Source organism: Nicotiana sylvestris, chromosome 3, assembly GCF_000393655.2.
Source record: "Nicotiana sylvestris chromosome 3, ASM39365v2, whole genome shotgun sequence".
In the NCBI taxonomy this organism is placed as follows: domain Eukaryota; kingdom Viridiplantae; phylum Streptophyta; class Magnoliopsida; order Solanales; family Solanaceae; genus Nicotiana; species Nicotiana sylvestris.
In genome coordinates, this window is record NC_091059.1 from 90,759,359 (window position 1) to 90,831,447 (window position 72,089).

Sequence of the window (72,089 nt, forward strand, 5' to 3'; positions counted from 1 at the left end):
AACGTAGTAAAAATTCAATAAGTATTGGGAAACAGAACCGCATAACAAGAAGGAACAAATGTGAAGTATTCCTAACTCTGTAGCCTATGGGGATAAATACAGACGTGTTCGTACAGATCCCTCAGACTCTACTAAGTTTGTCTGTGAACTGTGAGACTCATGTAACCTAGAGCTCTGATACCAACTTGTCACGACCTAGATTTCCCACCCTCGGGAGTCGTGATGGCGCCTACTAATGAGAGCTAGGCCAGCCAACCCTTAACTATCTAATTCCTTACCAAATTACTTCCTTTTAATAATTATGAGCAATAACATAAAAATAGCAGACTTAAATAATTAAGCGGAAGATAACCATGAAATATTTGAAGGTTACGTCTATTACAACTTTTAAAACCTCAATTACCCCAAAACCTGGCGTTACAGTGTCACAGACTGTCTAAGAGTTTCTACATACAAGGTCTGAAGAAATATAATATACTACTTCTAAACAAAGGAAATGAAACAGGAAATAGAGATAGAGGGAGACGCCAGGGCCTGCGGACGCTTACAGGTCTACCTTCGGTCTCCAAGTGGACTGAAGGAAGCGCTCCAACTACTGTCCGAAAGCTGCTCCAGGATCTGCACACAATGCAAAGTGTAGTATCTGCACAACCGACGTCATGTGCTGGTAAGTGCCTGGCCTAACTCTGGAGAGGTAGTGACGAGGCTAGGACTAGACTCTAGACAAACCTGTGCAGTTAGATAACATATGGTGGAAAGTAACAAGTAATAAGCAATTAAATCTGGGAATGGGAACATGCTTCGGGGGTAGCTGACCAAACAAAATAACAAGAAATAACAAGGAAACTAATAATATAACTTCTAACACAGAATAAGAGAAGTAAAGACAACTTTAACTTTCAGTTTCCATCTTGATGCAGGCGTGCAACCCAATCACATTTCTCATATCTTGTGGTAGGTGTACCACTCGCTCCCATTTCATCATATTTTGTGGTAAGCGTACCACCCACTCCCATTTCATAATATCTTGTGGTAGGCGTACCACCCACTCCAATTTCATAATATCTTGTGGTAGGCGTACCACCCGCTCCCATTTCATAATATCTTATGGTAGGCGTACCACCAACTCCAATTTCACAGTTCATCACACAATCACAAGAAATTCCGGCAAGGGAACATGAGTAATATAATAACTTCCCAGCAAGGGAACAAAAACAATATAAAAATTTCACGGCAAAGGAACAATGATATCGAAATAGTCATCCCGGCAAGGGAGAATCAGCTATAACCAATCTCACTTAGCTGGTACTCAGTTCAATTAATAGAAATGCTCAATCATAGAATATCATTAATTAAAGCATACAAAGTGTTATTCAAGGACACACAACAACTTCCAATGTAAGACCCACGGTCATGCTTGACACCAACGTATAGATACTCGTCACCATGCCTATACGTCGCAATCAACAAGAAGCAAGTAGCAAATTTGACTCAATTCCTAATCCCTCAAGTTAGGGTTAGACCAAACACTTACCTCGATGCCTTGAACACCACTCAAGTCTCAATTATAGCTTTACCCCTCGATTCCACCACCAATCCGCTCGAATCTAGTCACAAGTTACTTAATTACATCAATAAATGCTAAATGAACCAACCTCAATGCATGAAAATGCGTTTTCTAAAGTTTTACCCAAAAGTCAAAAATCACCCCCCCTCCCAGTCCCACGTGGTCGAAGCCTATGGGCCGCCCAAAACCCATTTTCCCATTCCCCCACGAATCCAAATATATAATTTATTTTGAAATCGGACCTCAAATTGAGGTCCAAATCCTCAATTTTTGAAAAAACTTAGGTTCTACCCAAAACACTCAATTTTCCCCATGAAAATCTTTGATTTGAAGTTGAAATCATGTTAAAAGATGTTAAGGAGTGAAAAAAATGAGTTGGAAATCACTTACCGACGTTTTGGAGAAGAAATGTTGTTTGAAAAATCACCTCTTATGTTTTTGGGGTTTTGAACAGTGAAAAATAACTGAAATTCCCGTTTATATATACCCCTTTCAGACCCCCTGTGCGGACCACATCAAATGGACTGCAGTCGCACAGGCCTCCCCGAAGACCTGCAGTTCAACACCCTGTGCGGACCGCACAAAGGCGACCGCAGATGCACAACCTTCACCGCGCTCCGCACAAACGCGATCGCGACCGCGCTGGCCCCTCCGCGGTCGCACGCGATTTCTCGCGGACCGCACTAAAGGGTTCAGAGACCTGCTACTTCCTGGACCTGCAACATCTGACTTTCTAAGCCTAAGGCATCCCTGAACCTACTCGAAATCACCCCAGCCCTCGAAACTCCAACCCAAGTATACACACAGCCTCAAAAAACATCCTACGGACATATTCGTGTAATCAAATTACCAAAATAACATCACGAGCATCGAATTAAACCTCGAGATCAATGAAGTTTCTCAAAACTCTTTTAAACATCAAATTTCTCTATTAAGGTCCGGATCGGGTCAAACGACGTCTGTTTTTTTAACCAAATTTCACAGGAATGACTCAAGTCATACATAAGACCTGTACCGGGCGCTGAAACCAAAATACGGGCCTGATACCATCTCCTTCTAATCAGTTTTCATTTCAAATTTTCTTTAATAATTTCCGAAAATAATTTCACTTAAAAATTTATTTCTCGGGCTTGGGACCTCGGAATTCTATTCCGGGCATACACACAAGTCTCATATTTTCCTACGGACCCTTCGGAACCGTCGAATCATGGATACGGGTCCGTTTACCCAAAATGTTGACCGAAGTCAAATTTATTCATTTTAACATCAAAACTTAGCAATTTTGTTTCCACAGAGTTTCATATTTAAGCTTTCCAGCTACGCGCCCGGACTGCGCATGCAACTTTAGGCGACTCTAATGAGGTTTTCAAGGCCTCGGAGACACAGAAATCAACTGAAAGCAAGTGATGACCTTTGGGTTGTCACACGACATATCTTGTCTTGGAGATTAGGTAAAATCATGACCGCTAATGGGATTTTGGGTCGTCACGCTGCCTAAGCTCGCCTTGGCAAACACAAATGACACAATCTTATTTAGCTTCCCAGGCATGCTCGACACCTAGCATGTGACACGAGCAGCAACACATTCAAGTATACATGGGAGTTAATTTTTTCTTATTATGATTTTTTTCAACATTAATTATTTTCATCACTTGAACTCGACTCCACTCGATATTACTACCAAGTCCCAATTATATTCCCACTCTCGCAAGGCTCCATCATTACATTAAGGCCAACTAAGTAGCATCATTAATTTTTCAATTAAAATTTAAAGTACTCGGGACCTTAAAGGTGTAGGATTAACTAATATTATCCTTTGATTGCAAGGATATTAGGAGAGAACGTGAATACTTAAAGATAATTAAGATATGTCAAAATTATAAATTAAATAAAAAATATGTACTTTCTCTAACAACTTAAACTTTTATGTGTAACAGTCACACATTTCAAGCTCTAATTTTATTTGACTACAGAGGTCTTGGATTCGAGTTTGACCGCCACTTATTGCCAAAAAGAAATTTCATGTGCAAATAATTGATGCACGCAAGAGATGTTTTAGAAGACATAATTAAGTAAATAAAAGACTACTCTCAATACATAATTAAGTAAATAAAAATATTATTGTATCTAACAGCCACACCATCAAATTTGGGTTTTTCGTACTACTCTTCATTGTTCAATGGTTTATTTTTCAATTCTTAAGAAATATCAACCAAGAAAAAATGTGAACATGTCAGTACCTATATTGTTAAAATGTGATAAAGGATATTCATCAATAATTTGTAAGTAGATAATAAGATAAAAATTACGTAAATAAAATATAGTATGAATAATATTCCAAGTTCTCAAGTTCTTGTAATTTATGCTTCTAATTGATATTTTGTAAGTACTTAATGAGAAATTGAAGTAGTTACTTGAAACCTTGTATTTAGCAAGTAACTTAATTTCTTTCTAGATAACCAATCTTATTTGAAATAATATAGTAATCTTATATATTCCTTTGAGGCCTATATAAGTGTACTAACTACTGAATATCAATAACAACAAATTCATACTTCACATCATACAAAATTCAAGAGTCATGAAGAGTTACATTGTGCTTTCCCTCCTCTCTATGGCAGTATTTTTTGCTTTGTTTGACCCTTCGCTAGGTATAAATATATTCTTCAAATATGTTTTCTGTTCCATCTTTTCATTTGCATCGATTAAGATATAATCTTCTCATGTTTTGTGTCAGGTGACCTAAAGTTTTGCTCCGGAAGTTTCACGACTAATGGAACATGTGATAAAGTTGGTTGTGGCGACCGCGCTCTCTTCAAGTGGGCAGCAAGTCAGATACCACATAGTTGTGCGTGTTCTGCTTCCGAAATTAATCAAAGTCTCTGTACATGTCAAATAGTTTGCTAAATTAATTAATACAAATGAAATGGTAATCGGTATCAATGTATTAGATAATTGATCATGAGGAATCATATAAAACTTTTACTGAATGATTGAGAAAATAACAAATAAAATTTCTCTTTACAATATATAATTTATATAAATATATAAAACAGGGGATAAAAAGATTATATGGTATCTTCCTAGACCAACATTTATATTCATCTATTTTCTCCATTTTTGAAATTTTCCTTTTATTTTTATTCAACTAAATAGAACAAACTAAAACAAATTCGATTAAATACTCCAAAAGACACCTTTTAACACGTCGTGTAACGTCCACTAGAAAAGATCTACCCTTATGATTATCTATCTTCCTCATTAAATTATATATCTGTCCATTGAAACTGAAGGCATGACTTTTGTAATGACTCGGTTGGTCATTTTGAGAGTTGTAGCCATGTTCCCTTATTTTTCTATTCTTTTGTGTTCTACAACTGTATTATGACTTATCGGGTTAGTTGGTTCGGGTCTGGAGTGATTTTGGAGTGAGTTGAGACACTTAGTCTCTTGTGAGAAGGTTTTAGTTGGGAAAGTTGACCGAAGGTTTTAGTCCGGTAGGTGAATTTTGACTTAGGAGTGCATCCGAAATGTTATTTGGAGGTCCAAGGTAGAATTAGACTTTAATTGGCAAAAGTTAGAATTTTGGCAATTCTGGCCGGCAGTGAAAATTTTGATATTAGGGTCGGATTGGATTTTCAGAAGTTGGAGTAGGTTCGTAGAGTCATTTCTGACTTGTGTGCAAAAATTTGAGGTCATTCGTACATGGTTTGGTAGGTTTCGGCATCATTTGAAGAATTCGAAAATTTATAAGTTCTTAGGCTTGAATCCGGGGGGGGGGGGTAATTTGGTGTTTTGATATTATTTTGAGTGATTTGAAGGTTCGACTAAGTTCGTATGATATTATGAGATGTGTTAGTACGATTGGTTATCGTCCCGAGGGCCTCGGGCCGATTTTGAATGATTTACGGAACAAGTCTGGAAATTAGAAGGCTGCTGAAGTTGAACTCAGTTGTCATAATCACACTTACGGATGTCTCATCGTAGGTGCGAGCCTGCAGAAGCGAGCAACAGATCGCAAATGCGAGATTGGAGGAGCTAGGCAGAAGGGGCAGGTGCGATGAAGTTCCCGCACCTGAGATGGTCGCATAAGAGAATTATGGGGAGCAGGTGCATGTTTGGACCGTAGGTGCGATGGACGATCAGTTATTTCCGCAGAAGCGGAACTTTGTCAGCAGAAGGAATTCTGCATATGCGGTAAATGAGCCGCATGTGCGAAAAACTTGGGCATGATATTTAAAAATAAGGGTTCACAATTTTAGTCTTGTTTCAACATTTTGGACTCGGGCTTAGGTAATTTTGAAGAGGATTTTAAGGTGTTAGGCACCCCTCGCGGTTCACGATGGTGGGTCCCGACCGAACTCAAATTATGTGAATTGGTCTTATAAACTGATAAAGCAAATCAAACAAATTGGTATTACATTTAAAACAAGGGGTAAAAGAGGTCCTAGGTTTTTAGCCTACAGGATCACTTCTGTACAATGCTTGATAATCGTTCAAAAGTTGGGGTGCTACACATAGCATTAGCGCACAAGTCATCATATCCTTTACTACCCTGTTACCCTCCCCTTAGTAGTTATAAAAGCGATGCAATTAAAAGTACTCTATGCGTGCATTACCCGTCCATTCCTTATGGCCCTGGAGGTGTTTAGGACATCTAATTATTCTAGACTCTCCTAAGGTGTTTAAATCTAGGCGACAAGTTGTAACGACCCGACCGGTTATTTTAAGAATTTACGCCCCGATCCCCTATTAACTGCATTCCCCGTGTTTGTTTCTACTATTGTAAGTTGTCGAGAAGGTTCATTTTGGATTTCAGAGTGTTCTGGGACACTTAGTCCCTAAATGAGAACTTAAGCTTTATAATTTGGACCGTAGTCAGAGTAGTGTGAATACGGCCTCGGAATGGAATTCTGTTGGTTTCGTTAGCTCCGCTGGGTGATTTCGGGCTTAGGGGCGTGTTCGGATTGAGTTTTGGAGGTCCATAGCTTATTTAGGCTTAAAATGCCGAAAATTGAATTTTTGAAGTTTCCGGTTCGATAGTGAGATTTTGATTTAGGGGATGGAATGGAATTTCAAGAGTTGGAGTAGCTCTGTAGTGTTGAATGTGACGTGTGTGCAAAATTCCAGGTCATTCAGACGAGGTTTGATAGGCTTTTTGATCGAAACCGGAATTTTGAAGTTTTGGAAGTCATTAGTCTTGGATTAGAGAGCGATTTGTGGTTTAGCGTTGTTTGATGTGATTCCAGGGTTGGAATAAGTTCGTATAATATTTTAGAACTGGTTGGCATGTTTGGTTGATGTCCCGGGGACCTAGGGTGAGTTTCGGGTGCTTAGCGGAAGTTGAATTGGATTTAGGAGAAATCTGAAGTTGGTTGAACCTGTCATAACTGCACCTGCGTGTGTGGGACCGCAGGTGCGGCGCCACGGAAGCGGCTTGGTGAGCGTAGAAGCGTATTTTGGCCCAGGCTCCAGAAGTCACAGGTGCGAGAAGTCGAATGCTCCTGCAAGACCGCAGGTGCGGTAAGGGAGTCGTAAGTGCGGAATTGTGGTTTAATGAAAAGTCGTAGGTGCGACATGGTCTCCGCAGAAGCGGGACTACAGGTGCGGTACCAGAGCCGCAGATAAGGTTTCACTGGTCATAAACGAGGGTTTAGTCTCAAAACCTTAGAAATTAATTTGGGAGCTCGGGATTGGCAATTTTGGGAGAGATTATCACCTGGGTGTTATGAGTAAGTAATTCTTACTTGATTTTGATTAATTTCCACGAATCTATGCTTAAATTCATCCTTTAAATTCGGATTTGGGGTGAAAATTTGGAGAAAAATTGGAAAAGCTCTTCGGCCTAATTTTGGAGTTTTGATCAAGATTTTGATGTCGGATAGGAGTAATTTTTCCTAATATTAGCTTCGAATTAATTAGTTGAATTAGTTAGTTGAAATTAAATTTACATTATAAAATTACTTTAAATAGATTTGGGTCATTTGGAGTCGGATACTCATGGCAGGAGCGTGGTATTGAGTTGATCGAGTGGGTTCGAGGTAAGTGGTTTGCCTAACCTTGTGTGGGGGAACTCCCCTTAGGATTGGTATTGTTGATATATGAAGTGTCTTGTACGTGAGGTGACGAGTGCATACTTGTGCTAATTATTGAAAATCCTATTTTCATTAAGTAACTATAACTATGTTTCCTTCCCAGTTTATACTACTTGTAATTTAAGCCTCATGTTAGCTTAGGGAAGCATGTCTAATTGACTTAATTGTGGTACTTTCTCAAACTGCTTTAATTGAATTATGTGCAGCATTCTAGGTTAGAAATACCTATTTTACCTTGGTATGAAATTTGGATTGAATTGAATATTCTTCGTGTTGCTGTTGTGTGTTTATTTTGAGACTACGGGACAATATCCCGGGAGATCCCCCTGCATGTTCACTTCCTGTAGATCCCCCTGCACATTTATATTGGAACTACGAGACTGCACCTGGTAGATTCCCCCCGTGCTGGGTATTTACATTTGGGACTATGGATGGGTATTCCGGTAGATCCCTGCGCACTATGAGTTGGACTACGGGACGACACCCGGGAGATCCACTAGATATTTACATTTGGGGACTACAGGACAGTATCCTGGGAGATCCTCGGTTGCTATTGCTGTGTGGAGTTATATTCTCTCTGTGTTTTCTCTCTCTGTTGTAGTTGTTGTTATTCTTATTATCATGTGTTACTTCATGTTGTTAGCACTTAATTATATTGTCGTATCCTATACTATTTTACCTTGTTTTTCATCTAAAATCAGTAGGGCCCTGACCTTCCTCGTCACTACCCGATCGAGGTTAGGCTTGGCACTTACTGAGTACCGTTGTGGTGTACTCATGCCCTTCCTACAAATGTTTTTCATGTGTAGATCCAGGTTCTTCGGCTCAACCCTATCATCCTTGAGGCGAGGCTATTCTTCAGAGACTTTGAGGTATATCTGCTGCGTTCGCAGACCGAAGAGTCCCTCTCCATTCTCTCTAGTAATTATAGCCCTTCTGTATTTACTTTGATCTAGACATTCTGGAGTTAAATCACTATGTAGTATTCATAACTTGTGATTTCATGAGATTTCGGGTTTTGGAAAGTTGTTCAATTTTTGAGATCTTATATTAGTATTTGTCGAGCGGCATCTTAAACGCTTCTATAATTGTTTATCTTTAGTTTTTATTAGTTTTTCCGCATTTGTTTTCTCTTTCCAAAATTGTTAGGCTTACCTAGTCGTAGAGACTAAGTTCTATCACGACAGTTCACGGAGGGCGAACTTAGGTCATGACAACTTGGTATTAGAGCTCTAGGTTCATAGGAGTCATGAATCACAAGCCAATTTATTAGAGTCTCGCGGATTGGTATGGAGACGTCTGTACTTATCTACGAGAGGTTATGTAACTGTTAGGAACATTCCACTTTATTTGAATTCCTTGTCGTGCGAGATTTTTGATATCACAATTCTAAACTTCTGTCTTCTATTCTCTCATAGATGGTGAGGACACGTGCTACTAGAGATAATCAGGCACCTCGCCCCCTACTGGAGCCGTTAGGGGTCGGGGACGGGGTAGAGGCTGAGGACGCACATGTGGTGCAGCCAGAGCACCCGCGCGAGCTGCCACTAAGGAGCCACCAGTAGTTCCCGCCGAAGCCCAGGCACTTGATACGCCTACTGCTACTACCACTCTTTCAAGAGACTCTCACATAGTTCATGAGCATGTACACCACTCTGGCTCAGGTAGGGTAGCTTCCCATTGCTGCAGCAATCTCAGTCCAAAGGACGAGCACAGACTCCCACCGCCCGTGCTCCTGAGCAACGAGTGCATGTTGATCAGGTCCCAAAGATTATTCCTGTATAGCCTACAGCCCCAGATCAGCTCGAGGACAGGGCAGCGGATTTCGAGGATGAGCAGCAGAGGCTTGAGAGGTTCAAAAAGTACAAGCCTCTTGTATTCAGTGGTCTAGCATCATATGATGCTCTAGGATTTCTAGAGGAGTGCTACTGTATCCTCCGTACCATGGGTATATCAAGATCGAGCTGGGTTTCCTTCACTACCTTCCAGCTTCGAGGAGCCGCCTTTGAGTGGTGGCGTACTTATGAGTTAGATAGTCCGGATGAGGCAACTTCCCTGACTTGGACTCAGTTTTTAGATATGTTCCTAAAATAGTATGTTCCTCAGAGCCTTAGGGACGCATGGCACACAGAGTTTGAGCATTTGTGCCAGGGTACTATGACTGTCTCGGAGTATGCTATCTGTTTCACTAGTTTGGCTAGACATGCACCAGCTTTGGTTTCTACTATTCGCGAGAGGGTTCGCTTGTTTATTGAGGGGCTCATTCCCAGCATCAGGTCAAGCATGGCTAGTGAGTTGAAGATGGATATTTCTTATCAGCAGGTGGAGAACATTGCTAGGAGAGTGGAGGGTATGCATGCTCGGGACAGAGACCAGATGGAGGCCAAGAGCTCTCAAGAGTCGGGCCATTATTCTAGTGCTCGCGCTCCAGCTGCAGTTCGTCATGGTAGGGGTTATATAAGTCACCCCATTCATTCTACTCTTCTAGCAACAAGTGGTATTCCAGCTCCTCCTAGGCCTCAGGAGCCTTATTATGCACCTCCAGTATCTATTGCGCCTAATGTGTGAGGTGATTTCAGTGGTCAGTCCAGCAGACTTGGCCCGAGCCTGTCACAGCCGCCACATCCTCCCAAAGCTTGTTTTGAGTATGGTGACATATGCCATATACTTCTCAGTCACAGCGTGCCCCGCAGGGTTCTCAGGATATGATTACAGCACCAGTTGCTACCCCACTTGTTAAGATAGCTAGAGGTGGAGGTCGGGGAGGTAGAGGTCGCCCTAGAGGGGGAGGCTAGGCCTGATATTATGCCCTTCCTACCCGTACCAAGGCTGTCGCCTCTGATTTTGTCATCATAGGTATTATCCTGGTTTGTCATAGAGATGCATCGGTTTTATTCGATCCAGGCTCCACCTATTCTTATGTGTCTTCTTATTTTGCCCCGTATTTGTGTGTATCTCGGGATTCGTTGAGTTCCCCTGTTTATGTTTCTACTCCTGTGGGAGATTCTCTTGTTATAGACCGCGTTTATCGGTCGTGTTTGGTTACTCTTAGTGGTTTTGAGGCTAGAGCCAATTTATTACTTCTCAGCATGGTACATTTTGAGGTTATCTTGGTCATGGACTGGTTGTCGCCCCATTATGCTATTCTTGATTGTCATGCCAAAACCGTGACACTGGCTATTCCAGGTATACCACGAGTTGAGTGGAGGGGTACTTTAGATCACACTCCTAATAGAGTTATTTCTTTCCTTAAGGCTCAGCGAATGGTTGAGAAGGGGTGTGACACGTATCTAGCTTATGTGAGAGATGTCAATATTGATACCCCTATAGTTGATGCAGTCCCAATAGTACGGGATTTCTATGATGTGTTTTCAGCTGATCTTCCGGGCATGTTACCCGATAGAGATATTGATTTCGCCATTGATCTGTTGCCATGCACTCAGCCGATTTCTCTTTCTCCGTATTGTATGGCCCCTCCTGAGTTGAAGGAGTTGAAGGATCAATTACAGGAATTGCTTGATAAGTGTTTTATTCCGCCCAGTGTATCACCTTGGGGTTCTCCTGTCTTGTTTGTGAAGAAAAAGGATGGTTCTATACGTATGTGCATTGATTATTGCCAGTTGAACAAGGTTACAGTGAAGAACCATTATCCTTTGCCTTGTATTGATGATGTGTTTGACCAGCTTCAGGTGTACTAGTGTTTTCTAAGATTGACTTGTGTTTAGGTTACCATCAGTTGAAGATTCGGGAGCCAAATATTCTGAAGACTGCTTTCAGGACTCGGTATGGTCATTACGAGTTCCTTGTTATGTTATTTGGGCTAACTAATACCCCCATAACCTTTATGCATTTGATGCACAGTGTGTTCCAGCCATATCTTGACTCGTTTGTCATTGTCTTTATTGATGATATTCTGGTATATTCCCATAGTCGGGAAGATCATGAGCAGCACCTGAGGATAGTGCTTCATACTTTGAGGGAAAAGAAGTTATATGCAAAGTTCTTGAAATGTGAGTTTTAGTTAAATTTCGTGGCAGTCTTGGGCCACGTGGTATCGAGTGAGGGTATTCAGGTGGATCTGAAGAAAATGGAGTGCAGAGTTGGCCCAGACCATCCTCAGCTACAGAGATCCGCAGTTTTCTTGGCTTGGCGGGTTATTACCATCGATTTGTTGAGGGGTTTTCATCTATTGCAACACCTATGACCAGGCTGACCTAGAAGGGTTCTCCATTCCAATGGACGAAAGAGTGTGAGGCAAGCTTCCAGAAGCTCAAGATAGCTTTGAGTACAACCTCAGTTTTGACATTGCCTACAGGTTTGGGGTCTTATGCTGTCTATTGTGATGCCTCGAGGATTGGCCTTGGAGCGGTATTAATGCAGAAAGGTAGGGTGATTGCCTACGCGTCCAGACAGTTGAAGGTACATGAGAAGAATCATCCTTTCTATGATCTCGAGTTAGCTGCTATTGTTCACGCCTTGAAGATCTGGCATCATTATTTGTACGGTGTGCCTTGTGAGATTTATAGTGATCACTGGAGTTTGCAGCATCAGTTCAAGTAGAAGGATCTTAATTTTCGTCAGAGGAGGTGGTTAGAGCTGCTGAAGGACTATGATATCACTACTTTGTATCACCTGGGCAAGGCCAATGTGGTGGTCGATGCTTTGAGTCATCGGGCGGAGAGTTTGGGAAGTTTGGCTTATTTACCAGCAGCGGGGAGGCCCATGGTGATGGATGTTCAAGCCTTAGCCAGTCAGTTTGTGAGATTGGATCTTTTGGAGCCCAATCGAATTCTAGCTTGTGTTGTTTCACGATCTTAGTTATTTGATCGTATCAGAGAGCATTGTCACACCTCCTTTTTCACTACACCCCGAGAAGGGGTATATAAGGGAGTTTTTTCCAACTTAAAGTGACAATCGAAATGGGATTATTTATTTATTAAATTCATAGTCACCACTTGGGATAATTTATGGTGTCCCAAGTCACCGGTTTAAATCCCGAATAGAGGAAAATATTGACTCTATTATACAGTCCGCGAACCAGAAATCCGGGTAAGGAATTCTGTTAACCCGGGAGAAGGTATTAGGCATTCCCGGGTTCCGTGGTTCTGGCACGGCCGCTCAACTGTTACATTGGCCTATTATCTGATTTTAGTACGCTTTTAAACCTATGTGCATTTTAACTTTAAACCGCTTTTAATTAATTTTAGGAAGATTCAACGTTATTTAAAACACACCTTGAACCATGCCACATGAAATGCACCCGCGGTCCACGACATATTTTATTTAACATTGTTGAGAATTGGAGTTGGGTCACATGAAATGCACACCCGAGTTTAGGAAGGTAATTTTAAATAGCGCGCCCAAAGCAACTACACATTTTCAACTTTGCGAGGGCCATGGAAAATTCAACTAAATGGCGCGCCTCGATTTTTAAGGATAAATAAGATTAATTAAACGAGGGCCATGTAATTTAAGGTTTTATTTGGCACGACACACCTCGATTCTAATTTTAAGGGCTAACTAGTTTTGTGAGGGCCATGGGCTTATGGAAATTATTGTAGAAAGAGGGTAGTGTTTAGTTTACATGACAAGGCCAATGGTACATCTAAATTGTGCAAAATGTTCATTAAATAAGATGACTCGGTTTATAGAAAGTGAAATCGTTCAAAATCGCACTCCTACGCCCTAAAGGTCCTAAACATATAGTCAAAATTAATTAGCAATGTAGCAAACTCCGACTTTTAAGTGATCATGAAGCATGGCTGATCTTGGAGTAGCTTTTAAATAATCAAACAAGTGAAACCAAACTTTAAAATTTACTACCAGGAGAATTACTTTACAAACACAAGCACACAACCAACATAAAAGGCATTCACGAGCTCTATTTCAGATTACCAAGATAGTGCATAACCTTTAACACAATAGACTTAGGCTCAGCGGAAAGTATCACGAATAATGTATGAAAACAGGGCCTAAGACATCCAATTATTCAAGCGACAAAAATGTGGCCTAAACAAAGAAAAACTTTTCTCTAATGCTTTAATGAATTTTTCCATATATGCTTTCATGGTCTACCTATCAGACAATTTGAAACTTAAAACTTCCATATATGGAAAGAAAAGGAAATTAACTTCATACTTCATCTTCAGATATCATCAAACCAACAATTAACATTAAGCTAGAATAAAATGAGCAGAGGATTGAAGAATTGAACCTCAGTTAGAGCTTTCCAATTAATTGAGTTGCGACAATTACACAGACTTACTGCTGGGAAGGAAACCAGGTCAAAACACGGAGACCGACGAGCCGGACCCAACTACGACCTTGAAAATCCGACAAAAAACTTCAACCAAAGTACCAAACTCCATTTTTTTGGTAAGAATGAACAAAATTTTATTTTTGATAATTTTATACAAGAAAATTAAAACCGAAAATAAGAAGATAATTTTTCTACTTTGTCCAAAGAACGAGCTTGCCGGACAAGAAATGGAGGGCGTTTCTTTTGTTGAAGACAGCCGGCGGCTCCTCTTTCTTGTGTAAGAATCCAAAATTGTTGAGTTGTTTTCCAAATCCCAAAAGCTAGTTGCCGTTTTTTGTTTTTGAAATTAGGATCAAAGATCCTTTCTCCAACAAAGGGAGATCGCTGCCTTTACCTTTTTATTTGGTGTAGGAAATTTTTGAGATTTCAAGCTAATGGTTACCGTTCTTTAGAAGTCTAAGAAGTTCTTTTGGTTCTTGGTTTTGTTTTCAAAATGAAGAAGAAAACTTTAGCCTTGATGGAAAACGGCTGATACTCTAGGTTTTTAGGCGTTTTTTTGTGTCCCTATATTTAGGTGTTAGGTACTATTATATAGGGGCAAGGATTAGGTTAGGGGTATGGGCCTAGAAATTATGAGCAAGGAAATTGGGCCAATACTAGAAAAATGGACTAAAAGATTTATAAAGACGGGATAAACCAACCTAAAACTAATTCCTCCTTCTAAAATTATGTACAATTATAATATAAAAATATAAAACTAATTTTAATTAATTGAACTAAACTATAAAACATAGAACTATTTTTTTGTGTTTTCAAGATTATATAAAAATAAAGATAAGGTACTATTTTTGTATATATTTTATTTAAATTTACGAAAGTTACGTAAACTAAAATATTTCTTGTAATTTATATTTTTTGTGACGAAATAAAGTAAAAGAGTCAAAATTAGCTGAAATAGCGATATTAGGCCTAAACTAAATATTTACATGCTAAAATGGGTGAAATTTCGGGGAGGGCCAAAAATCACATGTCTACAAGCGTCAGTATGATGACCCTTATTTGCTTATCCTCAAGGACAAGGTTCTGCATGGTAATGTCAGAGATGTGACTATTGGTGATGATGGGGTATTGATGATGCAGGGTTGGGTATGTGTACCCAATGTTGATGGGCTTCGGGAGATGATTTTAGAGGAGGCTCATAGTTCGCGGTATTCCATTCATTTGGGTTTGTTTGAGCCGAGTGTGGCTAGATTATTGGGCATAGACCTAGTTAAGGATGCTTTGGAGAAGGTTAAGGTGATTCAGGATAGACACCATACAGCCCAGTCCAGACAGAAGAGTTACGTGGGCCGGAAGGTTCGTGTTGTTTCCTATATGGTTGAAGAGCGGGTCTTGCTTTGGGTTTCGCCTATGAAGGGCGTTATAAGATTTGGGAAGAAAGGGAAGTTGAGTCCGAGGTTTATTGGTCCTTTTGGGATATTAAGATGTGTTGGGGAGGTTGCTTATGATCTTGCCTTACCTCCCATCTTGGAAGGAGTTCATCCGGTATTTCATGTTTCAATGCTCCGGAGGTAGCACGGTGATCCGTAGCATGTGTTGGATTTTAGTTCAATCCAGTTGGACAAGGATATATCTTATGTTGAGGAGCTGGTGGCGATATTGGACAAGCAGGTTCCGAAGCTGAGATCAAAGAACATTGCATCAGTGAAGGTTCAGTGGCGGGGTCAGCTGGTCGAGGAGGCGACTTGAGAGATCGAGCAAGATATGCGCAGCTGTTACCCTCATCTTTTCGCTATTTCAAGTATGTCTCTATGCTCGTTCGAGGACGAATGAATGTTTAAGAGTGGGAGGATGTACCCGGCCGGTGGTTTTAAGAATTTATGCCCCAATCCCCTATTAACTACATTCCCCGTGTTTGTTTCTGCTATTGTAAGTTGTCGGGAAGGTTCGTTTTGGATTTCGAAGTGTTTTGGGACACTTATTCCCTAAATGAGAGTTTAAGCTTTAGAATTTGGACCGTAGTCGGTGTCGCTCCCCCTTTTTCTCACGAAATCGGGTTTATGATATTTTTGGTTGGGACAACTCTCTCCTTTTGGAAAGGGGGTTTGCATTTTTGAAGAGTCGCCACCTAACGATTTTAAGGTGCGTTAGGGCACCTATAGGGTTCATTTATAACTACGTTTGGTAACCAGAGACAGGGTAAGGGCTTGAAATTATCCTAAGGGAAAGGTGTTAGGCACCCCTCAGGATCCACTAGTGTGGTTCCCGGCCAAACAGTTTTTATGAATTTGTACAAGTAGCAAATAAACAAGTATGGCTCAAATAGTAGGGGATTTCAGTTTAAGTACACAGATGTTTGGAAAGCAGTTAATGACAAGCAAGATTTGAAATGAATTACAATCTAAGCATATTTGGGAACGTAAAGGGGGTATCCTAGGTTTGTTTATAATATGGATCACATCAATGCAATACTCGGTATGACACTCCTCAAAGAGGGGCTACACGTGGTATTAATGCACCGGTTATCATATCCATATCTACCCTTTCCCGCCCCGTGAAGGTAATTAAAGCGAGGGTTGGTCTCAAACCCTATTGCATGCTGTTACTCGCCCTTTCCTATTATCCTATAGGAGTTTAGGATTTCTATCCTATGAGGGAGGTTCGAGGAAGAACCTCAGGTTTAAAGGAAAAATACTAGGCGACAAATAAGAACACATAAAACTGTATTTAGGGGGGGAAACAACTAGAAGGCTCAGATATACCTCCACAAGAAATGCACATAGACAGCACGACTCATACACAGATAAGGTCCATATTTGAACTCAGAATATAAAGTATGGTATCTATGTGATTTCAAAAACATAACAGAGGCAGATTTATGACATAACTCAAATGAGAAGTCCTATTCAGGCTTGCCTACTAATTTTAACATGTTGACAGTCAAACAATAATCACAAAGACGGTTCTGATTTTATTTGAAGTTGATTACCTAAGACTTGCCTAAGCGTAAAATAATGTGCAGTAAATACCAGAATTATTAAAATAGTTTGGAAGTTATTTTACCTAAAGCATGATGTTCTAAACATTGCAAAGACATGCAGGGATTGTGACCAGTTTTACTTAAACGGGATAATCAAACATGAGACTATTTTATGTCCCTTTTTCATACATCAGTAGTTTAACTAGGTGTGACTGAGCGAGTATGAACAAGATCCTAAAACAGGGTATCTAACATGCACATATGAAAAATACCGAATGATTGCATATTTCCTAAAGCGTGATTTCTAAATGCCCAAAGAATTACAACACGACTTCAAAACGTGCAGAAGCAACAGTTTTATGTTAATGTAGTTATTTAGCCTAAAGCAGGATTTCTAAGTGGTAAAGTGATACCAAATAAGATGCTGAAACAGTAAACCTAAGAACATGGTATCTAATGCATGACATGCTCTGAATGGGTTGATCTTACACATGGATTCTAATGCACATATAGGAAATATAAACCTAAGACATGGTTTCTACCCATTGATGTTGATAGCATATATAACTACCCTCCCTTTTTCACTAGCCAGCCCCCAATACTTATTTACAATAGATTATTACAGACCAATATTGAAAGTGAATTACATAAGAAAAAATAAAGTTACAATATAGAGAGCCTAAAAACAGGCCCAGATTTCCAACACCTGATTAGGACTTCCTCTCTAAGTTATGTAATAAATCACTTCAAATGTCAAAATTGTTCCATAGCCTTTCTCATAACTGGGTGTGTCAGAGTTCCCTAAGGACCTCAAGGGATCCCAGGCAGTGTTCACACCCAGATTTCATAGCCAAGATAGAGTAAGTGCAGCGTGGAAAGGCCAGCTTTTGTGTGTCAAAGTTCAGAGGGAGCTCAAGGGTCCCAAGGCAATGCTCACACAAAAGGGGCAGAACTTAGTGGTCTAAGAGTATATGTGAGAGTTCTTGACATAGATTTAAAAGAATTGAGTTGGAAACAATTTTGACAATGATTAGTTTGAAATAAGTTTTGGAAAGCAATAGAAGAGTTTGCCTTAGTGAAAATCAGTTTTAAGACGAAAAGAAACAGGACAATCAGCAACTCAAAACCAAATCAACATACATAGTTCAAACACAAACAGGGAAAGGAGGAATTGAGGACAAGTAGTTCATGTGTGAAAGCATATTTGCACAAAGGTTAACACCATATAAGTACTACAGAACTTAAAGGGTCACAACAATAATCTATCACAAAGTGTTCATGCCAGGAGCTTAACAGCATTAGATTAAGGGGTGCTAAACTAAGTTACACATTAGGTTTAGGGGGAAGGGTTCATGATTACATAGTAACTAGGTGTCATGAACACATGCTTATAATGTATTGGGGGTTAGGAGGTAGGGCAGAATAGTAGTAGAAAATGTAAGAAAGCAGTACACATGCTAAATTACAGGGAAGGGGTAATCACATGGCAAAATAGGCATGCTAATTGCAAGGGAGACAACAGAAGCACAAATAGAAGCATAAGAGAAACAAAAGGAAGTGCAATACAAATAGAGACAAATTGTTTTGGATGCTGTAAGTTAAACTAAAAACATACCAATAAAAATGAGAGAATAAGTGAGGGGTGAAGAGCAGTACAATGAAGGGAAGTAGAGCAGTAGTGTGTAGAGTAGTAGAGTAGTAGAACAATAGAGCAGTAGAGCAATGTAATCACTTAGTTTTGCTTGCAGCTGACTGAGTATCAAGTACACAGTAGGAGAAACAGGAGAGTATGTGTGTGTGAAGAAAGAGTTCAGAACAGAGGAATTGTTCATCTGTTATGCTAAGGAGAGGGTAGAGTATTTATAGTTTGAGAACAGGCAGAAAAATAAGGTAATAAGTATTGACTTACCACAATTATAGAAATAATACAAATCAGAATCAATTAAAGACCCGGACTCCTTTCAATTAGGGAGTCATAGTTCAAACGGGTAAAAGTTGTATTAAATAAGGAAAAGAATTACTTATAAGACTGATTTTACCATAATATGAGTAGTAAAAGCATGTAGCATGTAATAAGGACTAAGTACAGAATATTTTCAAGTAAGGAAAGTACACGTTAAATATCTAACAGCATATTTGTGCACATAAATAAGGTAGAGTACAATTTTAATTCTGAAAGTTAGTTCCAAGAATCACGAATGAGATTGAAAATCACAGGGAATCAGCACTAACTAAGGAAAGTTTCACAAAAATAAGGAAGCAATTCGAAAAATCAGTATAGAATAACAAGGAAAATACACAAAATCACAGATTCAGGGAAGATATCGCAGGTCGCAAAAATCAATATAAATTATTAATAAAACAAATAGTAGGACCTATTAAATGATAAATAACATGGTTTGAACAAAATCAGAGAAACCCTAAGAACAAATTAGAGCAGGAAGCACAAGAGCATAGAGAACATACATGAAACCTAGAATGTTCATGAGAGACATGCAAAAACATCGTAAACAGAATCAAACTTCAAATCGAACCCAGAAGTATTAGGGTTTCTTAACAAAAATGAATCAAGCAAAAGGAAAGACTCAAGTGATGTTTAAACATGATAAAAATCACAAAGTAATTGCTAAAAATCAGAAAGAAATCATTTTTGCAAAAGGGTTTTAAAACACTAGTCTGGAAAATGAGGAAATCGTTTGAAATCAGAGAAATCTTTTGAGGAAAATAGGTGAGAAAACCCAAAGGAGGAGAAGAGAGCTTAAAATATCATCGGCCTTTGGCCGGAAAATGTAGAGATCTTACTCGAACGGCCATAGGTGGCCGTAAAACATGGCATGAGACCGGAGATGGGAGTGGACCACCTTAGGGTCACCTGAGAGCCTCCAACGGGGACACAGGTGTGAAAGACGGATCCATAAGGTCGATGAGAGGTGGAAACTTCATGGTTTCCGGCGAGGAGATGGCCAGAGAGGGGAGAGATAGAGCTTAGGAGATGAAGGTTCTAGAGAAAGTTGAGAGGATTCCGAGAGACGGGTGAGAAGTGAGACGGGGGAAAATGAGAAGAGGGGTAGTCGTTTAGGGGTTAATATGGTAAGTATTAATCTGGGCCGTTGATTTAAATTAATCAACGGCTCATATCGAACAAGGGTTAAGCCGGGTAACATTTTAAGTTTGGGTTGGATAACTGGGCTAGTTTATTGGGTTAGGGGTCTGGGTTAATTAGGCTAGAATTTAAATTTAAAAATGGCTAGTTATTAAATACCCCCATTAAATTGAATAAAATAATTTATAAATTGGCTAATAATTATAAAAAATGAATTTTATGCATAGAAAATAGTTAAAAACGATTACTTAGTATTTAAAAATACAAATGATTAATTTTCGGTCAAAAAATAGTATGAAATCATATCATTGGGCTATAATTGCAAAGTTATTGCAATTATAGCCAAAAGATGCCAATTTGGCCAATTATGAAAGAATTTGATTCAAATAGGACCACAAATAATAAATTCAATCAAGAGATGCTTTTGAAATCATTTGTAATGCCATTTTGTAATAATTCGTTGGGAATAAAACGCTAGATAAATTAATAAAAATATAGGAAAATTACAGAAAAATACCAATTGTTATTAATGCATGATTTTGAAGGTATAATTTAAAAATAGTTTGTGGAAAAATTGGGTATCAACAGCTACCACTCTTTACCCGGGAAGGATGAAAGAGTTATCAGGTAAAGATATGATGGCCAATTTTGACTGAGCGAAACAGTTTGAAAAGGTTTAGGCCGCACCCTGGTTTCTGAGTTGCCTACATATCCCTGATTTTACAGGAATCAGGCCGTATGTAGTTCAGGATCCATCGCCGGAGTATACCGATGAAGTTTCAAGAATGGATGCAATATCTAGGGCTGGGTGAGTGAATGGTTTACGGGAAAAGTTAGGTTTAATATGGCTGAGGGAACTGGAGCGGGATCGCTCCTGCTGGGATAGCCGTTGCTCATTGGCTTACTTACAAATAGAAGCGATACAAGCGTATACTGTGCATAAAATTAAACATGATGTAAATTCCCGTCGGACCATGAATGTTGTCTTTGGACGGTTAGGAATGGCGTCCTCATACCATGATGTCATGGGACATGGGTTGTTTGATGTGCAGGCCATGAAATGATGTTCTCAGGCTATGATGATGGTGCCTCCGAACAATGACGCCTTTGAATAATAATATGCAAAAGATTGAAAGAGATCCTCAGGCCATGACATGGTGTTCTCGGGCTATGAAGATGGTGCCTCCGAACGATGACGCCTTTGGATGAGTTGGTGATATTTCAGCCCATGAAGGATGCAATAGTATGATGCGAACAAGACAGAGCCTAGTCATGCTAATTGAATAGCAGAGCTTAGACCGTAAGAGGAGCGAGATAAATAGAATTTGGGATAGCGCTTAGTTTCGAAGAAAATTGGAGGCAGAGCTTAGCCTCGGAAGGCAGAATGATAGCCTTATGCAGATTGGAAGGCAGAATAGTAGCCTTATGCAATGCAGATGTAGGTGTAGGTAGAGCTTAACCTCGGAAGGAAGAACGGTAGCCTTATGCATATTGGAAGGAAGAATAGTAGTCTTATGCAATACAGATGCCTATGGAGGTAGAGATTAACCTCGGAAGGCGGAATGGTAGCCTTATGCAGATTGGAAGGCAGAATAGTAGCCTTATGCAATGCAGATGCAGGTGGATGTAGAGCTTAACCTTTGAAGGCAGAATGGCAGCCTTTTGCAGATTGGAAGGCAGAATAGTATCCTTATGCAATGAAAATGCAAATGGAGACAGCGTTTAGTCTCGGAAGGTAGAATGGTAGCCTTATGCAAGTCGGAAGGTAGAATAGTAGCCTTAAGCAATACAAATGTAGATGGAGACAGCGTTTAGTCTCGAAAGGCAGAATGGTAGCCTTATGCAATGCAAATGCAGATGGAGACAGCGTTTAGTCTCGGAAGTCAGAATGGTAGCCTTATGCAAGTCGGAAGGCAGAATAGTAGCCTTATGCAATGCATATGCAGATGGAGACAGCGTTTAGTCTCGAGAGGTAGAATGGTAGCCTTATGAAAGAAATATGATAACAAATGATAGTAGAGTTTTCTTAGCTGATAGCAGATTGCAGCATTGTGATTACTCGGAGCATTGTGACATACAAAACATCACTGGTGTGTGCTGATAGCAAATGTTGGCAAGTGCAACGGTTCTGAGAATCGTATTCTTGAAAAATATTGGTCCTATGGGCGTACAGTATGTTTAATGTTTTCACAATCCTAGTGCATGCATTCAAAGAAAAAATGTGAGTTTTGTAAGGAGGGAGGTTAGTTCGTATCCCCGTTGGCTTTTTCTTGACTCGTTCGGCTTTAATCTGGTGATACCGTCTGTATTATTGGGGTAGCGTTGCTAAACAAGCAGTTTCAATAATAAACATACATGATTTTGGTAAAAGTATGACATAAATTAAAAATAACTTTTAGATTAACCAACGACTGTGACATAGTTCAGGACATTGCAACCTCTCCTATTACGGAATTTTGAGGGTCCTCCTCAAATTTCTTCCCCAGTTTGATGGGTCGACGTTTCCGACTACTACTCATGCGGCAATTGGCTGAAATTACTTCGGAATTTTAGGATCCTCCTCAAAATTCTGCCCTAGTTTCCAATTGCGGGGGGAAATGAAATTTTTATTGAATTGTGACCGAACCTATAGGGCTGCCTACAAATCCCCTCTTAAACGGGAATCAGGTCAGGCGTAGTTCAATTTACATCATATAAGGAAAGCATAAAGACTACACATAGTAATGCTTGACCGCATCTGAATTGATCGGCTTTGGCCAGACTTCTCCGTCCATTTCTGCAAGTATGAGGGGCTCCTCCTGTCAAAACTCGGTGAACCATGTATGGACCCTGCCAGTTGGGAGAGAACTTCCCTTTGGCTTCATCTTGATGCGGGAAAATTTTCTTTAACACCAGCTGATCCGGTGCGAACTATCTTGACTTGAGTCTTTTGTTGAAGGCTCTTGACATTGTGTTCTAACAGAGTTGACCATGGCAGACTGCAATCATTCTCTTTCCATCTATAAGGTCTAGTTGCTCATAACGACTTTTTACCCACTCTGCGTCGTCGAGCTTAGCTTCTTGTATGATCCTTAGGGAAGGAATTTCCACCTCGGCGGGAATGACAACCTCTATAACGTAAACTAATATATAGGGGGTTGCCTTGGTTGATGTGCGGACTGTGGTACGATACCCCCAGAAGAGCAAATGATAACTTCGTGTGCCACTATCTATGATTCTTTATCATTTTCTTCAATATCTTCTTGATATTCTTATTGGCAGCTTCTACAGCTCCATTCATCTAAGGCTTGTAGGCTGCAGAATTCTTGCCTCTGATCTTGAAAGTTTCGAACATAGCTTTAATCAAGTCGCTGTTGAGGTTGGAGCCATTATCAGTAATGATTGACTCTAGAATTTCGAATCAATAAACAATGTAGTCGCGAACAAAATCTGCCACGACTTTCTTAGTCATTACTTTTTAAGATGCTGCTTCGATCCATTTGGTGAAATAGTCGATTGCTACTAGGATAAACCTGTGTCCATTGGAAGCGGCATGCTCGATTGGTCCAATAACATCCATTCCCTAGGCGGCGAACGGACACAGTGAGCTTGTTGTGTTAAGCTCGCTTGGAGGTACCTTTATAATGCCTGCATGTATCTCACAGCGGTGACATTTTTGGACATACTGGATGCAGTCCGTTTCCATAGTCACCCAAAAGTAACCAGCCCGGAGTATCTTCTTTTCTAAGACAAAACTGTTCATATATGGACCGCAGGTCCCAGCATGAATATCCTCTAGCATCCTGGATGCTTCCTTTGCGCTGACACATCGTAAGAATCCTAAATCGGGAGTCCTCCTATACAGGATTCCTCCGCTGTGAAAGAAGTTGTTGGACAATCTCCGAAATATGCATTTCTGAGTAGGATTTGCAAGCTCCAGGTACTCTCCCTTTGCCAAATATTCCTTGATATCATGAAACCAAGGCTTTTCGTCTGCTTCCTCTTCAGCATGGGCACAGTAAGCTAGTTGATTATGGATTTTCACGGAAATGGGATCAATGAAACTCTTGTCAGGATACTGTATCATAGATGATAGGGTAGCCAATGCATCGGAAAACTCATTCTGGATTCTAGGAACAGGCTGGAATTCCATCTTCGTGAACCTCTTTCTCAATTCATGTACATGATGCAGATACGGGAGTATCTTGGAGTTCTTGGTCGTCCATTCTCCCCGTGCCTGATGTATAAGCAAGTCTGAATCTCCAATCACTAGCAGCTCTTGAACGTTCATGTCAATGGCCATTTTGATTCCTAAGATGCAGGCTTCATACTCGGCCATATTGTTGGTGCAGGGGAACCTGAGTTTGGCAGACACCGGATAATGCTGACTGGTTTCTGATATTAGGACTGCTCCTATGCCAACTCCTTTGTAGTTTTTGCTCTATCGAAGAACATTTTCCAACTGTCATAGGAATCCGCAATGTCCTCTCCTATGAATTTTACCTCTTCATCAGGAAAATACATTTTCAGGGGTTCGTATCCTCCATCCACAGGGTTTTCAGCAAGGTGGTCTACCTGTGCCTGTCCCTTGACCACTTTCTGAGTTGCGTAAACAATGTCGAACTCACTCAACAGGATTTGTCACTTGGCTAATTTGTCGGTGGGCATGAGCTTCTGAAAGATGTACTTCAAGGGATCCATTCTTGATATGAGATATGTAGTATAGGCGCAGAAGTAATGTCTCAACTTCCGAGCTACCCAAGTCAAAACACAACAGGTGCGTTCCAATAGAGAATACCGGGCCTCGTACGGGGTGAACTTCTTACTAAGATAATAAATGGCTTGCTCCTTCCTCCTTGTTTCATCGTGCTGCCCCAGAACACAGCCGAAAGCTCCATATAACACTAAAAGGTAGAGTAATAAGGGTCTACTGATCGTATCCTACTCCACACTACTAAAAAGTAGGAAGAGAGGGTCGCAATAGTTTTTACCCGATTTGTGGGTCGGGATCGATTTCCACAGAGAGCTAGGAATGGAGTCGAGTATCTATTTAGGTTGGAATTGCATATATGTTCCAAATATCACTTCTAATCATTTTTGGGTTTTCTTTATATTCTACTATTTCAAACTACAAATTATAATTGCTACTAAACTACGAGTAAATTGCTACATGTTGTATCTAATAGTTTAAAAGGCACTAGGGTAGTGGCATCCTCCTAGGTGGCCAATTGACGGGTAATTGAACCTAAGGCACAATTGACATGATTGGGGAATATGCTATAACCATTGCACAATTTTACCCACTCTCACACGTCTCGGTAGAGAGAGTGATTTTGCCCAATTGACTTTCTCAAGACCAATAGAGTAGGCAAATTTGCTCAAGCAACTGGGGTTCAAGTCGAGTATTATTCTCTCAAGGTTTATCTCGTTAATTGGGACTGTTAATTCTCTTGAGTCCATCCCAATTCCTTGTTGGGTCAATTTCGGAGGCTTAGGCTCTCTTTCTCAAGAAGAACCCAAGTCAACCTAGCACAAACTAGTGTTTGCAACCACTAATTCATCGATTAAACCATGAAATTGACCCAAACAACAAACAACCATAGTCAATCTAACCTTAAATCACAACACCCATCAATTACCCATACTAGGGTTGAGCCACAACCCTAGCTAATGGGTCTAGCTACTCATGCTTGAAGAGAAAAACAAAGAAATAGATGAATATAAAGACATATTAATTAATTGCTAAGGTAAATACAATGATTCAATGATAAAAACTAAGTAAAAATGCCCAAAATGGCTAAGAAAAGTCTTCTCACGAGCGCAGCTAATGTCTGACAATATCTGATGCCTTAAAAATGGAAAAAGGTTTTATTTATACTAAACTAGACAAAATTGCCCCTGCGGGGTTAGTGCGGACCGAACAAAATGGTGTGCGGCCGCACTAGGCTCTTGAACTTGCAATATTGACTCTCTAACCCAGGCTCTGCGGACCGCACAAAATGGACTGCAGCCGCGGAGGCTTCTAGCGCGGTCCGCACAAACTCGACCGCGGATCGCACAGGCTTAAACCTCTAAACTTGGCATCTCTCTAAACCTTGTCTCTACTGACCGCACAGAATGGGAGTGCAGCCACAGAGGCCCACCACGGATCGCACAAAGTGTAGTGCGGCCGCATTGCTTCAATGCCTTAAATGCTGAGTCTCTGAACCTCTCTAGTGCGGACCGCACAAAGTGTAGTACAGCCGCACTAGGCCTGGTTTTCCTGAGTTTATCTTGTCTTGTCTTTGGTACTTGTGTAAGTTTCACTCCTTTTGAGCTGATCTTTGACATCTTGTCACTTTGTTGATCAAATCTGCAATCAAGCACAACTTATGAGCCTTTTGGGACTATTTTTTATGAATTTATAATCAAAGCGCAAGCAAGAAGGAGCATAAAATGCGTCAAAATCCCTAGTTATCAATTCCCCCAAACTTAAGCTTTTCCTTGTCCTCAATCAAACAAAATAAGACCCACCCCTTAAGGGAAAATCCAAGAAATTTTCAGTTGTCCTAAAGCAACCTCAACTAGCATCAATTGTGACTAACAATTACTCTCAATACAAATGAATCATTAACAACATTTAACATTTGAAATACCATGGATCAAGTGTGACACAAGAGCATCAAGAGTTGACTCAACACATCAAAGAACTCTCTCAATTACTTTGGTTATTGTGGAACTCAAACTCACACATCCTCAACTCTCCTTAAGCAAACCTCACCTTTTTAGCATATTGGCATACAAATCGAGGTTAATGGAAATTCGCTCATATCTCTCAAGAAAAAGTCACAAGTCCGGCTCTAAGTACCATATGCTTGCCCCTTATGTGAGTATCCACTAATGTAAGCTTCATTCAACTCAAGATCATATAGGGCTTTTGTGGAGTCATTGTGAAGGCTTTTGGTTCAGGGTAGGAAAGGTTTTGGTCTAAGTGGGTTCCATCTTCCCTTAAGCACTTCTTTTGATTCATTTGGCAAACATTATCTTGACTCTTTGAGTAATTTCACTTTTTTATAAGGGGTTAGAGAGACACATTGTCACCCTTTCTTATGCTTTTCAAACCTTTTCTCCTTTTTCAATTTTTCCACACCTTTCATTCTTTGATTTTCTTGAATCCCTCTTCATTCCTTTTCACATTGATCTTTCTTTTTGTCTTTTGCTTTTCTTTCTTTTTCATTGCCTTTTCTTTTCTTCGTTTTTTTTTTTGCCTTTTTATCACTTTGTTTCCATCCTCGTCTCTCCCCCCAAACTTATACTTTTTCCAGGTACTAAAGGAAAGATCGGGTGCCAAGAGAGGGTATCTTTTAGAACGGGTATAGGCTTGTATCATGGTTCTTGAAAGATGAAAGTCTAAGGATCAAAAGGGTTAACTAGGGATCATATCATTGGTAGGCCATGGATTTGTTCAAACTATCATTTGGATCAAGAAGAGCCTATAATCATGCCTCAAGTCAAAATTCACTTATGATTTCGCCTCAACAAACATTCAGGGCAAGTTCTAGACCAATGGCTCAGGACTTGGACTTGAAATTCAATTACTCACCACACAAGCTAAGGGATTGCTAAAGACATAGAGTCGGGGGACCACAACGACCTTAGATACGATTTGAGCACACAATGGTCCCGAAAAAACCACTTGATGATTATTGGTCAACACAAGAGTCTCAAGGTCACGACTTTCACCATCCTAAACACAACAACTTATTTTTGATCATGAGATCAAAGGCAAATATGCTAGTCCCAAGTGAAGCTTTGCTTGAGATATCCTTAACTACAATCTACTAAAAAGAAAAAAGAAAACAGACTCAAACCCTTAAGAAGGTTGTCACGCCATTCATCATTAGGAAGAGCCACCCGGTTCACACAACACTCCACCTTTGGAAAGAACTGTGGCATTAAAAAACCAAAGGTTTATTGAAAACATCCAAAACAAAATAAAAAGCTACGAACATAAATAAGAATAAGAAGCTAAAAACGAAACATTTTGCAAAAAATAGAATGAATAAATACAAGAGGGGATTTGAATATACAACGAATGGGATGAATATATACAATGTGATATAACTTTATATACAGACCCAAAGAAAGATAAAATGTGCCATAAAAGTAACTAAATATCAAATTATATATAGGCCAAATGTGAAAAATCAAGAAAGCATAAAAAATATCAATATATAAGTCATCCAAAAAAATGTAGGGCCCACCCCCTCAAATGAAAGCTAGCATTGTCCCCAATGCCAACTAGTCTAACTAAGCACAAAAAATATAGAGAAAAAGGATATAGAAGACTCCCTAAGCCGTGTCTGTCTACATAGGATCATGGGTGGTCCCTGGGTCCTCTGTGTGCTCGGGAACCTCAGACTGGTTCTCGGTGGTCTGCTCTACTACTACTGGGACCGGGGCCTGGACTTCGATAGGCTCTGGAATTGGTACATCCTATGGCTGACTGTAGGAAGTCTCCGGTGGGTCCGCCAACTGGATGATAGCATCATCAGCTCTAGGAATCCTCCTCCTCTTCGGAGGCCTCTGTGTCTGCTCTGGCTGTGGGTGAGCTGCTGGCACTGTGTCATCAAGCAATAAGTCTAAGGCAGCTGGTCTGCCTTCAGTCTATCAACATCTGCCTGCAGCACCTTCATGGACTCCTTGGAGGCCCGTGTCTTCCGCAGCCTCTTATGCTCCTTAGCAAGCTCCTTGAGATCCTTGTTATTTGAATCGACTGCCTTTGAGAGCGCAGCCTGAGTATCGAGGATCTTCTTCTGGTTGTCAATTATCTCCTTGAGCGCATCCTCTATCGGTTGTGGCACCTGCAGAGCTGGGGGAAACGACTGAGCCTCTATAGTGGAAGTCGAAATGGACAACTTGGATGAGGCAGTCTGCATCTAGTTGTTGATACTCAAAAGTGCCTGGCTCAGACGGTGGGCAGTAATAGGATGGGCTCGAGTAGATCGGATCTCCGGGCCTACTGATGTGGATGGACCGGGAGGGATTTCTGGAGATGTGGAGGTATACCCAGCAGAAGCCACTACCTCAACCGGCTCCTCAGACTGGCCAGTTGGCGCAGTAGCTGGTACTTTGTAGTTCTTGCTCTTGGGGTTGTCATCCCTCTTCATGCTATACTAGGAAAATGGGGTTGTCTCCTTGACGTTGATGTCATAGGGCCTTTTGTCTACATTCAGGTCCCGAAAGTACATTGTGAGGAAAATGGGGAAAGGATAGTTCCGATCATGCTCCGCGCCCATAATAGTGATAATCTGGGACATCACATTCCCCATATCTATGGGGTACCCCACCATAATCGAAGCAACCAGTACAGCCTGGTGGAGAGGAAGGGTGTTGTCGTGAGTGGTAGGGTCCAACCGGCTGCAAACAAAAGTCCCCCATCCCCTCGCTTCAAAGTTCAAGGTCCTTCTCAATATTTTGACCCTAGCAGTCAACCAATCGGGGACGGTACTTGGGATTGACAAGTACTGTGCTAGCCATGGACGAACCTCCTCACCCATCTCCATCTTCGCCATATATAGTGTCGCATCCTCCTTATTGAAGCCTAGATATTCATTAATCGACTTCCATCAAATAACACCTTGAGGTTCTAAACCTTGGTCACTTTGGAGCCCTTTTTGATGTGGGCTACATTGCAATAAATCTCCTTGACCAAGTGTTCGTTGGAGTCCACACAAGCATCTAAGAAGTGCTCCCAGCCCACTCTAGTCCTAAACTGTCTCTGCACATCGGGGTTGTGGGGTAGTAGGTCTCTATCTATGAAGCTCCTCTCCATAATCAATTTTCTCACCGGCCACCACTCCCGAAAGTTATGGTATGCTACCTTACTTACAAATCTATCTTCCCAAGCTTCAGGTTTCCTAGTTCTAGCAACGCCTCCCATTTGAGGCTCATCACCTTCAGCTACTCCCTCATCTCCCTGTATATCCTTCTCACCTCCTCCTACACCCTCCCCCGATAATGAAGTTGAGGGAGAGGTGGAGTATTCCCCACTACCTTCACCTGAGCCCTCAGACGACCCAGAAGAAATGTCCATTGATGCTTGGGCATCGAGGAAAGAGGGAGGAGTGTCTCTATGTCTGGCCCTCTCCGGATACGGGATGTATTCTGGGACTGAGTCCGAAGAGATCTCCCGAGAGGGCTCGTACTAACTCCCCGACATGTCAATGGCTCTGTCAGCCGCTTTTATGGCCTTCCCCATGTTCTTGATGTTTTGTCTAGCTTGGGGAGTGAGTTTGACCATTTTCTGTTTTCCACCCCGGGAGGATTCACCTCTGCCAGGTTGTTTTGATCCCTTGCCTCTTTGTTTTACCATTGTCTGCAAACATCATTCAATGTATTTGTTAGTATCAATCAAGGCAGTTCAAGTAATTGCAGCAGAACAAATTGCAGAACAGAATCAAAGTGTTGCAGACAGTCCTCAGAAGCTGCCCAGTGCGGACCGCACAAAATAGAGTGTGGCCGACCAGTGTGGTCTGCACAAAATGGTAGTACGGTCTGCATAGGGGTGGGGTTCAGAATACCCACCCTCTGAATCTTGACAGTGCGGCCCGCACAAAATGGTACTGCGGCCGCACTGGGCCAATGCGGACCACACAAAATATAGTGCGGTCGCACTGCCCAAGGGTTATCTTTCAGAAATTCAACAGTGCGGTCTGCACAAAGTGGTACTGTAGATCGTACTGGGGCACCGCGGACTGCACAAAAATGACCGTGGCCCGCACAGGGTGACTAGAAGTGGCACTAAGTTAGGGCTTGAGATTTTTATTTTAAGGTCAAATTTCCACCTAATTAGAGGCCCTAATCGATTACCCAGTCCATTAAACTACTAAGTCCACAGAAATCAACATTTAAACTAATCTAACCTAGAAATCAAACTAATTACGGGAGGAAGAAGAACAGAAGTTAAGAAAAATGGAAATTAAACAAAATTACAAAATTAAACAAAAGAAGAAATGAGTGTAATATTACTAGATTATGAGATGAAGTGAAGTTAAACAATGCCAATCAAGCAATTACGATCAAAGAAAAAGAGGAACGGTATTTAGTGTCTTTAAGGTTCAATTTTGCGAAAAGGGTAAAAGGAGGCCCTCAGGGTCTATTTATAGAAAACCCCTGGGGCCCATTCTCACCTACCAGTGCGGACCGCACAAAATGGACTGCGGTCCGCACTGAGCTGTTATGATCAAACTTGGCCAATTATCCCACTATTGTCGGCACAAAGCAGACTGCGGCCGCTGTGGTCCACTGCGGATCGTGCAAAGTGTAGTGCGGCTACAGTGGCCAACTTCAGAGAGGTATCACTTTGGCCTTCAGCAGTGCGGACCGCACAAAGTGTAGTGCGACCGCACTAGCAACTTCAGAGACTGAACAATTTCTTTATTATGTCTTGCACTGCATCAACACAATCCCTGCAACATCTCACAACTAGTTAGCCCAAAAATCAATCCTATACGACAAAGAAAATCAAAGAAAACAACAATAAGAAAAACGCATGGGTTGCCTCCCAAGAAGCACCTGATTTAACGTCGCGGCATGACGCAGGTTACCATCACATCATTTGAAGTGAAAATGTGCCACCATGTGGCAGTCATCAATTTTCCCAAGATAATGCTTGATCCGGTACCCGTTAACTCTGAAGACTTCACCATTTTTATTTTTCAAATCAAGAGCACCAAAAGGGGTCACAAACACAACTTCAAACGGTCCACTCCATTTGGATTTGAGCTTTCCCAGAAACAGACGTAACCGGGAGTTGAACAAGAGAACCAAATCACCTACTTTGAACTCCTTTCCACGAGCATATTTGGCATGAAGGTACTTCATCTTGTCCTTATACAAGGACGAACTGGAGTAGGCATGGAATCTAAATTCATCGAGTTCATTGAGCTGCTCTACATGAAGATTGGCTGCAACATCCCATTCAAGATTCAACTTCCTCAAAGCCCACATGGCCTTGTTCTCTAACTCAACCGGAAGATGGCATGCTTCCCCAAACACCAACCAATATGAAGACATGTCAATCGGAGTTTTGTAAGCCGTCCGATAAGCCCATAGAGCGTCATCCAACTTCTTCGACCAATCGGTCCTATTTGCATTGACCATCTTTGAAAATATGATTTTGATTTCCCTATTGGAGACTTCCACTTGACCACTTTCTTGAGGGTGATAGGGGTAGAAACTTTGTGATTGACACCGTACTTAGAAAGCAACGTGTCAAAAGCTTTATTGCAAAAATGAGATCCTCCATCACTAATAATCGCACGGGGAATGCCAAACCTTGTGAAAATGCTCTTCTTAATAAATGCAACAACACTCCGGGCTTCATTGTTAGGCAAATCCACGGCTTCAACCCATTTTGAGACATAGTCAACCGCCACGAGAATGTAAGTATTCCCACAAGATCTAACAAATAGACCCATGAAATCGATGCCCCAAACATCAAATATATCCACTTCAAGAATGGTATTGAGAGGCATCTCGTCCCTTTTTGAAATTCCACCCGCTCTTTGGCATTCATCACACCTCTTCACAAAATCACCCGCATTTTTGAACAGGGTTGGCCAATAGAACCCGCAACTAAGAACTTTCGAGGCGGTCCTCACCCCACCGTGATGGCCACCATAGGGTGAGGAATGACAAGCCTCTAAGATACTCAATTGTTCTTCCTCTGGAACACATCGACGAATCACACCATCCTTGCAAATCTTGAACAAATATGGCTCATCCCAATAAAAGTCCAAACTATCCCGCTTGAGCTTCTTCCTTTGGTTAGAAGAGAGCTCATACGGGATTATTTCGGTCACAAGGTAATTGGCAACATCGACAAACCATGGCATATCATTCATTGACACCGCAAGGATTTGTTCGTCGGGAAATGAATCATTGATCTTAAGGCTATCACAAGGCCTCCCCTCCTCCTCCAAACGGGACAAGTGGTCCGCCACTTAGTTCTCACTACCTTTCCGGTCCACAATTTCTAGATCAAACTCTTAAATTAGTAACATCCATCGCATCAATCTTGCCTTGGAGTCTTTCTTTGTCATCAAGTACCTATGAGCGGCATGATCGGTGTGCACTATGACCTTGGACCCCATAAGATACGGCCAAAAAATTTTCCATCGCAAATACTATAGCCAACAACTCTTTTCGGTAACCGTGTAGTTCCTTTGAGCCTCATTCATAGTCTTGCTTGCGTAGTACACCGGATGAAACATCTTGTTAACTCTTTGACCCAAAACATCCCCAACCGCAACATCACTTGTGTCACATATGAACTCAAAAGGTAAGCTCCAATTTGGTGCGGTAATGATAGGGGTAGTGGTCAACTTAAGCTTGAGAAGCTCAAATGCTTGCATACATCCCTCATCGAACACAAACTTTACATCCTTTTCTAGCAACTTGCACGAGGGGTTTACCACTTTTGAAAAATCTTTTATAAACCTCCGGTAAAAACCTGCGTGCCCAAGAAAACTCCTCACCCCTTTGACAGAAGTAGGGGGAGGAAGCCTTGAAATCACCTCTATCTTGGCTTTGTCAACTTCAAACCCTCACTTTGAAATTTTGTGACCCAACACTATACTTTCTTCAACCATGAAATGGCATTTTTTCCAATTGAGCACGAGGTTTGTGTCTTCACATCGGGCCAATACTATATCCAAATTTCTCAAACATTCTTCAAAGGAATCACCAACCACACTGAAATCATCCATGAAGACCTCCAATATATCTTCCACCATGTCGGTGAAAATAGCCATCATGCATCTTTGGAATGTCATCGGAGCATACACATTCCGAACGGCATCCGAGAGAAAGCAAAGGTTCCATATGGACAAGTAAAGGTGGTCTTCTCTTGGTCCTCATGGGAAATTAAGATTTGATTATAACCCGAGTACCCATCCAAAAAGCAATAAAAAGCACGCCTCGCAAGACGATCAAGCATTTGGTCAAGGAATGGCAATGGGAAATGGTCATTTCAGGTCACCTTGTTTAGCTTCCGGTAGTCCATGCAAACCCTCCAACCTGTGACTGTCCGAGTAGGAATAAGTTCATTGTTCTCATTGGTCCCCACAGTCATACCACCCTTCTTCAGTACACATTGCACCGGAGAAGTCTATGAGCTATCAGAAATGGGGTACACAACCTCGGTATCCAACCATTTGATCATTTCTTTCTTCACCACTTCTTGCATAGCCTCGTTCAATCTTCTTTGATGCTCCAAGGAAGGCTTTGCATCATCCTCCAAGATAATTTTGTGCATAAAAAATGTGGGGCTTATTCCCCGAATGTCAACTAGAGTCCATCCAATTGCCCTTTTCCGCTTTTGAAGCACCGCCAAAGTGGCCTCAACCTGCATGTTAGTAAGGCAAGAAGAAAGAATAACTGGTAAAGTAGAGTTTGAGCCCAAGAATTCATACCTGAGGTGTGGAGGAAGTGATTTCAACTCCAACACCGGTGGCTCCTCAATTGATGGTTTTGTTGGTGGAGTTTTCCGGTTTTCAAGATCCAAAGACAATTTTCTAAGCTCATAAGAATAGCCCATCCCATGTAAGGCATTCACGCACTCCACTCTACTTGCATCCTCATTGACATCAAGATTTAATAGCACGGCCTCAAGAGGATCCTCCACGTTGATCATAGCACTGGTATCATCCACAATCACAACTGTGATAAGGTCTACAAATGAGCACACCTCGGTGCTATTGGGTTGCTTTATAGACTTGCAAACAAGGAAAATGACCTTTTCATCTCCCACTCGGAAAGTGATCTCACTCGCTTCAACATCAACCAATGCCTTCCCCGTTGCAAGGAAAGGCCTTCCCAAGATAATAGGAACCTCATAGTCCACCTCACAATCCAAAATCACAAAGTCGGCCGACAATACGAATTTGTCCACTCGGACAAGCACGTCATCAATAATGCCCAAAGGTCACTTCATCGATCGATCCGCCATTTGAATTCTCATTAAGGTTGGCCTAGGTTGCCTGATACCCAAAGTTTTGAAAACCTAGTAGGGCATCAAATTGATACTAGCTCCCAAGTCACATAGAGCCTTGGGAAAATTCGCACTCCCAATGGTGCAAGGAATGGTGAAAGAACCGGGATCTTCAAGCTTCGGGGCCATTGAATACACTATAGCACTAACTTGGTGAGTCATCTTTATAGTTTCACAATCCATAGAATGCTTCTTTGTAACCAAGTCTTTCATGAATTTTGCATAACCCGTCAATTGTTCAAGTGCCTCCACCAAAGGCACATTAATAGATAAGCTCTTCATCATGTCAATGAACTTTTGAAACTGATTATCATTCTTCTGTTTCACGAGCCTTTGAGGATAAGGTGGAGGTGGCCTTGGCAAAGGAGCCTTGGCTTTTGGCACAACCGGCTCTGGCATGTCAATTATATGTTCCCTAGACGGGTCCACATCATTTTGAGTTTCCAACTTGACTTCTTGAATATCAATCCTCACTTCATTGTTCACATTTTCATCAATCACATATTCAACTACCAAAGGGACTTCGCCATCTTGCAACTCAACATCATCATCCACGACTTGCTTTTGCTTAGAGGCATTCACATCACCGCCTCTCCCACTTCTTGTTGTGACCGCCATAACATGATTGTTCCCACCCTTTGGGTTCACTACCGTATCACTTGGTAGAGCACCCTTCGGGCGAGTATTCAATGACTGAGAGATTTGGCCTAATTGCACCTCCAAGTTCGGATAGAGGTGTTGTGAGAAGCTAACTGTGCATCAGAATCCGCATTCCTCTTCATCGTATGCTCGAACATCATTTCAATTCTACCCATATCATTACCCGAAGAACTAGGACCTTGAGATGGAAATGGTGGTAGATTGTTCGGTTGTTGGTACATTGGGGGCCTTTGAAAGCCTTGCCCCCGGTTTCCTTGGTTTCCATTGTTCCGTCTTCCTTGATTATTAGTGCCACCCCAATTATTGTTATTACTATTCCAATTCCCTTGGTTGCCTTGATTGTTGTTTTGATTGCCCTAGTTGTTGTTTTGGTTGTTGTTCCCCCAATTGCCATTTTTTTGTTGTTGATTGCCCTAATTGCCTTGAGATCTCCACTGTTGTTGGTTGGAAGAGTTGCCCCGTTGTCCTTGATAGTTGTTTATATATTGAACCTCTTCACTTTGGTCATCATAACCATCATTTTGAAAACCATAACATGCATCATCAAATTGCTTAGAATTCCCTTGGTTTTGTTGCCTTCTTTCCCTTCTCTTGTTGACAAGCATATTAACACCCTCCATGGTATTCACTTGACGAGGATTTTGGACTTGTTGTAACTGTGCCTTAGCCAATTGATTCATAGTAGTTGTCAACTCCGCTATAGCTTGCCCATGGTCATGTAATTCCTTGTGCAAATGAATAACTGTAGGGTCGCCTTGAAGTACATTGGCTCTACTTTGCCATGCAGAAGAAGTGTCGGCCATCTCATCAAGTACATCACATGCCTCATCATATGACAGCTTCATAAAGTTTCCCCCAGCAAGTTTGTTAACTATGCATTGATTTGTTGTATTGATGCCTCGGTAGAAAGTTTGTTAGATCATAGTGTCAGTCATATCATTATTGTGGCATTCCTTTACCATCGTTCTATACCGCTCCCAAATCTCATGCAAAGGTTTTGTGGGATCTTGCTTGAAAGCCAATATCTCATCTCGAAGTGCCGCCATATGCCCGGGTGAAAAGAATTTAGAAATGAATTTATCCTGCAACTCATCCCAAGTTGTGATGGAATGGTTGGGAAGTCTCTCGAGCCAATCTAATGCCTTCCCCTGAAGTGAGAATGGAAAAAGTCTCAACCTAAGAGCATCCTCGGACACATTCGTCTGTTTGCTCCCCTAGCATGTATCTACAAACCCCTTGAGATGTTTGTAGGCATTCTGATCCGCAGTGTCTGTGAAGTACCCACGCTGCTCAAGTAAGGTCAACATCACATTGGTTATCTGAAAGTTGCCCGCCTGGATTCTGGGCGGGACAATAGCACTTGCATAACCCTGGTTCGGAAGTATTCTGGGAGCCACTCTTGGAGGTGGCGGAGGAGGGTCTGGAATATTGTCATTTGGATTAGCATTGGCATTGCAGCCTCTACGTTGTCCTTGAGGTACAAGAGGCACCTCATCTTTCTCAACATCATCTACCTTCTCCCCCGTAATCAAGTTTCCAAGAGGGTCATTAGCGTTGTTCAAAGCCATATTGGTACCTGAGTAGTGACACAAACAAGTAAGTAACAAATAAGGAAAGAAGAACAATACACAAAACTAACTAAAGAGATAGCCAAAACCGTTATCTCCCCGGCAACGGCGCCAAAAAGTAATGCAGCCTACTCCACACTACTAAAAAATAGGAATATTAACTATGAGTAAATTGCTACAAATTATAATTGCTACTAGATTAACTACGAGTAAATTGCTACAAGTTGTATCTAATAGTTTAAAAGGCACTAGGGTAGTGGCATCCTCCTAGGTGTCCAATTGACGGGTAATTGAACCTAAGGCACAATTGACATGATTGGGGAATATGCTATAACTGTTGCACAATTTTACTCACTCTCACACCTCTCGGTAGAGAGAGTGATTTTGCCCAATTGAATTTCTCAAGACCAATAGGGTAGGAAAATTTGCTCAAGCAACTGGGGTTCAAGTTGGGTATTACTCTCTCGAGGTTTAACCCTTTAATTAGGACTATCAATTCTCTTGAGTCCATCCCAATTCCTTGTTGGGTCAATTTTGGAGACTTAGGCTCTCTTTCTCAAGAAGATCTCAAGTCAACTTAGCACAAACTAGTGTTTGCAACCACTAATTCATAGATTAAATCATGAAATTTACCCAAATAACAAACACTCATAGTCAATCTAACCTTAAATCACAACACCCATCAATTACCCACACTAGGGTTGAGCCACAACCCTAGCTAATGGGTCTAGCTACTCATGCTTCAAGAGAAAAATAGAAAAATAGATTAAGATAAAGACATATTAATTAATTGCTAAGGTATATACAAAGATTCAATGATAAAAACTAAGTAAAAATGCCAAAATGGCAAAGAAAAGTCTTCTCACGAGTGCAGCTAACATATGATAATATCTGATGCCCTAAAAATGGAAAAAGGTTCTATTTATACTAAGCTGGAAAAATTGGACAAAATTGCCCCTGCGGGGTTAGTGCAGACCGCACAAAATGGTGTGCGGCCGCACTAGGATCTTGAACTTGCAATCTTGACTCTCTAAACCCAGGCTTCGCAGACCGCACAAAATGCACTGCAGCCGCGGAGGCTTCTAGCGCGGTCCACACGAACTCGACCGTGAACCGCACAGGCTTGAACCTCTAAACTTGGCATCTCTCTGAACCTTGTCTCTGTAGACCACACAAAATGGGAGTGCGGCCGCAGAGGTCCACCGCAGACCGCACAATGTGTAGTGCGGCCGCATTGCTTCGAATCCTGAAATGCTGAGTCTCTGAACCTCTCTAGTGCGGACCACACAAAGTGTAGTTCGGCCGCACTAGGCCTGTTTTTCATGAGTTTGTCTTGTCTTTGGTACTTGTGCAGGTTTTACTCCTTTTGAGCTGATCTTTGATATCTTGTCACTTTGTTGATCAAACATATAATCAAGCACAACTTATGAGCCTTTTGGGACCTTTTTGTACGAATTTATAATCAAAGAGCTAGCAAGAAGGAGCATAAAATGCGTCAAAATCCCTAGTTATCATCTACCTGGATCGGGCAGGACTAAGACTGGTGGTGTTGACCGGTACTCATTGATTTTGTCGAAGGCCTTTTGGCAGTCATCGGTCCATTTTGGTGGCGGTGTCCTTCTTTAACATCTTAAAGATTGGCTCACAGATAACTGTAGACTGTGTTATGAATCGGCTGATGTAGTTAAGCCTTCCCAAGAAGCTCATCGAATCCTTCTTGTTCCTTGGCGGTGGTAGTTCTTGAATGGCTTTGACTTTTGATGGATCCATTTCTATTCCTTGGCGGCTCATAATAAACCCAAGCAATTTCCCAGCAGGAACCCCAAATGCGAACTTTGTGGGGTTTAGTTTTAGGTTTTATCTCCGTAGTCTATTGAAGAACTTCCTTAGATCTTCTATGTGGTCAGTGGCCTTCTTGGATTTGATAATAACATCATCCACATATACCTCTATCTCCTTGTGTATCATATCATGGAAGATGGTAGTCATGGCCCTCAAGTAGGTGGCCCTTGCATTCTTCAGGCCGAATTGCATCATCTTGTAACAGTACACTCCCCACAGTGTAATGAAAGTTGTTTTCTCAGCGTCTTCCTCATACATCCAGATCTAATGATAACCAGCGAAGCAATCTACAAATGACTGTAGTTCATGCTTGGCATAATTGTCAATTAGGATGTGTATATTTGGCAAAGGGAAGTCGTCTTTCAGACTGGCCCAGTTGAGATCTCGGTAGTCGACACAGACTCTGACCTTCCCATCCTTATTTGGCACCAGCACAATGTTGGCTAACTGTGTAGGGTATTCTACTACCCTGAGAACCTTAGCGTTGATCTTCTTGGTGACTTCTTCCTTAATTTTCAAACTTATATCAGGCTTGAACTTTCTGAGCTTTTGCTTTACTGGTGGACACATTGGATCGGTTGGCAGTTTGTGAGCCACAATAGATGTACTCAGACTAGTCATGTCATCATACGACCAGGCAAATATGTCCTCATACTCCTTTAGAAATTCTGTGTATTCTTTCTTCTCTGATGGCAATAGGTGAATGCTGATTCGCGTTTCCTTGATGTTTTCTGCATCTCTCAGGTTGACAATCTCGATCTCGTCCAGGTTGGACTTAGGTCTATTCTCAAATTTCTCAACTTCTTTGACAATCTCGTCAGGTATGTCATCTTCCTCTGAATTTATGTCAGTTTGTTACGTTGTCTCATTACATGTCATAGTCATTGGTTCATCAATACAAGTAATAGTAATGTTGTATTGGTAAAGCAAGGAGAGAAAACCATAGTAATAAATATTAATTCATTAGAAAAAATAAAAATGCTTTTGATAAATTGAGTAACGGTTTTGGACATTGAAGATCTTATTGCGGGAATTCAAAAATGCGAAAAGAAAATCATGTAGTAAATAAAACACTGAATAATGCTTGTTTTAGCCTTGCTACCCCGAGGCTCGTCGGGCTTTGGTTGTCCTGATGGTCCAATTCTTGAGATGTTTTGCTCTGCTCACAGCCTGTATGGAAGGGCCTTCCTCCCCCTCCTTCTCGAGAAGAACGCAACAGTCCATATCACTATCCTCTAGAAACAAGTTCTTCATTGTTGCAAGTTCTTCTTCTTCATCTGACCCAAAGATAATGTCGGCATGTTGGAAGGTCTGCTCCAGATGCGGTATTGGCTGCTCTAGTGGGTAGTAAGGACCGTGCCATAGGGGCGAATAGCTATTGAATTCTTCCCAGGTGTACTCATATCCCAAACCGAAGGTAGTGTCATATTTCTTGAGTTTTATGGGTTTAGAGATTCCTTGGAGGTTCTTGCCAAGCCCTTTGCCAGATTCGTACCCACTCCAACTCAGTATACTCTCGATTTTGCTATCCCACCATTTGTCTTTGTCGATAGCATTGACCCGCTCAATGTGGTGGTAAGTTTCTCCACTCAGCTTCCTTCTTCCCTTGATCGCTGGAATGGTCTGGTGACTATATATAGGGTTGTTACTGTCGCTGTGAATGATCACTTCCTGGCGATTCCATTCAAACTTTATTGCCTGATGTAGCGTTGATGCTACAGCCCCAGCAGCATAAATCCATGGCCTTCCCAGCAGCAAGTTGTAAGATGCTGGTACATCTATTACCCAGAAATCGACCTCGAACCAGGTTGGTCCCATTTGCAGGCATAGGCTAATCTTACCAATGATGGACCATTGAGAACCATCGAAGGCTTTCACATTGATTGCTCTATCCTTTATCTCATGCGGCCCTTTACCCAACTTCTTGAGTGTTACCAGTGGACGAATGTTAAGACTGGAACCTCCATCGATCTGGATTCTGGTGTTGAAATAATCTTCGCATTGCATAGTGATGTGTATTGCTTTGTTGTGCCCCAGCCCTTCAGGTGGCAGCTCGTCCTCATAAAAGGTGATCTTATGTCTTTCCAACACTTGTCCTACCATATTAGCCACTTCCCCGCTAGTGATGTTACTTGGTACGTATGCTTCATTTAGCACCTTTAACAAAGCATTCTTGTGCGTCTCAGAATTTTGCAGCAAAGAGAGAATGGATATTTGTGTTGGTGTCTTGTTTAACTGGTCGATGATTGAATATTCCTTGGCCTGTATTTTCTTCCAAAGGTCATCCGGACCTATCTCAATAAGGGGTGGCCGATTAGAGACCTGCTTGCTTGATTCAGCTAGATGTTTAGGGGTATAGACTCTACCAGTTCTTGTCATACCCTGTGCTGCGACAGCTTCTTCAATCCTCACCTTGCCTTTCCTTCTCGCCTCAACTGAATAGTCCTAGGGTACAGCATTTGTATAGAATGGTGGCATAGTAGACATCGCCACGGGGATCGGTGCGGCTATCCTCACTTCGAATGGAACATGTGCCTTGGGTGGCAAGAATGCAACCTCAAATGGTGCGGGTGTATTTGCCAAAGACACGAATTCAACCTCAATTGGTGTCGGTGCCTTTGCGGATGGTGTTGCTTCAAACTCAAGAAGGTATAGACATATTCACCTCAGCGTTCTCAAACGGTTGGATCTGGACTATGATTGGATTGAGAGTAATTGTTGGTTTCTGTGGGTCATCACCTTCTGCGATCAACCCGATTAATCCCTCGGGATCCCAATCATCTTCTATTTCGATCATGTGGATACCTCCACCTTTATGGTCTAGCAGAGGGTTGTTGCGGACGTTAGGAGTGGGCTCCTTTGCCACAATGATCTTGTTATTAATCAAAGACTGTATCTTGTCTTTCAAAGAGTGGCATTCATCGATGGTGTGCCCTTTTATGCTGTAGTGGTATGCACAGGACTTGTTTAGGTTAGCCCACTGAGAAGAATTCCCAAGGGTTGCAGCAGGGATCGGGGTGACATAACCAGCAGCTTGAGCCTCTCATACAGCTGGTTGATGGGTTCAGTGATGGCTGTATATTGTTTTGGAGGTCTGCGATCAAAATTAGGTCGTGGTCTAGGGAAATTTTGGCATGCAGAGGGTGATTGATAGTGGTATGGTTGAGCATTATAAGTTTGGTAGACGTGAGCGGGTTGGGAGTATCTGGGTGAAGTAGGTTGATATGTAGGAGGTGGAGAGGACTGATAAGTTGGTGGCGGAGCTTGGTATGAGGGTGCTTGGTAATTTGGGGTTGGCTGGTATGTGAGTTGAGGTGTTGGGTAAGCTTGGTATTTAAAGGGAGACTTGGTCCTTTGTGCAACCATCACGGCCCCTATGTCCCTTTTCTTGGACACACCACCGGACTGTAAAGCCTTATTTGTAGCTTGCAAGGTTTCGAAATTTGTAACCATACCACTTTTAATACCTTCTTCAATTGATTTGATAATGTTGGAGAACGTGTGGTTCTCAATCATCATCAGCCGTTCATAGTACTGTGGGTCCTGAGCTCGGACAAAGAACTTGTTCATTTTGCTCATCTTCTAATGCGGGTCTGACCTTAGTAGCTTCAGACCTCCAGCGAGTAGCATACTCGCGAAACGTCTCTGTGGGCTTCTTCTTCAAATTCTAGATATAGAACACGTCTGGTGCGTTCTCTGTATTAAACCTGAATCTATCCATAAAGTCAGATGCCATGCCTTCCTAGCTTGACCACTTCTTGGGATCTTGGCTGATGTACCAAGATAATGCATCTCCTTTCAAACTCCTCATGAACAGCTTCATGCGTATTCTTTCATCCTTCCCTACTCCAATCAGCCTGTCGCAATATCTCCTCAGATGGACCCTTGGATCACCCATACCATCAAACATTTCGAACTAAGGAGGTTTGTACCCCTCATGTAGTTCGATATCAGGTTGTATGCAAAGGTCCTCATAGTTCAGCCCCTCAATTCCTTTGCTTCCCTCAACGCCCTGAATCTGGCTGGTTAGTTTCTTAAGTTCCTCGGCTAAGTTCCTGATAAGCAGATCCTTTTCATCAGACTTAGGTGTGCATGAGATAGGTTGGGTGGAGTGTGTCATGGTCTCCACGTAGATAAGATTGTTATGGTGGCCTGGTGTATGGGTGTGGAAATGGTCATTTGTGGAGTTCTGAGGTTTTGGGATGAGTAGTGGAGTGTTGTTTGGGGTATGGCAGGTGTTGTATTGGTTCTTTGATGGAGCAGCGTGATGATGAGGCGCGAGATGATTCTGCTGCTTTGGGATATTTTGTGGAGGTGTAGGGTTTTTAGCATTGGGGAAGTTGATATCTGGGGGAGTTGAGGGAAAATGACAGGTTTGCCAGATTTCGAACCTGATCGAGCTCTTCTTAGAATTTCAACAGTTTTTGTTCAAGTTGTGACACATTCACATTAGGAACCCGAATACCCTGGCCATCAGTGGCCTCTACCCGTTCAGTTGTGTTCTCATTCCTGATGTTATTTAAATCTTCCATTTTATACTTGCCTTTGTTCTTGACTTTAGAGGGAATAAGAGGAGGAGTGGGTGGAGGGCCCTTGGATCTTGTGAAATAAGATGATGATGCCAGAGTGCACAAACTAACCTTTGGGGAGGGGAATAACTAAAACAAAAATAAAACAAAAGGTAACCAAGTCAGTGAAGATTATTAAAAGTATTGCAATATTTAAACACATAGTGCGGTAAAGCATGTCCTAATTTGGGAACCTCTTTGTGCCTGAGGTAGGCCTAGCGACAAATAGATTTGGAGAACTTCAAATGCTAAATGCCTCATTTTATTGATAAAGATAGGCGAATCTCAAAACAACACTAAATAAGTAAGAAATAAAAGTCACTAATGGCCATTGGCCTTATTATATTCATAAAGCGAAAAAGTAAATTCTTATCTATTTGGTCCCAGAAGGACCTTCCCCAGATTCGACATCCTTGGCTCCGTCGAATGGCTTCCCCAATTCGTGAAGTCCCAGCAATAGGTATGCTCTGGCTAGATGTCCACCTTCGGTACCTTCAGCCTTTTGACAGTCTTCAACCCTTTTGAGAAATTTTCCCTCTAGTTCTACAATGCCTCGCTAAAGTATCCTAGAGTTTTTTTGGCACTGATATCCATGTCTTTCCATTCCTCAATCATCTTCTTATTGGACTCTTGTATCTCGCGGTGTTCGCTCTCGCATTCACGGTTCCTTTTGCGCATCTGGTTGTACTTGACTTGTGCCTCGGCCTTTTCATCAATAATTTTGTGACATCGAACGAACCCTGTCTGGCCCAGACCATCCCAATTGTCTTCCAACCAACTAGAATAGAAAGGGGTACAACCGGCATGATATCTGTCTGGCTCGATGGTGTCATTCTCCATTACGATCATATAGTGCCACATGTGCTGGGCTTGGCACTTGGGACTATCATCATTTTGGAAGTCATCTCGAAGATGGCTCATCTTGTCGACCCTAGGTATGACTTGCTTTCTACCTGCTTGCCTCATAACTCGAAGAGGGACGTAAGGGTATGTTCCTCTTAGACCAAACAGTATCAGTAAAGGTGCATCTCTAGATCGAGCGATGAACTCCTCTATCGAAAACCACTCGAACATCCATTGAACATGTTCTTCAATCAAATTATCAAAGATCTCAACCCATTCTTTGGCATTCTCAGGCTGAGCGAACATGTCAGGGATGTAATTCATTCACTTTGGATGGTAGAAAGCGATGTGATCATCCTAGGCCCTTCGCTGAATTTCTTGTCGGTATTCCCTTTTAGAGATGTTCCATGAGCCAAAACTGAAGTAATAGATTGAAGCCTTCAAAGTGTCTCGCTCCTCGTTGACACTTTTCCAAGGCTCAGTATATGTCTGCAATGATCATGGGTACAATGCTGAATGTCTGCCCACCAATCCCCTCCATTAGGGTCTTGGTTACCATAGCCCGCCTAGTATGGATTATCCCTTTCTTCATTGGAAACACGATCTGACCCAGGAAGCAAAACATGAAGATGAATACCCTACGATGGATATGTCCCAAGGACGTGATGGAAAACCTGTCATGGTAGGTACGGTATGATTTGCTATGACCGTACCTTTCATACAGGTAGTCAAAAAGGATGTACGACTCCTTTAGGCATACCAATTCTGCATTCTTCTTCAAACCCATCATTTTTAGGAAACCCTTGCCTGTGCGGTTCTCAAACATTAGCAAACCCGGGGTTTTCCACACTAGACCGGTTAGTCCTCCTATCTTTTATAGCAAAGGTGTCATTTTGATGTCCCCTAAGAGGAACACGGCCCTTTCACAATCCCAAAATAAGATAGCAGCTTCTATTATCATGTTGTTAGGTTGAATCTCCAGCAGGGATGGTAGATTACCTAGATATTTTCTGACGAGGGTTTTGTCACTAGAATGTAAATCTTCCCACCAACTTAGCAATCTTGGGTGGATATTGGTGACCATGACGAGTCTGGGGACTTCGTGCCTTATATTTCTGCAAGGTAAACAAGGTTAGGCCCTTACCCCCACCAAACTCGACTATTTAACATCAACAATTAGCATGAAGCATTTATTTCTCCAAATAAATGCACAGAACGTGATGATGTCCGTTTGGGTTTAGGGAAACCCAGTGGACTTTTGGACAAGGCTATCTTAAAAGATCATTATGTGGACAACATAACTGACCCGGCTAGGTTTAACCATGATGCATGCGTAATTTAAACAGAGTAAGGTTTCTATAGGGTTTTAGACTGGTATCCTTGAGTGGACAACTCAAGGGGGAAGGCACGCAACAGTCGACTGCACCACTGATCGACTAGCTTTACTGCAAATAAGGCTTTTCGAATTTAGGGGGTAATGATATAGGAAGGGAGCAACCAATCATCAACTGTTGCTATAGTATTTGTTTGGCACGGGTGGAGTATGATGTTGATCATGATTATGCAATAATTAAAAGCATGTTGACATGTATTTGCATGTTAAGAAAGCGATAAATACAGCAGTTTTATAATTTAAAGCAGTTATAAAGGAAAGAAACAAGAAAGATAGGTCAGTTTTTCTTTTGAAGAAGAAATTAAATGATTAAAGGAATTAAACAAATAATTGCACATAGGGAGGGTACAATTCACAAAACGGTATGAAATGGTAAAAGCCTGAATATCCCCAGCAAAGTCTCTATGCTGTCACGCCCCCTTTTTCTCACGAAATTAGGTTTATGACATTTTTGGTTGGAACAACTCTCTCTTTGTCATGCCCCAACCTCGGGAGGCGCGACCGATGCTCAATCGAGTGAATCCAACTGAGCAATCTTTATCAAACACTTTCCACCCAACTCAATGCGATTAAGGAAACCATGCTATCGTTTATTTAGTTAATAGGAGAGATTGTACATTCAACATTGTTAGTTCACTTTATATCACAACCTTAAACCATAGTTAAGTTTCGAGAGTCCAAACAGTTACAATTTAGAGAAACAAGAGTTTGAATTACCACACAATTCATAGACTCGTCCAACACACATACATAACCCACACAAATGTCTACGGAGCCTTTAAGGATACAAAAGATAAGTATGACAACACCAGCAACAAGGCCCCGACTAATCTACAACAAAAGATGTGCAATATAGCCCCTTGAAGGAAAAAGGGGCTCACCAGGACAATGAGAAGAGGATACTCCGCTACGCGCGATCAGCACTGTCCGCTATGGAGCCACCTACATTCATTTAAAAATGTAGCGCCCCCGGCAAAAGGGACGTTAGTACCATGAAATAGTACTAGTATGTATAACTAAACACCATCTTATTAGAAAGAACTATCATACAAGAATTCAAGGAAACCACAAGAGATAATCAAAGCGTTATCCGAACACCACATCATCAAATAAATAATCACACAACTTTCACATGATTTCCATAACTTTAGTTTGGGGCATTTCATATATTCAACATTGTTCACAATACTAGTGATGTCTTGAGCAGAGCCCGATCACGACCTGATCGGCTAGGTTGCCTCATTTGAGACATATACCTCAATCACCATCTCATTTTCCTTTTCCGGAATTCAATATCAGCACATTACCACCATGTGTGCAGCATGGTGTCCGATCACGGCTCGATCGGCTAGGCCGTCTTACCTAGGCGTTGTTCCTTTCTCGTTAATCATCTCATTTGAATCTTTATTTCACGTATATCATATAAATTCATTGGCTCTTAGGGCCACATTATCACATCGTTTTCGCTTTCAATGTCAGCCTCGCGATTTATGATCATAGGCACATACAAGAGAAATTCAAGTTGCAAGCATAGGTAAGATTTCACATAATTAGCATGATAATCTCAGTTTTATGTCTTGGCGCGAAGTCTGGGCAACTTTAACACATGGTTCATATTCTTTGCACATCTTCAAATATCTAGGATAGTACTTTGCATACATTAAGGCACACCTTTCATGTTTACACATCCAATTTCAAAATTAATTCATGTAAAATATCAATCAATACATCAATCAAGTTTTCAATCTTACCACATTTGCACATACGCATACCAACGGAGCTCGATTTCTAATAGGAGGGGGTTTTAGCCATACATACCTCGATAGAGCTTTCTTTAATTTCTTACAAAATTCTGAGACACTTAGCAACTTCAATCTATTTTATGAAAATTACAAATTGAACCAAGAATTAGAAATATGATTAAGATTCTAGCTCGTTTAGGTATATTATCAAGAACAAGGTGTGCATTGTGATTTTAGGGCCCTTTTGTGAGAGATTTTTATCATTTTACACCCCAATTGGTATCTTTTTAGTTCACAACCTCCCAATACTCTATTATCTTTTATGCATGCAAGAAATCCATTCCTATACCCATGAACCCCCAAGCTACTTATTCATTCTAGTGTGAATTTCGAAACTGAAGGTTAGGGCTCAAGGTCTTACCTCTTGGGGTGAAATCCTAGCAAATTTTGCTTGAAAGTTTTCAAAAATTTGGCAAAGTTTGAGAGTTAGGTTCCCCCTCTAGAGCTCCCTCTCTCACTCTATTTGCAGTGAAAATATCATAAAAGAGGTCTAATGGGTGTTTTTAATGGGATGGGGTCGGGTTTTAAAAGTTAGAAAATATGAGCCCCGACAATCTGTGATCGCATAATGGACATGCGGCCCACGAAATGGACAACAAAAATGGTCCCAAAACCTGAACAAACTGTATGGGTGTGCGATAGGAATGTGGTCTGCATACCTATTTTGCGGTCGCATAATGCACCGCAGAACTGCTTCTCACAAAAATTCCAAGGGGATTATGCGATGACTATGCGGCCCGCATATTGATTATGTGATCGCATAATTGGCCGCATAGTTGACCTCAAATTAACCATCACACTGTCTGACTCTTCGGCGACTATGCGGTTCGCATATCTATTATGTGACTGCATAATGGACCGCAGAAACACACTTTTCTGAAAAACATAACTTCTTAACTTTTTAATGCACAGATCGATCCAAGGGTCCGAACCGAAGAATTTTATGAATTTCTAATACATGATCCTAACTTGGCACCACGAGATTTGGGTTCTTGAGTAGAAATTTCACGGGCCTTACATCCTCCCCCACTTAAGATCATTCGTCCTCGAACGAGGATCAAGGTTCACTCATTAGCAAGTTTTATGCAACCTCAGTTTTTCATAACATAAATCATATCAACAGCCTCAAATTTGGCTAACTCCCTAAATTTTCAAAAATTTCGCCAGAGTTTCCTTTGTATCTAGGCTTATCCACCTGTCAGAGAGCCCCAGAAATATATCCTAACAGCATATACACATTCCATAGACATAACATAACTTTTACAACATTAACCATGACCGCGTAGGCAACATATAACAAAAATAGGACAGTTTTACATAGACCAAATCAAAAAAGAAGAGTTCATAAGGACCAAATGCATAAAAGCTATTACATGACTATTCAAACAAATGTGGGTACATCTTTCTCATTTCTTCCTCAGCTTCCCAAGTGGCTTCCTCGACCTAGTGGTTCTGCCATAACACCTTTACGGAGTCAATTTCCTTATTTCTCAAATTTTGAACTTGCCTGTCAAGAATGGAAACTAGAACTTCTTCATATGACAGTTCCTCATTAACCTCAATAGTTTCAACTGGCACAATAGTGGACGGATCTCCCACTACCTTCTTCAACATAGACACATGGAAGACTGTGTGTACCAATGACATCTAGGGTGGCATCTCGAGCTTGTATGCCACCTGACCAATCCTCTAAATGATTATGTACGGTCCGACATACCTCAGACCCAGTTTCCCTTTCTTTCCAAACCGCATGATACCCTTCATGGGGAAACCTTCAAAAATACCCAATCATATTCTTTGAACTCCAAATCTCTACGACGAACATCCGAATAACACTTTTGGCGACTCTGAGCAGTTCTCAACCTCTCCTTAATAGTCTTGACTTTCTCCATGGCCTGATGCACAAGGTTCAGCCCTATCAATTCTGTTTCTCCAACCTCGAACCACCTAATGGGAGACCTACATCTCCTACCATACATGATCCTAACTTGGCACCACGAGATTCGGGTTCTTGAGTAGAAATTTCACGGGCCTTACACTCCTTTTGGAAAGGGGGTTTGCATTTTTGAAGAGTCTCCACCTAACGATTTTAAGGTGCGTTAGGGCACCTATAGGATTCATTTATAACTACGTTTGGTAACTAGAGATAGGGTAAGGTGTTAAAATTATCCTAAGGGGAAGGTGTTAGGCACTCCTCGGGATCCACTAGTGTGGTTCCCGGCCAAACAGTTTTTGTGAATTTGTACAAGTAGCAAATAAACAAGTATGGCTCAAATAGTAGGGGATTTAAGTTTAAGTACACAGATGTTTGGAAAGCAGTTAATGAAAAGCAAGATTTTGAAAAGAATTACAATTTAAGCATATTTGGGAATATAAAGGGGGTATCCTAGGTTTGTTTATAATATGGATCACATAAATGCAATACCCGGTATAACACTCCTCAAAGAGGGGCTACACGTGGTATTAACGCACTAGTCATCATATCCATATCTACCTTTTCCCTCCCCGTGAAGGTAATTAAAGCGAGGGTTGGTCTCGACCCCTATTGCATGTTGTTACCTGTACTTTCCTATAATCCTGGAGTAGTTTAGGATTTCTATCCTATGAGGGAGGTTCTAGGCAGACCCTCAGGTTTAAAGGCAAAATATTAGGCAACAAATTAGAACACATAGGACTATATTTAGGGGGAGAAACACAGAAAATAGATAGAAGGCTCAAATATACCTCCACAAGTAATGCACATAGGCAGTCGACTCATACACAGATAAGGTCCACATTTGAACTCAAAATCCTAAAGCATGGTATCTAAGTGATTTTAAAAACATAACAAAGGCAAATTTATGACATAACTCAAATAAGAAGTCCTAATCAGGCTTGCCTACTGATTTTAACATGCTGACAGTCAAACAATAATCACAAAGACGGTTGTGATTTTATTTGAAGTTGACTACCTAAGACTTGCCTAAGCGTAAAATAATGTGCAGCAGTTCCCAGAATTATTAAAACATTTTGAAAGTTATTTTACCTAAATCATGATGTTCTAAACGTTGCAAAGGCTTGCAGGGATTGTGACCAGTTTTACTTAAACGGGATAATCAAACATGAGACTGTTTTATGTCCCTTTTTCATGCATCAGTAGTTTAACTAGGTGTGACTGAGCGAGTGTGAACAAGATCATAAAATAGGGTATCTAACGTGCACATATGAAAAAATACAAAATTATTGCAAAATTCCTAAAGCATGATTTCTAAATGCCCAAAGAATCACAACACGACTTCAAAATGTGCAGAAGCAACAGTTTTATGTTAATGACAATATTTAGCCTAAAGAAGGATTTCTAAGTGGTAAAGTGATGCCAAATGAGATGCTGAAATAGTAAACCTAAGAATATGGTATCTAATGCATGACACGCTCTGAATGGGTTGATCTTACACATGGATTCTAATGCACATATAGGAAATGTAAACCTAAGACATGGTTTTTACCCATTGATGTTAATAGCATATATAACTACCCTTCCCTTTTCACTAGCCAGCCCCCAATACTTGTTTACAACAGATTATTACAGACCAATACTGAAAATGAATTACATAAGAAAAAATAAAGTTACACTATAGAGAGCCTAAAAATAGGCCCAGATTTCCAACACCTGATTAGGACTTCCTCTCTGAGTTATGTAATAAATCACTTCAAATGTCAAGATTATTCTATAGCCTTTCTCATATCTGGGTGCGTTAGAGTTCCCTAAGGACCTCAAGGGATCCCCAGGCAGTGTTACACACCCAAATTTCATAGCCAAGATAGAGTAAGTGTAGTGTGGAAAGACCAGCTTTTGTGTGTCAAAGTTTAGAGGGAGCTCAAGGGTCCCAAGGCAATGCTTACACAAAAGGGGAAGAACTTAGCAGTCTAAGAGTATATGTGAGAGTGCTTGACATAAGTTTAAAAGAGTTGATTTGGAAATAACTTTGACAATGATGAGTTTGATATAAGTTTTGGAAAGTAATAGAAGAGTTTGCCTTAGTGAAAACCTGTTTGAAGAAGAAAAGAAACAGAACAAACAACAACTCAAAACCAAATCAACATACATAGTTTAAACACAAACAGGGAAAGGAGGAATTGGGGACAAGTAGTTCATGTGTGAAAGCATATTTGCACACAGGTTAACACCAGAGAAGTACTACAGAACTTAAAGGGTCACAGCAATAGTCTATCACAAAGTGTTCATGCCAGGAGCTTAACAGCATTAGATTAAGGGGTGCTAAACAGAGTTACACATTAGGTTTAGGGGGAAGGGTTTAGGATCACAAGGTAACTGGGTGTCATGAACACATGCTTATAATGTATTAGGGGTTAGGGGTAGGGCAGAATAGTAGTAGAAAATGTAAGAAAGCAATAGACATGTTGAATTATAGGGAAGGGGTAATCACATGGCAAAATAGGCATGCTAATTACAAGGGAGACAGCAGAACCACAAGTAGAAGCATAAGAGAAACAAAAGGAAGTGCAATACAAATAGAGACATATTGTTTTGGATACTATAAGTTAAACTGAAAACATACCAGTAAAAATGAGAGAATAAGTGCAGAGTGAGGAGTGAAGAGCAGTACAATGAAGGGAAGTAGAGCAGTAGTGTGTAGAGTCGTAGAGCAGTAGAACAATAGAGCAGTAGAGCAATGTAATCACTTAGTTTTGGCTTGCAGCCGACTGAGTATCAAGTAAACAGCAAGAGAAGCAGGAGAGTGTATGTGTGTGTGTAAGAGAGAGTTCAGGACAATGGAATTGTTCATATGTTATGCTAAAGAGAGGGTAGAGTATTTATAGTTTGAGAACAGGCAGGAAAATAAGGTAATAAGTACTGACCTAGCACAATTATAGAAATAATACAAATCAGAACCAATTAAAGACCTGGACTCCCTTCAATTAGGGAGTCATAGTTCAAACGGGTACAAGTTGTATCAAATAAGGAAAAGAATTACTTATAAGACTCATTTTACCATAATAGGAGTAGTAAAAGCATGTAGCATGTAATAAGGACTAAGTACAGAATATTTCATGTAAGGAAAGTACACGTTAAATAACTAACAACATATTTGTGCACATAAATAAGGTAGAGTACAATTTTAATTCTGAAAGTTAGTTCCAAGAATCACGAATGAGATTGAAAATCACAGGGAATCAGCACTAACTAAGGAAAGTATCACAAAAATAAGGAAGCAATTCAAAAAATCAGTACAAAATTACAAGGAAAATACACAATATCACAGATTCAGGGAAGATATCGCAGGTCACAAAAATCAATATAAATTATTAATAAAACAAATAGTCAGACCTATTAAACGATAAATGACATATGTTGAACAAAATCAGAGAAACCCTAAGAACAAATTAGAGCATGAAGCACACGAGCATAGAGAACATACATGAAACCTAGAATGTTCATGAGAGACATGCAAACATATCGCAACCAGACTCAAACTTCAAATCGAACCCAGAAGTATTAGGGTTTCTTAACAAAAATGAATCGAGCAAAAGGAAAGACTTAGGTGATGTTTAAACATGCTAAAAATCACAAAGTAATTGCTAAAAAGCAGAAAGAAATCATTTTTTGCAAAATGGTTTTGAAACCCTAGTCTAGAAAATGAGGAAATCGTTTGAAATCAGAGAAATCTTTTGAGAAAAACAGGTGAGAACCTTAAAAGACACATAGATCCATCATAGATCTAAAAGGATCGGAGGATTTAAAGCTAGGGTATCTAGAGAAAACCCAAAGGAGGAGGAGAAGTGAGCTTAAAATATCACCGGCCTTTGGCCGAAAAATATAGAGATCTTACTCGAATGGCCATAGGTGGCCGAAAAACATGGTATAAGACCGAAGATGGGAGTGGACCGCCTCAGGGTCACTTGAGAGCCTCCACCGGTGACACAGGTGTGAAAGACGGATCCATAAGGTCGATGAGAGGCGGAAACATCATGGTCTCCGGCGAGGAGATGGCCGGAGATGGGAGAGACAGAGCTCAGAAGATGAAGGTTCTAGAGAGGGTTGAGAGGATTCCGAGAGACGGGTGAGAAGTGAGACGGGGGAAAAATGAGAAAGGAGGTGGTAGTCGTTTAGGGGTTAATATGGTAAATATTAATCTGGGCCGTTGATTTGAATTAATCAACGACTCAGATCGAACGAGGGTTGGGCCGGGTAAGATTTTAAGTTTGGGTTGGGTAACTGGGCTAGTTTATTGGGTTAGGGGTCTGGGTTAATTAGGCTAGAATTGAAATTTAAAAATGGCTAGTTGTTAAATACCCCATTAAATTGAATAAAATAACTTATAAATTGGCTAATAATTATACAAAATGAATTTTATGCATAGAAAATAGTTAAAAATGATTAATTAGTATTTAAAAATACAAATGATTAATTTTCGGTCAAAAAATAATATGAAATCATATGATTGGGCTATAATTGCAAAGTTATTGCAATTATATCCAAAAGATGCCAATTTGGCCAACTATGAAAGAATTTGATTCAAATAGGACCACAAATAATAAATTAATAAAGAGATACTTTTGAAATCATTTGTAATGCCATTTTGTAATCATTCATTGGGAATAAAACGCTAGATAAATTAATAAAAATATAGGAAAATTACAGAAAATACCAGTTATTATTAATGCATGATTTTGAAGGTATATATGCAAATTTAAAAATAGTTGGAGGAAAAATTAGGTATCAACAGTCGGAGCAGTGTGAACACAGCCTCAGAATGGAATTCTGCTGGTTCTGTTAGCTTTGTTAGGTAATTTCGGGCTTAGGGGCATGTTCGGATTGAGTGTTGGAGGTCCATAGCTTATTTAGGCTTAAAGTGCCGAAAGTTGAATTTTTGAAGTTTCCGGTTCGATAGTGAGATTTTGATCTAGGGGTCTAAATGGAATTCCAAGAATTGGAGTAGCTCTGTAGTGTTGAATGTGACGTGTGTGCAAAATTTTAGGTCACTCGGACGAGGTTTGATAGGCTTTTTGATCGAAAGCGAAATTTGGAAGTTTTGGAAATCCTTAGGCTTGGATTGTAGAGTGATTTGTGGTTTTAGCATTGTTTGATGTGATTCGAGGGTTGGAATAAGTTCGTATGATGTTTTAGGACTGGTTGACATGTTTGGATAAGGTTTCGGGGACCTCAGGTGAGTTTCGGGTGCTTAATGGAAGTTGAATTGGACATAGGAGAAATCTGAAGTTGGCTGAACTTGTCATAACTGCACCTGCGTGTGTGGGACCGCAGGTGCGGCACCGCAGAAGCAGATTTTGGCCCAGGCTCCAGAAGCCGTAGGTGCGAGAAGTTGAACGCACCTGCGAGATTGCAGGTGCGGTAAGGGAGTCGCAAGTGCGAAATTGTGGTTTAATGAAAAGTCGTAGGTGCGACATGGTCTCCACAGTAGCGGGACTGTAGGTGCAGTCCCAGAGCTGCAGATGCGGTTTCACTGGTTAGAAAAGGGTCAGAAACGAGGGTTTAGTCTCAAAATCTTAGAAATTGATTTGGGAGCTCGGGATAGGCGATTTTAGGAGAGATTATCACCTTGGTGTTTTGAGTAAGTAATTCTTACTCGGTTTTGATTACTTTCCACGAATCTATGCTTAAATTCTACCTTTAAATTCGAATTTGGGGTGAAAATTTGGAGAAAAATTAGAAAAGTTCTTAGGCCTAATTTTGGAGTTTTGATCAAGAGTTTGATGTCATATTGGAGTAATTTCTGTATATATGAACTCGTGAGAGTGTGAGCATTCTGAATTTGTAAATTCTACCTGATTCCAAAACGTGGGCCCAAGGGGCTTTTCCGGCAATTTTCCTAATTTCGCGTATTAACTTCGAATTAATTAGCTGAATTAGTTACTTGAAGTTATATTTACATTATGCAATTACTTTAAATAGATTTGGGCCGTTTGGAGTCGGATACTCGTGGCAAGAGCGTGGTATTGAGTTGATCGAGCAGGTTCTAGGTAAGTGGCTTGCCTAACCTTATGTGGGGTAACTCCCCTTAGGATTGGTATTGTAGATATATGAAATGCATTGTATGTGAGGTAACAAGTGCGTACTTGTGCTAATTGTTGAAAATCCTGTTTTCACTAAGTAACTATAACTATGTTTCCTTCCCTATTATACTACTTGCAATTTAAGCCTATTGTTAGCTTAGGGAAGCATGTCTAATTGAATTAATTGTCGTACTTGCTCAAACTACTTTAATTGAATTTCGTGCAGCGTGCTAGGTTAGAAATACTTGTTTTACGTTGGTATGAAATTTGGATTTAATTGAATATTCTTCATGTTGCTGCTGTGTGTTTACTTTGGGACTATGGGATGGTAACTCGGGAGATCCCCCTGCATGTTTACTTTGGCACTACGGATTTGTATTCCTATAGATCCCCCTGCACATTTATATTTGAACTACGGGACTGCACCCGGTAGATTCCCCAAGTACTGGGTATTTATATTTGGGACTACGTATCAGTATTCCGGTAGATCCCCGCGTACTATGAGTTGGACTACGGGACGACACCTGGGAGATCCACTAGATATTTATATTTGGGGACTATAGGACGGTATCCTAGAAGATCCTCGGTTGCTATTGCTGTGTGGAGTTATATTCTCTCTATGTTTTCTCTCTCTGTTGTAGTTGTTATTATTCTTATTATCCTATGTTACTTCATACTGTTAGCACTTAATGATATTGTCGTATTCTATACTGTTTTACCTTGTTTTTCATCTAAAATCAGTAGGGCCCTGACCTTCCTCGTCACTACCCGACCGAGGTTAGGCTTGGCACTTACTGAGTACTGATGTGGTGTACTCATGCCCTTCTTGCGCATGTTTTTCATGTGCAGATCCAGGTTCTTTGGCTCAGCCCTATCATCCTTGAGGCGAGGCGATTCTTCAGAGACTTTGAGGTATATCTGCTGCGTCCGCAGACCGAAGAGTCCCTCTCCATTCTCTCTAGTAGTTATAACCCTTCTATATTTGCTTTGATCTAGATATTCTGGAGTTAGAGCACTATGTAGTATTCATAGCTTGTGATTTTACGAGATTCCGGGTTTTGGGAAGTTGTTCAGTTTTTGAGATCTTGTATTAGTATATGCCAAGCGGCATCTTATACGCTTCTATATTTGTTTATCTTCAGTTTTTAACAGTTTTTCCGCATTTGTTTTCTCTTTCCGAAATTGTTAGGCTTACCTAGTGGTAGAGACTTGGTGTCATCACGACAGTTCATGGAGGGTGAACTTGGGCCGTGACACAAGCAAAGACAAATAGTACATTCACATAAAGAGGCAATTAAAGGATCACTTTTACCTCCTCACACTAGCAGACAATAGCACATCTCAAACAGCAAGATTTCAGATATTTCAAAAGGTCTTAGTGCAAGATATCTAGGCAAGCAAATAGAATGTATGCAGCATCGTGTTAAAGTGAGGCAATAGAGACCTAATCAGTTTGCCTACTGATTTTAAGACTTGCAGAATCTGGCCAATTCAAAAATAACAAAAGCGTAATTTTACAGTTTGCAGGATTTCAATCGCCCTACAGGCTTGCCTAGGCGCATATCAATGATGTCCTATGAACATGGTATCTAGTCGTTAATTAGGAGTGCAGTAAACCAGTAAACAATTTTAAGCAGGCAGTTTGGATCCTATAGGCATGATGTTTAGATGTAATGACTAATTTTAGACTTGTAGAAACTGGTAGCTGAATGCAGAAATTGGTTTTAAAATCCTATAAGCATGGCATCTAAATGCAGAAATTAGTTTTAAAACCTTATTCACATGAAGAAAACTGATTTAAACTTTGTCGGCATGTAGAGACTGATTTTTAAACTTACAGGCATGGTGTCTAAAATGCAAGATTGATATTAAACCCTATAGGCATGGTATCTAGAATGCAGGACTGATTCACAGACATGGTACCTAAATGAACATAAGCAAACATTACAGCAAACTTACAGGTATAGTATCTAGAATGCAAGATTGATTTTTAAACCCCATAGGCATGGCATCTAAATAAGCGAACATTGTGATAATCTATAAGCATGGTATCTAAATAACAGACATTGCAATAACCTATAGGCATGGTTTCTAAGTAAACAAATATTGCAATACCTATGGGCATGGTATATGATGCAAGTAAATAATCCTAAGAACATGATCTCTAATGCAAGCAAATAGTCATAATAAACCTAAGGATATGATTTCTACCCAGTTTCCCCACAAAAATTATATAACAATCCCTCCCTTTTTACTAATTTTCCCAATATCTGTTTACAAGAATTATTATTACAGACCATATGAATTATAGAAGGAACAAACTATGTTATAGGGAGCCTGAATAGAGGCCCAAAGTGAACCTGGAAGTTCCAGGCCTTCGAACAGTCCAAAAATGCCATAATCTCATAGTACACACAATGGTATCCAGGTATGTCAAAGTTCCCAAAGGGCCTCGGGGACCTCGGGCAATGCTCATACTAGAAAACTTTCAAAGCAACCCTTTGTGAGCAAGTTTTGAAAAGCCAGCCCCAGTGTGTCAAAGTTCACAAGACACATAGGTTCAATCAAACAGAAGTAGACATGCTATTGCAGTAAACATATAGGTTGAACAGAAGTAGACATGCTATTGCACTAGACATATAGGTTTGATTAAGTAGAAGAAAGACATGCTAATTATAAGGAAGCAGATAGGTTAAATTGAATAGCAGGAAGCATATAGTCTACTTGAATGGAAGTACACATGCTGACTAGGAACAATAAGCATGAAGCACATAGGTCTAGTTAGAGATGGGCTGGCTGATATAAAGATCCTACTAGTTTAATAACATGAAAGTGGACATGCTGGGAATAGGAAATACACAAGTTAAATCATACAGAAGTTTGCATGATAGTAAATTGGGGGCATACCAGTTAAGAATTCAGAGTAGAAGAATGAAGCAAACAAGGTCCAAATGTTTAGCCCTGGCTTCTAGCCGGCTAGACAATGTAGCAGCAAAGAGCAGAAGATAGTGATAAAGGAAGAGATAAAGAACTTTGTACACTTTCTATGTCTCTGTGTGTGTATTGAACTATTGTTCATGTATTTGAGAGGTAGAATGAGAGTGTATATGTAGCACTTAGGGAGTAGAACAAATAAGATAAAGAGAATCAAAGTTCAATCAATTAAGGATCAATCCACCAATCACAGAATCAATTTATATAAGGAAGTCTGGGAAGACCCCTTTAATTGGGGAATAATCAATTAACGATCATAACAGGGGTTCAATTACGGCGATGAATCAAAATCATACCATGTAGGGAGTCAGTAAAAATCTTCAAACTACTGTCAACTAATTAAGGGAAGTAAGAAAAGATAGGGAAGCAGATCACAAATAAGGAAGTCAGTAAAATCCCAGCACACTGATTTTAACAAGGCAATTAATAGGAAATAATCGGTAAAAATCTTCAAAGAGTACTGATTTCATAGGAAAGAATTATTTGAGTCTTTAAATAGGATCAACCAAGTAAGAATCCCAAAGGATTCTGATTTTAACAAGAAAGAAGATCGTTCAGATCCTTAACAGAAATCAATCAAGTAAAAATTCCACAAAATACTGATTCTAAATAGGAAAATCATTTAGGTATCTAAATAGAATAAGTTAATACGACTGGCTCACATAGATAAACATAATATCGAAACAAAATTGAAGAAATCATTATAACACACAGAATCATCTAGGGTTTGAGCATGCATGCGAAAATTAGTCAAGATAGTGAAGAAACAATTAATTAAAACACTGAGAAGTTGGAAAAAATCTTTGAACAAAAGTCTGGGATGAACCCTAATTTCAGAAAGAGTAAACGAAGTCGAAACAATTAATTAAACCAAGAGATTTTTAAAGGAAAACACCCAATAATACTCGAATCACTTCAGATCTGAGAAGATTCGAATAATAGTGAAACTAGGGTTTTCAGAAAATAGTAGACATGAAGAGAATCAATCGAAAACCCACGGATTCGTACTAGAAACAAGAGAAAATCCATACTCACAAACGAAAATAGCCTGAGATAGGTCGGTAAACAACTTTCAAGCCAGAACAGGTTGGATTTCCATGAGATCTTCTCAAGGATTCATGAAATCAAACAGCTAGAGGGTACATGAGACCGGTGATGGTCGGAGTACGCACGGAAACACCATAGAAGGGTTGTTCCCGCTGGTGACGGCGATTAGGGTTAGGATTAGTTGAGAGAGAAATGAAGAGATGAGGGATTCAAGGGCCGCAGAGTGTAATAAATGACTTGGGTTAGGGGGTCATTTGGGTTAAAAAAGGTAAGAAGGAATGGGGGTCGTTGATCTTAGAGATCAACGGCCAGGATTAGAAGGGGTCTGGGTCGGGTTAGATTTAATTGGATTAGGTTTGTTTTGAATTGGGCTTGGGTTAATTAAATTGGATTGGGGGGTTTCCGATTTTGGGAGTAAATTAGGGGCTATTTTGTTAAATACCCATTTTACTAAATAAAATAATTTTTAAAATTAGCTAATTAAATGATAAAATGATTTTCATGTATGAAGGTGATTTAAAATAATTATTTAATATTATAAAAATATAAAAAAATATTTTTTGTATAGATAATGTAGTCCTGCATATGTAGGGGCTATTTTTGCAGAATATGCAATTATAGTCTTAAAAATGCAAATATAATTACAAAAAAATGCAATTAAAATATTTGAACACTTATATGATTATAAATGATGAATTTATATGATTAAATCATCATAAAATAATATGAGGGATAGTTTTGAATATTTATGTAATTAAAATGCAGAAGTAAATGGATTTAGGGCCTTTAAAAATTGCAGAAAAATTGTAAAACACTTGTGCATGCTTGTAAATGCATGTACAATATTTCGAAAGTGTGTGTGAACATTTAAAAATATATGAGAAAAAAATTGGGTATCAACATGTGTCACCTCAACATCAATCATATAACGCATAATTCGGGGTTTCAAACCCTCAGAGCCAAGTATAAAAGTGTTACATACCCCAATCCGCGCAAATCTCTACTCCAATACACCTTCGCCTTGCAAATCATCCTCCAAATGTCCTGAATCTTGCCACAAATAGTACCATACAATCAATACAGGCTAAAGGAATCAATTCCACAAGGAAATACGAAGTTATTAATCAAAAGCCAAAAATTGTCTCAAAGACGGCCCCCGGGCCCACGTGTTGAAACCCGACAAAAGTCACAAAACCCGAAAGCCCATTCAACTACGAGTCCAACTATATAAATTTTATCAAAATCTGATACCAAATGCTATCCAAATCCTCAAATCAAACTCTCCAAATCCCTAGCCTCAAACCCCTAAATTTCACCTCAAAACAACATGATCTAGGTGGAAAAATCAACGTGGAAACATGATTATTGATCAAAAATGAGCACAAGCAACTTATCTCAAGAATCCCTCAAAAGTCCTCTCAAAAATCTCCAAAACCTAAGCTCAAAATGTTAAAATGAAGCTAAAATCGCGAACCCTTGTATTTAACTTTCTACCAAGCCTTTCCGCTTCTGCGCACATTTAACCTCATCTGCGATGTCGCAGAAGCGACAAACATTCCGCTTATGCGCCCATAACGTCGCATCTGCGACCACGCAGGTGCGGAAATAACCTCTCACCTGCGACCTCTTCTCACTTCCTCCTTGGCCGCTTCTCTGGCTCCCTCCTCGCTTTTGTGAGAACGCACCTGCGATCCCCACTCCGCATGTGCGATTGCACCAGAAGCTGGTGAGCTTCAACATTCCCTCAAAATAAAAAATTGATTTGTTAACCATCTGAAATCAACCCGAGGTCCCCTGGACCTCAACCAAACATGCCAACAAGTCCTAAAATAGGATACGAACTTAGTCGCGCCTTCAAATCACATTACTCAACACCAAAATTATGAATCGCACCCCAATTCAAGCCTATTGAAACTAAGAAAATGCAACTTCTACAAACGATGACAAAACCTATCAAATCACGTCCAAATGCCCTCAAATTTTGCTCACAAGACACAAATGACACCACGAACCTACTTCAACTTCCGGAATTCTAATTCGACCCCGATATCAGAAACTCCACTCCCGGTCAAACTTTCCAAAAATCCAACCTTCGTCATTTCAAGCCTAATTCAACTATGGACCTCCAAATCACAATCCAGACACGCTCATATGTCCATAATTATCCATTGAGCTAACAGAACCATCAAAACTCCATTTCGGAGTCATTTACACATAAGTCAACATCTGGTCAACCTTTCTAACTTAAGCTTCCAACTTTGAGACTAAGTGTCTCAATTCCTTCTGAAATCTCTCGGGACCCAAACTGACTAACCCAGTAAGTCATATAACAACTGTAAAGCACAAAATGAGAAGTAAATGGGGGAATATGGCTATAACTCTCCAAACGACCTGCTGGGTCGTTACATCTTCCCCTACTTAAACAAACTTTCGTCCATGAACAAGACTAGAAACATACCCTGAATCTCAAATAGGTTGGATATCTGCTCTGCATCTCCCACTCAGTCTCTCAAGTAGCCTCCTCAACTTACTGACCTCTCCAATGCACCTTCACTGAAGCTATGTCCTTTGACCTCAACTTTCTAACCTGCCGACCCAGAAAAGCCATCAGCTCCACATCATAAATCATATTACCATCTAACTGAATCGTGTTGAAATCCAAAATGTGAGACGGATCACCGACATACTTCTGGAGCATAAAAACACAAAATACTGGATGCATACCTGACAAACTAGGTGGCAAGGCAAGCTTGTAAGTCACCTCTCTAATTCTCTAAAGTACCTCAAATGGCCCAATATACCGAGGGCTCAACTTGCCCTTCTTCCCGAATCTCATAACACCCTTAATGGGTGATACCTTGAGCAGAACCTTCTCGCAACCATGTAAGAGACATCATGAACCTTCCAATCGGCAGAACTCTCAATATAAATCAACCATGCTCACTAGGGGTGTGTGCAGAATTTAGAGGAGCTCCTTCAGTCCAAGCGCTATCATAAATAATTAAATCTCGCTGCGACATGCATCCCGATCCCATAAATGTCACTCATAATAAGGCCCTTGGCCTCACTTAGTCATCAATCTCTCAAGTCTCTCTCTCACGGGCTCACAATGTCATGAAACTAGCCCGAAAATGATGATATGATGTATCAATAAATAATAGCAGAGACTGAGATATTATATGTAATGAATGAATATGTCTGAGTACAAAACATGATCTCTAGCATGACTGACAACTCAATTACTTTTCACATGATGAAAACACATCTATCAACATGATAAATCCGTTATACAGTGCCATGGAATCGACCAGTTTACAATTCTCACGGTGCACGCTCGCACGCATGTCACTTGGTATTTGAATCACCTCAACACCAATCATATAACACATAATTCGGGGTTTCAAACTCTTCGAGCCAAGTTTAGAAGTGCTACTTACATCAATCCGCGCAAATCTCTACTCCAATACATCTTTTCCTCTCAAATTGGCCTCCAAATATCCATAATCTAGCCACAAATAGTACGATACAATCAATACGGGCTAAATTAATCAATTCCACAAGAAAATACGAAGTTATTAATCAAAAGCCTAGAATTGGTCCAAAGCCGGCCCCCGTGCCCATGTACGAAAATCCGACAAAAGTCACAAAACTCTAGTGTCCATTCAACCACGAGTCAAACCATACAAATCTTATCAAAATCTCGACACCAAATCCTCAAATAAAACTCTCCAAATCCCCAGCCTCAAACCCCCAAATTTCAGCTCAAAACCACACGCTCTAGGTGGGAAAATCAATGGGGAAACAAGATTATTGACCATAAACGAGCACAAGGGACTTACCTCAAAAATTTCCTCGAAAATCCTCTCAAAATCTCCAAAACCCGAGCTTAAAATGTTAAAATGAAGCCAAAATCGCGAACCCTTGAATTTAACTTTTTGCCCAGCCTTTGTACTTCAACGGACACTTAACTACATCTGCGGTGTCGCAGAAGTGACACAAATTCTGCTTTTGTGGTGAATCCACTGGACTTGGGCCTCCGCTTTTGCAGTCCTGGCCTCACATCAGTGCAATCACAGGTGCGGAATTCCCCATCGCACCTGCAAGCCTTCCGCTTCTGCGACTACACAGGAGCGGAAATAATTTCTCACCTACAACCTCTGCTCACCTCCTCCTTGGCTGCTTCTGCGACTCCCTCCTCGCTTCTGTGATAATGCACCTGTTATCCCCACTCCGCAGGTGCAATTGCACCAAACGTTGGTGAGCTTCAGCATTCCCTCAAACTCAAAAATCAATCCGTTAACCATTCGAAATCAACCCGAGGCCCCTTGGACCTCAACCAAACATGCCAACAAGTCCTAAAATATGATACGAACTTAGTCGAGCCTTCAAATCACATCACCTAACAACAAAAACATGAATTTCACCCCAATTCAAGCTTATTGAAACTAAGAAATTCCAAATTCTACTAACAACGCCGAAACCTATCAAATCAAGTCCAAATGCCCTCAAGTTTTTCTCACAAGACACAAAGGGCACCACGGACCTACTCTATCTTCCGGAACTTCAATCCGACCCCGATATCAAAAAGTTTACTCTTGGTCAAACTTTCCAAAAATCCAACCTTCGCCATTTCAATCTTAATTCAACTACGGAACTCCAAATCATAATCTGGGCACGCTCCTAAGTCAAAAATCACCCAATGGAGCTAGCAAACTATCAAAACTCTATTCCGAAGTTGTTTACACACAAGTAAACATTTGGTCAACCTTTCCAACTTAAACTTTCAACTTTGAGACTAAGTGTCTCAATTCCATCCGAAATTGCTCCAGACCCGAACTGACTAACACGGTGAGTCATCTCACAACTGAAAAGTACTAAATGAGCAGCAAATGGGGGAACAGAGCTACAACTCTTCAAACGACCAGCTGGGTCATTACATCTGTACAAAAATTTGCAGAAGTATAGTATGAGTACGGCACAACATATACTCACTATGTATCAAAACTATCATCGACAAAATAATGATAAGGTTCAAGTCATGTGATACTCACTAACTAAAGAAACATGTACAATACATCAAATAAATGGCAAGAAGAATACAATAAGATGTAGTACCATCAATCCCAATGAAACAGGTTTTCATCTCATCACTAGTAAATTAACTTTTAATATAAGAACTACCAGTCAATAACTGAAGCATAGAGTAGCATGTTAAAAGCAACATAAAATGATATAAAGTGCATAACAAAGCATAAAGAATTACTTGAATAATCAAGATTGCCACAATTATACTCCACTCACCATTAATGTAGAATGCCACCCTTATCCATACATCATCAAATAGGAATGTGTAACGACCCGATGCTCTTTTTGAGCTTTAGCGTTCGATTCGTTGGTTTGAGACCTTGAGTAGATTCATATGATGTATTATTACTTGCGTGTATGGTTATTGTTTCATTTTTGAGCGGTTCAAGATTGATTTGGAATAATGATTCTCGTTTTAGAAGCTTTAAGTTGGAAGAGTTGACCAAGGTTTGACTTTTTGGATAAACGAACTCCGAATTGAGTTTTTTGTTGTTCCTATAGGTTCGTATGATGATCTTTTGACTTGTACGTATACTCGGATTCGATTTCAGAGGTCTGTAGAATAATTCGACATTATTTGTCAAAAGTTAGCAATTTGGAAAACTTACGAGTTCATAAGTTTGATCAAGAGTTGACTTTGATGTTATTGGACTCCAATTGGTGTTTTGAGACTTCGGATAGGTCTATATAGTTGCATTGAACTTCTGTGCAAAGTTTGAAAGTAATTCGAAGTGTTTATGTGTAATTCAGACACTCTTTAGAAAGAATGAAGATTTAACAACTTAAGAGAAATTTTTTTCGGTTTGAGCCTCTATTCTTTGTTGTTATGTTCTTGTGAGTGTTTTGGGGCTTTGAATAAGTTTGTATGATGTATTTGTACTTTTTGGTATGATTGGATGGGGTCCTAAGGGTCTCGAATGTGTTTTGGAACATTAGTTGAGAAACTAGTTAAGTAAAGGATTTGAAGTTTGACCATGGTCAATATCGGCTCAACATAACCTATTCTCGGTGTTATGGATGTGTGAGTAGGTTTGTAGCATGTTTTATGATTGAAATGCATATATGGTTTGTGTTCGGGAAGTTCTAAATGAGTTTTGGGTGCTAACACGAAGAGTCTCTTATTACTGTTTTTTTCCCAATGTAAATAATTACGAAAATGCCATTAAAAATTTCATATTTCTTTTAAAACTTAAAACATCATATCTCCCACAATTTAAGGCCATATTTGGTGATTCAAGAAGTTATCTTGGGTATAATATCACAAGGATCATGTTTAGCTTATCAAATGTGAGTTTCAGGAACATCTAGGACTTGAATCTAGCTGGGAAAGTTGCTGCATTTTTTTCTTATTTTCAAATTTTAGTTACTTTTTCTCACAAGGTTTTGGAGCTCGGTTTTGGGTGATTTTGGAAGGGATTTTTACTAGTTGTGTCACAACCCAATTCTATTATAGGACATGATGGCGCCCAACAGCGTTGCTAGGCAAGCTGACACTGATCAATCTAGTGGTTCTCCATTTTTAATAAGTTTGCTAAGTAGATAAATTTTCTCATTTTTAAAAGATTTAAGAAATGATAGATGTAAACTAATTAGACAAAAGCAACTGAGTGCAAATCGTAATTATAAAAATGAACCCAAAATCATAAGTCTACTAGTGTGTGCCAAGCCCTGGTGTCAAAGTATATCAGCATTCTAGTAGATTATACAAAAGAATACTAGTCTATTGTCCGAAATGAAATAGACACAAAAATATAACAAAAGAAAGACTCCAGCTATTGCAGAACGGCTCGGAAGGCAGCTCACCATGAAGTCTCGAAGTGTACGTCAAGTGTGTGCGCTGGACTGATATCCAGATGCACCTGCCTCAGATCCTACACATATAAGTGCGGAAGTGTAGCGTGAAAACATAAACAATGTATCCAGTAAGTATCTAGTCTAACCTAGAAGAAGTAGTAACGAGGGGTCAACTCTGACACTTACTGAGGCCAGCAATATAATAATATAAAATTCTAATTAAACATGATGTATAGAAATGAAAATAAAACTTATAATAAGAAATAAATAAACCATCCTTTCATTATATTTAAGTACCGAATCATTTCCTTCATTTAAAACAAGTAATCTCTCAAATAAATGAATTAATATTAAATATAAAGGGACTTCCAGTTCTATTATAACGCATGAATTATGGCGAGGACGTACGACCCGATCCAAATATACATATACATAACTGTGTACATTGCCGAGGGTCGAATGGCATGAACCATAGATGCATCTATTAACTATCGAGGTGAACGGCCCGTTCCCATGAGAGTAGTGGAAAAGTCACCCTGCTCGCGGAATATACTTGCGACACGGTTAAATATAAATTTCTCAAGTTAATCATAACATCCCTCAATTCTTTTCAAAGTAAAGAAATTCAACTTGAAACTTTTTTAAATCCGTAAATCCTCAATTCTAGCTCTATTCAAGATAATTAACAAACAAAATCAAGTAACGGGGTCCATAAAGTATGGTGTAAGCCTAGAATTAACCGGACATAAGCATAAATAGTAGCTACGTACGGACTCTCGTCACTTCGTGCATACGTAACCCCCATAAGTAGAACCACATATTAATTAAGTTCACCTATGGAGTTAATTTCCGCTTACAAAATTAGAAAAGAGACTTACCTCGCCTCAAATTTCCGGTCCAAGATAGTGCCCAAACCCTCAATTTGGTGTCAAACGACTCGAAACTAGTCAAATATTATATAAAATAGTCAATACATGCTCAAAAGTTCATATCCTATCAAAGTGATTTCCCAAGCCTATTTGCAAAAATTCCTGAAATTCACAACCGGGGCCACATGCCTGGATTCCAAAAATATTCGAAGAAAGTTGTTACCCATAACCCCATGAACTCAAATATATGATTTTCACTTAATTTGGTAATCAATTTCGTGGTTATATCTCATTTTTATCAAAAACCTAGGTTTCATCTAAACCCTTGATTTTTACCAATTTTTACATGTTAATCTACCCATAATCTATGAATTTATCTCATGTTGTGTAGAAATTAATTACCTCAAATTGCTAGGTGAAAACCCTCTTCCAAAAGCTCCAAATATTGCCCAAGAGATGAGAGGAAATGAGCTAAAAGGTCTAAGTCTCGCAAGTAATAAGTTGTGCACAGGTCTTAGATGTCGCATTTGCAACACCTGGTTCGAAAATGCGACAAACCCATCGCAAATGCGAACATGGGCTTAGGTTTCCAAGGTCGCAAAATGCGACCAAGGAGTCGCAAATGCAGACTATGCTGAGATCGTAAATGCGAACATTGCCCAGGTCGGGCATTCTTTGTAATTGCAAATCCCTTCTCGCAATGCGAACAAATTCTAGCATTTGCAAGTCCTGCAACTACTACCAAGAAACACCAAAAAACTAAAGTGTTTATCATCCTTCCGAACGTCAAAAACTCCTCCGAGCCCTCAGGTCTCCACACCAACTACCCACACAAGTCTAATAACATCATAAAAACTTTCTTGCACGATCGGAACACTGAAATAACATCAAAAACCATGAATCGGATGCCAAAATGCATGGATTAACTCATGAACTCAAAAACTTTTAAAAACACTTTCGCGCATTTGATTCCTACCGAATTAATTCGGAATGATGCCAAATTTTGTGTGCAAGTAAAAATCCATTTCAACCCAAACTTATGGAATTCACTCAAAATGTCAACTTTCACCAGTAGGCGCCGAAACTCTCCCTAGTCATCCAAAACCCGATATGAACATACGCCCAAATCTGAAATCATCATACAAACCTATTGGAACCGTCAAATCTCGTTTCCATGGTCATTTACTCAAAAAGCTGACCGAAGTCAAACTTAGCCTTTTAAGCACACCTTAAGGAACCAAGTGTCCCAATTCAACCCAAACCCTTTCATATCCCGAACTAACTATCCCCGCAAGTCATAAAATAGTAAAATCACATACGGGAAGTCTTATTTAGGGGAAGGGGGTTCTAGAAAGATAAATTGTCACGCCCCGAACTTGGTCCTGGACGTAACACGGCACCTGGTGCATGACTACCTATGACCGAGGGAACCAACTGGCTGACTGAATCAACGTGGGATATAATAACATACTAAATATGGAAGATAAACAACACATACTGATATATTGAAAGTCTGAATAATATAAATTAAAGTGTGGAAATACCAGTACAAGTCTGAAACATATCTGTAGTCAACATTACTTAACATGAAAGCTTGTGACTTTGTCTAACTGCTACTCTAGCCTATGAAACCTCTAATGAAGTACTGAAAACACTAACTGTATGAAAATATTGAAGAATGTAATGTAATGATATGTCACGACCCAAACTGGAGGACCATGACTAGCACCCGACCATACTTGCCGAGCACCAACATACATTTTATCTAACCTTCTTTATTATCTTTTACGGCTGACAAGATCAATATAAATGGTAGACATGGATCATGGACAACCAACAATAAAAACTGATGGCATGAACATATATAATATGGGATGACCAGACAATCAAGAAACTATATATAAGGTATGAGCTACCACGCTACCATGAAAGACTATACAACAAAAACTAGCCGACAAGGCATACCAAACTATACATGAGTCGACACCTGTCTATGAGCCTCTAAAGGAACATAAGTGCTGCAACATAGCCGGAACAGGGCCCCGACATACCCATAATGTCTATAACAAAAATGCATACCAAGACCAAGGCAAGTCCGGAGAAGGGATCTCGCCAATCACCGCTGAACTGGACAGCCTACTGTGGTGGGGGAGCTGCACCTGCCTGTCTATCAGGACCTGCAGCACGACATGCAGCGTCCACAAATAAAAGGACGTCAGTACGAATAAAGTACTGAGTATGTAAGGCAGGGAACCATAAATACGATCAGTAATGTAAGCAAGGATAGAGAATATACAACCTGTAACATCTTAGTACCTCTGAGGGCTACTTACATGAAATGCATGATACATATGTATAAATACATAAACCTTTAAAGCATTCGCCTCTGTGGGCATCATCATCATCATATCGTACCCGGCCATAATAGGCTCGGTAAAAGAAACGTACCCGGCCATCATAAGGCTCGGTAGAATCGTACCTGGCCACGTGGAGCTCGGTAAAACCCAAATGATCAGTGGTTGCACAATAGGTGTCGTACCCGGCCAACTATAGTGCGGCTCGGTAGAGTAAAATAGATACATATATATAATGCATGCTCGACTCATGGAGTCACATTCTAAACCTTTCGGAGTGACGTAAGGTCGGTATCCTCTGTACACGTTATTAGGACTAACTCTTCACTATGAACCTTATAAGAATCAGGAAGTACCAACAACATTGATAACATAAGAATAAGAGAAGCAACATTAACATCAATCGTTCCATAAGAGGGAAAACAATGTAAGTACTGCTAGCTTCTAAGAGTAGAGTATCTTTGGAAGCTCGTTCATTACATTATGTACAATCGGAGTCGTGCAAAAGAAGGAAAGGGATAGCCTCACATACCTTGTATATACTGCCCCAATCTCAAGCTATGCAATTGTCAAAACTCCTTAGTCTACAATAAGAGAAACGATACTATCGTTATCATTTAAGCGTCATAACTATTATGTATCGACCACAACCTATTTTACGATGAAACGGACAGCACCTCCCCTATATATATGACTTCACACCATTCAAAACAATCACCAAACAGCCCAAACAACATCAATAATAAACATATTGAGCCTCCCAAAATAGTCCACGCACAGCCTAATCACTCCATACATACGACGACCACCGTAGTCGTGTCAAACGACCCGAAAATGTTACGAATAACTATTATCCCACAACCCTACATATATATGGTGTTTATCCACACCCTTCCTCCTCCAAAACTCCATAAAACAGTAATAAAATATGCAGCCCAACAGCAATGCAAAACAGTCCACAAAACAATAACATTACTACCAAGCCTTTCGATATATATTTCACAAGTTCTAGCTTCAATGGCTTAGCCGCAACTTGGATAATCTTAAATACATATAGAGTAAGAGGTTCCTTACCTTTATACAGAAAGAACAACTCCAATTTGACCTTAAATTTCCATGAAATATCCCTCCAATGCTGCCACAACAACAAAAAAGCGAAACTAGCGATCAATTAGTGTTTTTCGGCACTAGAATCACTTTAGAAGGCTTGAAATCACCTAGGATTGATATTAAGAACATGAGGGAGTATTTACAGAACATAAACCCTTTAAAACAACCTCCCACACGAGCTGGAACGACACAAAAATGAGCAACAACAAGAAGAACAAGAGACTTACTAGCGCCACGGAATTCCCGACACTTGATTTGTGTTGTTTGCCCTTTTTTGGGTCTTGAATCTTGAGAGAACCTTGAGAGGATGTTCCTAGGGTTCTAAGGTCTGAAAATAGTGAAAAGAAATGACTTAAAACGGGTTGGAGTCATCCTATATAGGTCCAAATATCTTAAACCGACTTAGTGGGCCCCATAGAGAGGTGCTTGGCGCAGTCTCGCGAAAACGCGAATATCTCTCTACTCCGAGATCGTATCGATGAACGGTTTAATGCGTTGGAAACTAGACTCATAGATCTTTAATTTGGTGGGTAGATCACCCCGTAATTCCTTGTAAATTATGAGAAAAGATTAGAAACATTTGACCTAATGTTTAAGTAAAATTATGAACCTAAGTTGCGACAACTTTTGTCGACTTTTGTTTCATAACTCGTTTGACTTCAAGACTTATGATACGGATATTATATGATTAAAATACCTTAATACATGACCTCTTGAGTGTATTAAGAACCGCTAGATTTACCTGAAAATATGAGTTACAACATCCTTGATTCATTTAACTTCTAATACTTGTTAATCACCCTTATACACTCTTGTATCACTTAAGACCAATAGGATTGACTTCTTATCATCTCAAAGATAATTCCTTCTTGGATTTATGTTAACTAATATATGGCATGAACTAACACATGTGGATATGGGTTGTAACACCCTCCCCCCCTTAGGAACATTCGTCCTCGAATGTAAGGGTTTATGGGGAGTTTAAATCATCGTGGATTCCAATGGAAATTTCCGATCAATTTTCCCCTAAAAAAGGGTCACTAGCAAAACTTGCAAGTAATTAAGCCCAACATATGGCTTCACAAGGCTACACAAAGCATTATGCATATTTACATTATCTACATATC

The 72,089-nt window shown here is 40.3% G+C and overlaps 1 protein-coding gene across 1 annotated transcript; it reads right to left on the reverse strand.

Annotated features, from left to right (window-relative positions):
* Nucleotides 1–23,566: 23,566 nt before the first annotated feature.
* Nucleotides 23,567–24,286, reverse strand: LOC138887664 (uncharacterized). The gene has a single exon (XM_070169439.1). The coding sequence runs from the start codon at nucleotides 24,284–24,286 to the stop codon at nucleotides 23,567–23,569; it is 720 nt and encodes a 239-aa protein (XP_070025540.1).
* Nucleotides 24,287–72,089: the final 47,803 nt, after the last annotated feature.

Coding starts and splice junctions, on each gene's coding strand:
- LOC138887664 (XM_070169439.1), bottom strand. CDS start 24,286: ATGGCCATTGACATGAACGTTCAAGAGCTGCTAGTGATTGGAGATTCA.